Source organism: Hippoglossus hippoglossus, chromosome 21 (assembly GCF_009819705.1).
Source record: "Hippoglossus hippoglossus isolate fHipHip1 chromosome 21, fHipHip1.pri, whole genome shotgun sequence".
NCBI lineage: Eukaryota > Metazoa > Chordata > Actinopteri > Pleuronectiformes > Pleuronectidae > Hippoglossus > Hippoglossus hippoglossus.
The window spans coordinates 6607812-6679900 of record NC_047171.1 but is presented as its reverse complement, the minus strand read 5'-3'; the positions used below and the strand labels follow the sequence as shown (position 1 = coordinate 6679900).

Here is a 72089-nt window from a genome sequence, read left to right as displayed (position 1 = left end):
CAGGTGGAAATAATTCACACTAAATATTAAACACTCAACATCATCTTAATATCTATCCAAGCTACAACTGATAATACAACAGAGTTTTGGCTCATTTTGAAGAACTGGGCTGTAATATTGCAAGAAAAAAGTTGGAATTTATTGAGAAAAAGTTACACTACCTTGTCCACAAAGGTACAATTCCCCCCGATGTCCACATGGTTCATTCATCAGAATAGACACAGCTTCTTTGCTTATGTGCCACAAGATTGACTATTTCATTATTTGTGAAACATAAAATATAACCTAACAAGATGCTCCTCATTCCAAAGTTTTACTCAGACGACAGGCCGGTCTTCTGATATTCCCCCAGTAAGATGAAACATTGCCTTCATTCATCCATCCATCTATCCATCCATCATCCATCCATCCATCCATCCATCCATCCATCCATCCTTCTAACCACTCACTAAGGGCATCCAGTGCAGTGCAAGCCTCTAATCTGTGGGCCCGAGCAGCTGCTGCCTTGTGGCTGACAGGCAGCAGGGCTCTTATTATTGTACACACATGCATGCACTCACACACATGCAAGCGCACACATACATGCGCATACACACATGCAAACACCAAAGTCCTCTCATGTGGTCGGCCAGCTGCCAGTGGCGTGCCTTTCCCTCACCAGTGTGACCCAAACACTGCTGCTCCAGCTCCTGGTGCTACTGCACAACTCATGGGACTTTCCAGTATATGGGAAGTGAGAGATAGAGCAAGCGGTGGGATCAAGAGACAAGAGAGGGAAATGAAGGGATGGAAATATCTGCAAGGTGAAGTGGAAAAAAAGCAAAAGAGGGGAAAACGTAGTAGTGACAATGCAGGTATAGGATGGGAACACAGCAGATGAGGAGACGAGGGCGAGGTTGAAGGAAAAGTGCCAAAGCACAGAGAGATGAAACCTGAACAAATAATGAACTCCTCCCAGAAGGTTGTGTTTTCACCCCTGTCACTTTGTTGGTTGGTTTTTATAGGTTTGTTTGTTTGTAAGCAAGATTACAAGAAAAACTGGGCAGAGCATGAAACTTGGTGGAAGGATGCTGTTTGGCTCAAGGAAGAAACCATTTTCCCTGTTTTCTCAGGGAATAATTCATCGATCTTGATGAAAACAATCAAGCATCTTTAGAAGACTGAATTCTATTAGTGTGTGAAATTTGGTGCCGCTTGATTGAATGTAAGGAGACTTTTGGACCCATTCTAGTTTTGATATTTCGATATTTAATATTTGAATTGACAAGTTTTGTTGCCGTTTATTCAAAGTCTGGTTTGAAATTGAAAAAAAATATCTGTAAAAACTGATTCAATATTCACTAATATTAAGTTTATTTTTGCACACCAAGAATACATGACTCTAATTTCATGAATGAATGTTTTAATATGGTGAAATATCTCAAATTAAGTACCCATAGCGGAAATTATATACTGAATAAATATATTTATAGGTTACCACCACATGTGGTTGGTTCACTCTCGTCTAAAAATAAACACATCAAAGTGGTTGTGCCAATGCGTGCAAAGCGCCAATGAAACATGAGCTGTTACAGCCTGTGTTGGCATCTGGACTGATTAAGGTGGAAGCTTACCTGGTGACACAACGTCTGAAAAACAATGCAACGCCTCCTGTGTGGACACGCTGTTGGATGTTGACACTCAGGATCGGTACACAGCTGATCGTTTTGACATGGCGGAACCATGCCTGTCTACATCAATAGACAGGCATGGAACCAAGTATTTATGGACAATATGTCATTACAGGCCGATCAAACTTCTTCATTGTGGTACTTAAAGAAATGGCTGAAGCTGATATGCACTGTTTTAATAAGTTGCTCGTCTTTGTGTTGGCTTTAGTTATGGTTTACCCCATAATGTTAATCAGTCTTGTGTCCTCTGGCACAGAATATACACATCGGCGGAGCTCTGTCCTCCGAGAGACGCCGCTTCTCTTCTTCCATTTCTCTCTTTCTTTAGCTTATATGCATGTTGTCTTTAAGTCTCTCACCCCTCATGTGTATGGTTTTCTTCCTGAGTTTTCCCTTTTGCTTTTATGTAATATCTCTCTCGCTCCAGACAGGTATCCACATGGTGGAGAGGAGATCATGTGACTCCGGTTCTACCTGTTTGGCCACATGCACCTGGAAGATCCCCGACATCCTCCTGCATCACTATCGTCATACACGTTCACAGTAGATCTTTAATTTTGCAAATATAAAATGCAAACCAGCGTATATTACAACACAACATGTCCATTGGCTCCATCAGTGAACTAACCATCTATTTATTTATACACAAAAATGACCATTAAATCTCCAGTGTGCCAGTACAATGACCACTTATTTATAAGCATAAGAAATATACGGGCGAAATGACCAAAACAAGAACTCGGATGGGAATGTCCATGTAAATTCAACAGCCCGCCTCTTCCCTGCCCAATCGTGGCCGTGCAGCCCAGCCCAGCTTGCAGGCTGCACATCTGCTGGTGAGGTCAGCAATCTCTTCCCATCGCAGTAACATGAGGATGATGGATGCTTTGGCCGCAGAGGGTTTCTCTGTGGTTTCCTCCTCTATGGAGTGCAGATCCAGATTCAATCTGCCTGTCTTTCCCCTTTCTCTGATCTCCCCCTTATCTTCCATCTTTAGCAACTATGTCATTTTCAGAAACGTTTTTGTTCATTAATTACTCTCCTAATGTATTTCTCTCTCTTTCTCTCTGCTTCCCTCTCTTCTACTCCTCAGGTTTGGGGCGGCGAGGAAAGCTTTGGGCAGGGCCAGGCTGGGTTAGGTCTATATAAAGAAAGTGGAGTAATATCTGTCATATGGTCTGCATCCCCATTGGTTGGCGGTGGCAACAAACAGTCTCTGACGGAAGCCTAAAATTGTCATTATGATTGAAATGGGAGAACTACTTTCTGGTTGGTGGCACTGCACTGTAGTCTTCCACTCTGTGAAATATAACAATATTTCAATCAAGCCGCTCTTCTCCTCATTCTCTTCTCAAGAGCAGCTTGGGCCGCAATTTCTTGTCAAAGAGAAAAGTAATCCAGCCAGACCCGAACTTTTTTTGTGTTTGAACCCGACCTGAGCCTGATTCTTTCACCAATTACAGACCTGTGCAGTGTTGAAAATCTAGTAGATAATCCAGGCAATGTGGCCAAACTCACCCTAAAACTGAATATCATTTTAAAAATGTTGTTTGAACCCAGCCTGATGGTTGGATGGGTCCCAATGAGTGGCAACGGCTCCCGATGGATCCCGATGCACTTGGGATGGGTGTCCAGTCGCTAATAGCTCCAGTATACGAACAGGCTATTTACTCCAGTGGGCAGGGAGACTGAACATGTTAATGTAATAGCCACGCTCTTATGTCAGCATCAAGTAATGCACTCTGCCCCCCCCCCCCCATACATAATCATTAGAAAAAGCACAGCTGTAAAAGAATGAATGCATTTTTCTCAGCGTCTCAAATGCACTGAAATGATTTATGACGAGACATTAATCCATTCAGACCAATAACATTTGGAAAGTTATATATGATTCGATTATTTTGTCCCCTTCATGTGTGCAGGAAGCTAAGATGGACGCACATGTTCTCAATCGGCATAAAGACACTGGAGGCCCATTGAGTAACTTCCCCAGGAATCAATGGGACACCATCTTTGAACAGGGTTCTCCTTCATACATCTAAGGTTGTGACTAAACTGCTAAGTCACATTACTAATTCTTCTTGGATCATTTTCTGTGCTTGGCAAAAAATCTTTATGTGCATCACCACCACCCTCTGCTCATGGAGGAGGGGACTGATGTGTTAAATGCATTAAATGGCCTGTAGATTTTTTTCTGGATATGAGAAACTTGGACCGAGGACTCACTTCACGAGTGTAGCACCATGTTGAGATTCACGAATTGCATAAGGACAGAATACATGTATTTTTTTCAGTATATGTTCTCGACAACATAAAATCCAGGCCTCAGAACCATGTGTATGTCATTAAACCCATAAAGCAGCTGTGCTTTGGAGACGATTCCACATTCCAGCAGCATCGAGCGACATTGAGGGCGATGTTTACAATGCATCAGGGAGCTGAAGTGTGTTGCTGGACGTACTGAACCATGAGAAACACTTGATAGGACTCACAGAACTCACGTGAGTGCAGACCGACTGTAGTTACACCATTGTTTCGGCTGGCCAAGTTTTCGGAGTCTCTCAGCTGGATGCTTTCTATTTCTACTATTGGAAAACGCACCCAGTGCCAAATCTTCTGACAAATCCTAGCTGTTTTCCACAGAACAGAGTCACACCTCACTTTGTGTTTACTCTGCGAGTGGCAGAGGGCAACAGTTCACTACTCAGACTGGGCTGTGCACTCTGTGACCGATAAAAACTGCTTTCACACATGCACTGCAGCCCTGAACTTACCTAGACATGACCCGGAGGAGCTGTATGTTTAAACGCAAACTTTAAAATCAATCAAACTGGACTTTAATCACTTTAACATTAAAGAAACTCAACCCCCGGCTCTCTATCCATGTAATGTCAGAGTTAATCAATGTGCAAATACAATGCAATGATGTCATTCATCTGTAAATTGGTATTGTGGTTCCATGACATGTTTTGACTACATCCTCAATTTTACACAGTGCCTTTACTGGTCAAATCATACACAAGGTTATGATCTATGGTCTTGTTAAATTTCTACCACTGATTCTTTGATGCCAAGAGTTGCTTTGATTATACTTTACTTTGAGGGTTTTGTGATTTTTGATGTGAATACCAGGAAGGAGCTCTGCACCATGATGTTTTGAAAACGTCTTGTTGGATCACACGTGTTACCTGGCTTCAATCTTCCCCTTCCAGTGAACATAACATTGGGAAGGGGGAATGGGATGAGTCTGCCTCAGCTGTAATCACACATGTTCACGTCATGTATGGGACTTTCATTCACGTTCCATTCAAATGGATCATACTGTATACATAGTACCATACACTCACACAGACACACACACGCACACACGCACACACACACACACACACACACACACACACACACACACACACACACACACACACATATACTTACAGCCCCATGTGCGTCTGGTCATGGGAGGTGATGGTGAGATCAAAGCAGTCCGCTTGTCACCCCATACCAAAACCTTTTCCCGCACACACACACGCACACACGCACGCACACACACATGCACACACACACGCACACACACACACACACACACACACACACACACACACACACACACACACACACACACACGCACAACATTCAGGATGTTGTTAATCAGTAGCAGTTGGAGCCACTGGGGAGGAAAATGAAGAGCTCCAGGAGAAATCTTTTTAAAAAAAAATTATAAGAGGTTCCTGGCTGTTTTACAAAGCCCAACAAAAAGGATGGATTGAACGGTTGCATTTCACAATATTTGAGATAATAATAATAACACATTACTTTGTATTACAAGCCCATATCAAATGTTAGGGATGTTGATTTATGATGAATCCATAACAATCCTTAATGTTTCAATTAAAGCGAATTTGAAGACCATTTTTCTGTTGCACATAATTCCGATGGCAAAGGACATTGTGTAATACATGAGTAATCAACATGGAAATATAAAATAAACATAAGTACATTCACCTTCAGACCTGCTCATCTGTATAGTTACACATCAGCACAACTTTTTGGGGAGCGATGGATCCTTTTTTGTGGGTTTCAATTTATCTTTCTGCAAGTGTTCCCTACATATACACCTTTGTGCAGGAAACAGTGATCACAGCGAATGTTCACAGTTGTTGTTCTTAGGTTTGGCTTTGTTGAATTTGTGTGTTACCAGCATCTCCATGTGTTTACTTTATTAGAAACTTTTAATGCAATTCCATTAGATTTACAGTTTATGACCAAATTGATCATGAGCAATGTTCCGTTTTTACCACAAAGTTATTTCTGCTACTCAAACAGGAACTTTGAAAATGTGTAATATCAGTTAAGAAGACCATTATAAGTGTGACTCATGCAATGACTTAGTAAATATGAAATCACTAAATTTAGCTTCCAGTAAAACTCACTATTAAGTGTACTTTTTTTACTATTAAGGTAGATGCACTAAATACAAGAGCAATTATTGGAATTTGATTGTTTTAAAATTAAAATACATAAAGCATAACTACAAGACCTGAGTAACTCCTTGAGCTATGTCATCCATTATCCTGTATAAGTATGTAAATAAATAGGTCGAACGGGTCTGTTGCATAAGACATGTCAACCACACAAGGAAGACATTTGTTGAGGCAGGCATGTGGATTCCATTAAATTATATAGATTTAAAATTTTTAGATATTCCCTTTTTAAAAGCAAAGAAACAGAAGAACCAGATATCCCACTGGTTGCTAAGCCACTACACAGGATCCAGAATGAGTCACAGCCTGTGTCTGGTGGGTCACCACATGTTCTCTATGATTCAATGGGTTTGTGTCACACGATGAGACTGTATTTCCCAAATATAGGTGCCAGATTGAGACTCAAGGGAACCGTGTGAAAAAAAACAAATCCTCTTCAACATCTGTTTTATTTACTGATCGACCAATCACCGCTGTTTTTATATATATTTTTTTCCAATAAAATTTACACAGTGTCCCCAGTATAAATCTCCCTGGCCGTTAAGATGTCTGCAATGACCGTAAATTGCTCCGCATGTGGGATGAAGTCTTTGATTCCTGGGGCAGACTAAGTAATGACATGGGAGTCATTAGATGAAGAGGTTAGTACTCACCCGCACTGAGGGGGGCAGGCTATGTGCTGGAGCTAAATAATAGGGTGGGGTTGACTCCCATATCAGGTGAATGAGTACTTGTCATTTGTTAAATGAGCCACATTCACACACACACACACTTGTGCTCACAGATACACACGTGTGTCCACTTACATGGACACACACATTTGCATGAAGTCAACACTTCAAACGCACAGTCATAACATGCATAATATCCATCGTTATGTTAATTGAGCCATTTTCTCTGCTGGGATTACTAATCTGGTAAGAAAAGATAACACACTCACTCTTTTCACTGCAGGGGAAATTACAGGCATTTTTGTAGAGAGGCTGCGACTCTGTAAACTCTCCCCCAGAGCTGCTCTTTAGTGAGGATCATCTCGTGTTATCATAAAGTGCTCTTGATGTATGGATATTTGAAACCAGGTGATTTTCATTAGTCTTTCCAGTAAAAACTCCAGCAGCTGCTCCACGACCGCCAACAACTTCCAGCAGCTACACACACAGTTGCAAGCTGTCTCCTTTATTTAAAAATGTTATGGGAAAGAGAGCCTCGAGTTACGGTAAGTGTTTGTGTGCGTCTGCGTTGAGTCACCGCTCGAGAGCCACTCACCAAGTGAGGGTCAAAGGTCAGACGAGGTCCCACCTGCCCCGATGGGAGCGTTGTTGTTTCGTGTAGTCACAAGCTCCTTGTGTGGCTCCATGAAATCGGACGGACTGAGAAAATAAAAGGTCACTCTGATGCCGTATCACCAGGAACATCCCCCTCGTTCACACACACAGGCTGTAATGAGTCAACTGTATCCAGATGATCGTGATGGTGGGAGGATCTCTGGTTTTTACAAACACAGACCTGACAAATTTAGAGCTTCTGATTGAGATAACAGTCTCAATCTAGCCGTGCTTTCATCATCTGGAAAAAAAACGCAGAGAACCCACGCTCCTACGTCAGTGTGTCCTCCAACTTTCCCTTTGTATGTCTTACTCATTGTTGACTTTGGATCAATGGAAGGTTTATTCCTAAAAATTAAAAGTTCTCATAACAACGACACTTTCCCTAGAGGTGACTGCTGATGTGATGTGAGAACATCGTGTTGGAACGCAAACAATTCGTTCAATGTGCAAAAAAGTGATAAAATAGAAGGAATATGTAACAAAAGAAATATGTTGAAATCTTGGATGTGATGTTCCACTGGCGGATTGGTGTTTACATTTGCTTTCAGTTTCCACAGTTTTCTCGGGAGGGAGGTTGCTGATCCTCTTGCTAAGTGGTCTCAACGTTCCTACTTGTAATCATGTGCTTATCCAGTGTTGTTTTGAATCTCTAAATAGAGATTTGACTCACAATGAAAACTGAAAATTGCTTTTCCAGTTCCTAATGCAGACGTTTAATCCTGTGATGGAAGGCGAACATAATCACGTTATTTTGTGTTTCAGGTTCCAAGGCTCATTTCACATCTTATTTTGACACTCGTAGCGCTGAGAGAATCACAACATCTCGTTCAGGCCCCAAACTGAAAAAGAAGTTTTTTTGCACTAAAGCCGGAGTAAAACAAAACAGCAGTGAACCAGCCATCGAAAGCGTAATTCCCATCTTTTCTCATTTGCCCGTGTTATTTTGAACTGCGCTGGAAAGAAGAACAAAGTCCTCTGTCTCTGAAATATACCGTCACTGGTTATCATGATGTTTCTTGGTCTTGAATCTGTGTAATGGTTGGTTACAGTCGAAATCCCGGCCATGCGCCGCCATAGCAACCGTACAAGACAGAGACGAGAGTGTGATCATGTCTGTGAGTGTGTGTGTGTGTGTGTGTGAGTGTGTGTGTGCACATGGTGTATCATGGGAATGTTTTATCGAGCAGACAAGAGGTCCAGACTGAGGGGTGAGACTTCGACAACTCGGTCAATATTTCCATGAAGTCAATGATTACTTCACTCTCACAATTCAGCCTCCATCAGGCTTTGTTCCTGGAGAGCTGCCAGCCGATGGATACCACAATATATTCAGGAAGGTGCGATAATTACAATAACAACTATATACAACACACACATGCATGTCGTCACCTTCTATATAAACATGCAAGAATTATACTGATTTCAAGAGTAAAGAATGTGTTTATGGTAATGTTAACAAATATTTTGTAAATAATATTATCATTCATCAAGTTGTGGTCATTTTCTTTTATTATAAATAATCAGCAACCTGTCCTACAGGGGTTGTGTATTTGAATCCAGCTCTGTCTTTCTTTCTTTCCCGTACTCTGCACTACACACTGTGTAACTGTGGGACTCAGTAGAGCACGTATCTCCGCCAAGGCCCAACAGCCTCCTTATGAAAAACACATTTAAATTCACTAGATCCAGATTCTTGTTTGGATCTGCACAAAATTACACACACACATAAATATCAGTGTCCTAAAGATGTCAGATTTTTTTTTATCAAGATCCACAAATTATTCTCTGATAAATCAAGGAAAATGTTGAAATACTGACTTTCTCACAATGTTTATGAATAAATGTCCCCCCCCCTGATCCAGATCCTCACCAAAATTAAATTGGTATTTTCCTCACTCATCCTTACACCAAGTTACGTGGAAATCCGTCAAGTAGTTTGTGATTACAAACAAACTGAGAAGGGTGAAAAAGTAACTTCCTCGGCAGAGGTAATAAAGTAAAGATTTGAATGAATACTTACTATTTCAATATTTCCATTTAATAATTATTTATCAAGGATTTAGATTATTTAGAGGATGTTTTTATTTTATCATCATTCATTAAGGATTTGTTAAGCGATAAGGAATATAGCTCATCTAAGAAATATGCACTCTATGTAGCTTCATTCACTTCAGTGTGAGATGGACACGTGCATGTGCCTGTCACAGTTAAATTAACTAACCCCTGCATGTACGGTTTCCTCTGTGTATGAACACCACTGTCAATAAGACATCTCTGTACATCTGCCCAAAGGCCGCACCTGCATGTTATTAGCCCCACAAAGCCCCCATTAACACCCTGCCACCATCAGCAGGTAATTTATTGCTTTAATTACAGACAGAAAGAATACCAGAAAGAGTTTATAACCACTCTAATAGGCATGACCCCTGCAGGTCACCTGTGGGGGTCAAAGAGGGTCACCATCACTCTTCATGAAATGAGTTCAGGGCCTGGGAATCTGAAGAGGACGCGAGGCTTCAGGATTCTGAATTTCAGGTGCTTCCAACACGTGCAGAAGCTGAATGTGATACAGAATCATCGTGTTCCTTTAAAGGCCAAAGTACGAGGGGCAGGATGGAAGATGAAGATGCTCGGACTAGAAAGAAATACTGGGTTAGACAGGTAGCATAATTTTAAAACATTATGCTGAGCTCATTAACAAATCCTGCAGTTCCTGAAGCAAATTATTGTCTTATTATTGGGGCTCTGTATTACATAATATATCAAAGCTGTGAATTACACAGTGTTACTGATTATAAGATTATAAAGTTAAATATGTGGAGTCCCACATCACATTCTGTCACTGAGTCAAGACAACCACAGTACGACGTCTCCAGCAGCTGCAGCTTATACAAAACAATCTTCACCAAACATTGGAAAAATTGTATTTAACGTATTTAACATTCGCCTCTGATCATGATTCCAATTCTCAGTGCATTCCTTTCCCACGGCATTTTTTAGATATCCCCAAAATTTCGAAAAAACCAACCAAAACCACAGTAACATCAACCAGATTCAACGGGAAAAATGTCTTAGCTGGAAAAACACTATTGGTTTGAACCCCTGCATGGTTCCACATGCCTCTGGTCAGGCTGAGCACACATCTGTTTGTGTATGTGTGTGTGTTTATGTGGTCTGGGAGGGTATTTGCACATATACACTAGAAAACAGTGCACATGTGAGTCTGGTCAGTGTGTCGTACTTGCATGTTTGTGTTTATCGTGTGACATTTGTGGAAGAAAAGTCTCACTAAGGCATGTGGGTGTGTGTGTGTGTGTGTGTGCGTGTGTGTGTGTTTGTCTGTGTGTTTGTTGCTCTTGCTGGTGAGCAGGGTGGGGCCAAAGACCCTGATGTGGTCGCCCTCTGCGATTCCTCAACACATGGCGACGGGGACAAGAAGCTCCATGCATCACCAAGAAAATCTGGGAACTGTGTGTGTGTGTGTCTGTGTTTGTGGTGTGTGTGTGTGTGTGTGTGTCTGTGTGTGCAGTTGGATTTTTGATTGGCCGATCTGGCCATACCGATCATTATCTATTTGTGTGCCATGACGACGGCTTGGGAATATTTGCTCCAGATACTAGGAACAGCTGCCTGGCTAAACCCTGAATGGTTCACCACCATCACTGTCACTCATCCTGGGAATATGTCTCTCTTTGTGTATTTCTTATTGGTTGTGTTCGACAACATGTGCTCAGCAGCATCTCTGTGAGGAATCAGCACAGCAGTGGTGGATGGAGGGTTTTTCTAAATCAAGTGGGGCCAATCATGAGTCTCACATCCGTGCACAATTCCCAGTTCCCAGTAAAGTGCATATGAATCATGTTTTGTTTTACTGTTAGCTCTTATAGCTTTGTTTCTCAACCACACATCATTCAATATATTTTTTAAATTGCTTTTTGTCTAGCACATAGTGTACTTCAAAAAAAGCTTACAAAATTCTTTATAAAAAACTATTATATTTATTGTTAGTATTTTTAGCAAGTGACTTTTTAAAGACTCAGATTGACTCATTTTCCGGTTGTATCCTCTTGTTGTGACTCTGTACACACACACACACACACACACACACACACACACACACACACACACACACACAGCACTGTGCACAGTAACTGTATACAGTGTATTGTATATACGTACAGTCACAAATCACCGATATATAGAGAAAGGCTGTTTCATGACTAACTGTGATTTACTCTGAGCTCTTGAACGTATCACCACAGACCAGTGATACTGAGGAGCATTAGTCATCCACAGTGAATAAAAACCAAAGAACAGTCACATAAAGCATGACTACATCCAGCTTCTCAGTGAGCAATGGCGTCCCTGTGTGTGCACATGCAATACATATTACAGTGGAGGGCTAGGAGTACTGTGCACGTGTGGGTATAAGAGTTCCTGCATTGTTTGTAAAGACCTTACGGCAAAACATCACAAAGAAATTAAGATCACTGCCACTGCATATGAATTAAAGCAGAGACCTTGTTTTAATGAGAAACTCCACATTGCTTCAACCCCCGCTCGTAGTCGGTAGAAGTTTATACACCATTTCCAAAATAACTTTGTTAAGTGTCGTGGTATCATATATCTGTTTCACAACACACGGCTCTGTAAATTGTGGCTATGACACATGTCGAGGTTCTCCGTGCGGTGCTGTGGCGGTTCCTCGAGCGGTTCCCCGAGCGGTTCTCGTGGTGTTCACTCAGCGAGCAGCTGCACAGAATCGGGGCCAATCCGCTGCTGACTCGACTGTTCTGCTTCCAGGAGCCAACCAACCCAGGCGAATGGAGTTCAGCTTTTCCAGAGATCCCGGGCTCTCGGGATCAAACACCGTTGCTAACAGGCGGCCCCGGCAGGCAGGCAGCGGCCACCACAGCAGCGGCCCCTGGGCCAGAGGGAAACACCCTCCCTGTGGCTTCCCTCTCCTAAATATTAAAGACCTGGCCTTCCTCTTTGGCCATTCCTGCTTTCCTTTATATGTGTGCCATTTGTGGTGGTGTAAATAAGAGAAAAATATCCATACAAGCTTGAGCTCCATTATTTGTGTTTAATATCTACGAATCTGGTGACACATTCCAAAAATGCAACAGAAACTAAGGAGCATCAACATCTGTTGAAACACTTTTGAGTGACTTGCTTTTCTCAAACATATTCTTGTTATGTCGCTAAAATATGAGGGTGCATTTTTTCCTGAAAGGCCTTTAGAGAAATCATTGCGGCGCTTTCCAACATCAGCTGAGCCCTCTCTTGTTGCTCGGTCTTCGCCTTCCTGTCCTCCTCTCCTCTCCTCTCCTCTCCTCTCCTCTCCTCTCCTCTCCTCGCCCATCCCTCGCCCTCCTCGCTCTGACAGGGCTACAGGATTAGTAACTCTCTTCAAAACGCAGGGCCACATGTGTGCAGATGGAAACGCACCAGGGATAATTGCGGGCGAGGACAAAGGATTTGCACTCCGTCAGCCTGCAATCACAGGCACACTTCACCAACCGCCGCTAAAAGTCATTATTACGTTTCGCCTGCTCGACAAAAAATCCACATGTTGCACTTCATCCATTGTTCAAGCTACGACTAATTTTCTCTCTGAATCATTATGTGACTCATAAACAATTTCACATGTGGTAAGTCCCTCCCTTCTTCTCATCCCCCCAAAGAAAAATATACCAATTACACAATTTTTAGCCGCAGTTCACTAAGGTGTTGAAGTGTATAAAAGAGGCATTGACTATAAATACATCATCAATGTCGGTTTAAAGGGCTCAATCGAGCATGGAGCGGCCATGTGGGAGGGGATGGCGTAATGGGAGTGAAGTGAAGAGGTTCCCTTGTGTCTCTGGCTCCCAGTCACCAGGTGGTGTTTCAGTTCCTTCACCTCACCTTCACTTCCAGGAGCTCTGGCATAATAAAGGCTTGTTTAAACAGTCAGGGCTTGGAAAAGAAGGGCTGAGAGAGAGAGAGACACAAGGCAAGAGGTGAGAGAGGTGAGGAGAGTTCACAAAGAAGGCTGTGTGTGGGTGTGTGTGTGTGAGAGAGAGACAGAGAGAGAGAGAGAGAGAGAGAGAGAGAGAGAGATAGAGAGAGAGAGAGAGAGAGAGATGCTTACTAAAAAAGCCGCAGAGTTTGAAAGTCAAGCTCGTTTTCCTCTCTGGCGGAAGAACACATCTGGAGAGCAGGTGTTGCAGCCAGCTGTGGTACAAAGGGGAGTCGGTGCAAGAGCGTAGGGCGCGGCTCCCTCTACAGGCCATTGAGGAGCATTACACCTCAGCGGTCAGGACAGAGAGTGACATGTCCAGGCAAAGACCAGTGAGTTCCAGAAGGTTCCCACTTCACTGGTTATAGACATGTTCATCAGACATTAAAACAAGAACAAGATTATCAACTGGTGTTCCAGCTGTGAAACTGATCGGAAATCTCTCTTTTAAAAGTAATTGGATTTCATGTTGTATAAAACAATGGAGCGTTTTGAATGGAAACAGCTAAATGTTTTCGGCATGTGAACTTTTTTCCCCCATTCAGTACTTTGGTAAATGTTTTAAATGAGTTAATGCCATTGGAAATTTAAAGGAAACATTTGTGGTGCAGCCCACACACACACACACACACACACACACACACACACACACACACACACACACACACACACACACACACTCCCATCCCTCTCCCCGGTCCCTCTCTGTGTTCATGAACACGTCCAGTTGCCTCAGCAGCGATGCTGAGACTTAAGCAATTCACATTAAAGTCATGGTGAAAAACGATCTCAGCGTGACAGAGCACGTGCTAAAAGTAAAAGGGCTCCACAGGTTGGTGCTTTATTTCCTATCTGTGTGTGTGTGTGTGTGTGTGTGTGTGTGTGTGTGTGTGTGTGTGTGTGTGTGTGTGTGTGTGTGCTCTTACCTGCTGTCTCTCTCTTCTGAAATTAGTATATCCGGTGTGTATATGCGCTTTAGTATTTTGAATACAAGTGATAAGCTGTTCTCTCAGACATAATAATAAAAATTATAATAATAATAATATTTAATGAATTATTATTATTTTCAAAAAGTGCAGTATTAAATGTTTGAGCATTTTTTTTCACGGTGAAAGATTTACTAAGACTTTTTTGAGGCCATCAAAATAAAAATAAATCTGTAGTGAAAAGATGCAGTATATTGAAATCTGAAACAAAGGCAATACACACAATCCATGATATATAATTGAATAAGTATTTATTTACTCTTGCTGAAGAAGAGGCTACTGCTGGCCCTGAGGAGGAGAAGAAGTAAGATAGATGGAACCGATGTACCACAGCCTGCCACACACTGAAGAAAAGTCTTTACTTTGAGTGGCTTTCAGTCCTGGTTTATTCGGCGGCACGTGTAGTAATGATGGTAAAAGCAGATTAATACTACATGTCACAAACTATGTGTCAATGAGGTAGTTGGGGAATAACTGGCCTTTGTCTGTGAGCAGCTATGATCTGATTTGATCCTGCACACATTAATCTGCAAACATCAGGGCACAGTGAAGAGTCTGACTGAGGAGTGCAGCCTGTTGCCTGCAGCTCTTTCACTGACTCCTGCTCCTGCAACATCTCAAATGATCTGCTGCCCCAAACTATACCACTGTTTTGATGCATTTTCAATAAATGATAGAGGAACGTGCCACATTCACTGACAAACACACATCATCATATAAATTTAAAGAAGGTATAAAAAACTATAAAGAAAGTCAACTTGTTTTTATTAGGTAAATGTTTTTAATACAAAGCCGCAGCAGTGAAATGTTAACTTACAGTAACACACACACTCAATGTTTGTCTCTCTGGATGTTGCCTAGGACAACCAGCTCATAACACTGCAACTATATAAATATTGTATTATAAATATGGCTAATTAATGACCACGTTGAGGATGCCACTGCTAAAATAATGTCGCTCTAGATTATTAAGTAGAGAATAACTGTTGTCATGCCGCAACAAATTGACCACAGGAAATCATGGGGAAAAGTAACAGCTAAATGAAGGCACTGAATAAAATCAGATGTGCTTTGGCACTGATCTTTTGGACTTTAAATTTAAACCATTTGTTTAAATAAAAAGCATTTAAATATATATATAGCATGTCAATCCAAACCATGTGAGCATATACACATTCATATACATATGCATATGGTAAATGGATTACATAGCGCTTTTCACTGCAAGTCACATTCACCCATTTACACACACGTTTCCAGAGCGGCCGTCAGAGGCAATTTGGGGTTCAGTGTTTCGCCCGAACCACCGACCTTCTGGTTGGTGGACAACCCGCTCTACCTCCTGAGCCACAGCCACCACATGTAGTGCCTCAGACAAAACAGTCAAATTAAATCATTCAATTATTCCTTTTAATAAGTGCTTTGGGATGGTGGTTTCCGTCTAGAAACACCGGCCAAAACAAAAAGTGCTTTTCACTTCGTTGGGGAGTGAATGTGGATAGAACAGAGCACCAAACATAAAACAGTTCTGCAGAATATCTAGTTTTTCACGGTTACTGACCACAGAATTCATTCAGCTGTTAAACTAAATCATCGGCTTAAAAAGAAGGCAGAGATGGAAGCAGCCTAACTGAAGATTTGAACCTGGCATGATCATATGGGACCTCACATAAAGAGGAAAATGAGGACATGTGATTCTTCCTCCTGTGGTATGATCAGTAACCTATGAGCCAAGTGTCCTAACACAGGTCTGAGCCTGACGTTCTCACTCTATATCACAGAGATAAGCTCCACATGGTGATGTCTTAGCAGTAATTATATTAATCCACTCTCTGTGTGGATGATAAATCTGAAAGTTTCTACCGCTCATTAAATACTGACAGTCGAGACGTTATGACAAAGTACAGTGTGTGTGTACATGCGTACATGTCACAAGCACGAGTACATAGTTGTGCGTGGCTGCACATTTACGTGTGTGTGAGTGTGTGTGTGTGTGTGTGTGTGTGTGTGTGCATCTGCGTACGTGTGTTTGTGTACGCAAATTACCGTGTTTGCACATTCCTGGCCCTCCAACATCATGTGTAATAAGCTTTACTTTGACGTGCCCTGAAGATGAACTTGAGAATCAGCATCGTTTGACTTCTTAGCTTTTGACATGGCTGCCAGTCAGTGTCAGTGGTTGGATGAAACCAGAGCTGCTGCCCTCAGAGGATCTTCTCTCACCCTTTTCTTTTCTCCCGCTCTCTCCCCTCCTCACCCCCGTGTTACCGCTCTGTCTCGTACTCTCTGTTCCTCTCCCCGCTGCAGTCAGGTAAATCTGTTTCATATGACTCTGCAGAAGAGGCCCCTCTGCAAAGGTGGAACATCAAAAACAATATAGTTATGCAAGATAATGTAACGTGAGCACAATCTAAAAAAGATAATTTATGTAATACTGTTTGTAGCTTTGAATCACTAATTAAGATAAAACAAGATAAGTTAAGATAAAATATAAATCTTTATTGGTCCCACTTTGGAAATTTTATAGCAAAGAGTAAATATTGAAATACACAATAAATGCACAAAAAATACAATATAAACACAACTAACTATGTGAAAAACATGTGCAGTGGGATGTGAGATGCAGTGTTACAGTATAACTGTAATGCACATACATTGAATGACATCATACAAGCTTTTATGACCTCATGCCTTGATTAATGCAACAGTCTTTTCTCTGGTCTTACTCAGAAAAAACCCTCAAACTATACTGCAGCTTGCGTTTTAACTAGAAGAGATATGATCACATTACATCTGTTTCATAATTTTTTATATCGGCTCCCATATTGTTTTTGGATTGATTTTATAATTGAATTCATTACTTTTAAGGCTCTTCATGGCCTGGCCCCCGAGCTACATCTTTTAAATCCTTATTTACATCTATGCAGCTTGCGATCTTCGGGCGAGTCTCTGCTGTCACTGAGGGGGAGAGAGAGTTCGCCATCAGGGCCCCGAGGCTCTGGAAGGATTCCCAAAGAAATGAGACTGTCTGAGACAGCGTCTTCCTTTAGGTCTCGACTTTTCTCAGAAGGCATATTCCTGAATTTACATGGGGTGCCAGGCTTTTATTGGACTTTTATCTCTATTATTATTATTATTATTATTATTATTGTTGTAACTATTATTATTATTACTTATGTACATCCTTCTGTATTCTGTATTTGTTTTCTTGATGTGTAGCACTTTGTACTTTGTATTTAAAAGGGCTCTATAAATAAAGTTATGATGAGAAAATTATTATTGCACAGAGATAAATAAAATAAAAAGTAATGTGTGCGATTGATTGAAGCTAATTGAAGCTAAGTTAGTTGTTTGTTTTTTTTAACCAGCACGGAATGCGCTGTGGTATTGTGGGTATTTCTATTATTTTGTCCATCTTCATTCCATAAGTATGGGCTGAATGACTTGATAGCACCACACACACACACACACACACACACACACACACACACACACACACACACACACACACACACACACACACACACACACACTACACAATTATCTGGAAAACAATTCCGACATTATACGCCTCACATAGAGTTGATTTAATGCCGTATTAGACTGTGCTGGTCTCATCTTAGTGTACCCAGTGAACTGCCAGCTCAGTGTGCAATTGTAATTGTCAGTTGTATGCACAGGCTGCACAACGCCTGGGTGGAATTTATTGATTGCCTTCGGTGCGGTTCTCATCAGGGGAATGATTTATATGCATAAAAATAGCAATGCATTTACACCTGGTGGCTAAAAGGTGTTAATCAATTTAATAGTTTTGTCGTATATCATTATTTTATCATTATTATTATCAACACGTTAAAAAAAAAAATTGTCAACCCCTCCCCTGAATCTTTTCATCAAACTCTTGGCAAGACAGCGGAGTGTCAGTGTGCTTCCAAGGACGTCAAACAATTACTCTGAAACTCGGTGTATGTTTTCGGAGCTTTCGTGTTTGTTCGAGCATGCAGCGTTGGGATATTTCTGCATCGGTATGAGGATGTGGTTGTGTCACCGAATCTCACAGCATATCTTAATTATCCCCTAAAACGTCAGACCTGTATACATTGAGCAGTTCAAACAAACCTCATAATCCAAACCCGGAGCAGATTAGTTTGGATTTGCTTTTTTTTTTTTTTTTTTTTTTTCTGGCCACAAATTGATGTCACGTTTGTCCTGCTCTCCAGGAAGACGATGGGAGACGATGGTTGGTTGTTGCCAAGTTACAAAAGGTGAAGGGGTTGAGGAATGTCTCTGTCTGTGATGCTGTTTTCATGGAGACGCCAGTGAAAGTGCTGCTCGCTCCTGGACACGCCTGCACACTCATTATGCTTTGGTGAAGAATCCAACGATGATTTGGCTCTGACACCGTTGTCTGCGTTGTCTCTCCTTCTCTCTTAGTGCTCTCTAAATTGTCTGCTTCTTCAAATCGGGCTCTGGTTTATCTCTGCGTCCCTCTCTTCACGTCCTTCTCTGTCAGTCTTTTTATTTGTCCTCTTAACCTCCTCGCGTTTCATTGGCCCATAACCTCAGGTCATGTATTTGTACGATTGTTTGTTTGTTTGTAGGATAACTGCAAAAACTACTAGAATGACTTCCGTGAAATTTTGTGAAGTGGGGGGACAGTTGATCCAGATCAGGGTGTGATTCCAATGTGGTTTTATAAGGGGACTGTTGGGCCTTGGTGGTTTTCCTATCAGATTCTTCTATCTGAAGGTGTTTACTACCTTGTGAGAGCCAACAAAACATTGCTGGTCCAGGAACATGTATGACCAGACATGCACATACTCCCCATACACACAGCGCTACAGTTACTGTATATGTGCTAATTCACATTTAATCAGGTCTGATGCTTTCAAAGATATCTTTGGTTCGAGCAACATACAAAGTCTGAATCTGTCAAAGAATCCTATCACATCTCTGATCCAAAATCCCTGCACCCAAAATGATCTTTGGCCGCTTTTCTCTGACCACTCGGTGACATTTACTCTCTGCTCGGTGTCAGATATCATCCACATTTCACTGATCAAGAAGTTAAAGTTATCCTAAAGCTCATCTGTGTTTCTGTGCCTCACACATACAGCTTCTTCTTTCTGCCTCTGTCTCTCCGACCCGCACACACACACACTCGCAGGGAGCCCAGGTCATTATGGAAAGCCACTGCAGCCAAAAACTATCAGAGAGCGCAAGGCTACTTAACCTAAAAAAAACCAGAGAGCATGATAAGTAGCTCTTTACGTGGCCTGATATTATCATATTCATGCCTCATTCATAACAGACAAACTGATCAAAAACCTCGGGCTGTTCCAAAAGGTCATCTCTGGGGTTCGCCGTGGGTCGACCCAGCCCATGAAAGCTGAGGGTCATGGGAAGCTGCAGTTCTTGGCTCGACTGGATAGGAACTTCACTGACAGGTTCTCTCTGAGGATGTTTGTAAAATGGCCGACCACTGATACCACAGCAAAGAGCAGCACTCTGTGACTGTGCCGTACATCCTGGGCCAAGGACATGGCGAGCACATCATGACCAATGAGCTGAACCAGGGAGGAGGCACTGAGAGAGGGGGTGGAAGAGTGTGGCCTTTACTCAGGGTTTGGAGTAGGAGAAGATGTGTGGACGTGTGTGTGTGTGGAGAGCGGTGAGGGAGCATGTGCCCGTGTTTTAGTGGGTTGAATTGCTTTGATTACATTTGGAGATAAAAATCAGCTCCATTCCAGTCACTGCTTTATTGTGTTTGATGTCCGATGAGCATCCAGACGGAGCAACTCAACACGCATAGCCTGTTAATGTACACACACACACACACACACACACACACACACACACACACACACACACACACACACACACACACACACACACACACACACACACACACACACACACACGCACACAGAGGACAGACACTATCTAATCACATATCCTGAGTTAGTTCTCATGTTTTCTCTCTGTGGCGTTGCAGCACAGGTGTGTGAAGAGAACCTGACCTGACATCCCCTTTCTGAATCCCCCTCTCTTGGCTCTTTTTGTCATCCTCCCTATTTATTTGTCCATCTGTATTAGTCTGGATATTCCTCGTTTTTTTTTTGGGTGGCAAGTGGTTTTCTTTCTAAGTAAACACATTTGGAAATGCTCTGTCACTGTTTAGGGTGGGAAAGAAGTGTGTGTGTGTGTGTGTGTGTGTGTGTGTGTGTGTGTGTGTGTGTGTGTGTGTGTGTGTGTGTGTGTGTGTGTGTCTGTGAGTGATTGTGGTGGGGAGGTACATCTCTGTCTCTCTCACACACACACACACACACACATGCAAATGTTTGACTCGATGCCGTGGAAACGGGGCGATGTTTGGTCCTGATAGTTTCTCTCTCTCTTTAATTGTGGGGAAATGGGTTTCAGATGTTACTGTGCGACTGATCACTTCGGGCCCTGCTCAGCCCCGTCATGTCCTCCCAAACCACATCAAGGAGCGCTGGGCTGATGTGGGACGATAGCGGCCCAGCGAGGGGAGGCCCACTCTAGGGCTGAAATGCTCCTCTGGGTGCCCTTGCAATAACAAGATCCACATTAGCAGTAGCCGTGTGATCTGTCTGCGAGGCTCGGCCGTGCTGCTGCCGCCTACCGTGTGACATGTGACGCTACTGCACAAGAACAACAAATGAAACATGATTGGAGCAAAGGATTTTTCATGCAGATACAGTTTGTTGAATGTAGTTTTTTGAGATGATTCTCATCCTTGAGATGTGTTTTGATATCTGGAATAATAAAATCGCTGCTGTTGTTGGGGGGGGCTTCTCTGTTTTCTCGTCGGCTGCACACACAGACTATGAGCAGACCAAGTCCTTGACCACACAGGAGCTTTAAAAGCTCATATATTCTCCCATGTATATAAATATGTGGTGACAGCCAATTTGAAAAAGGAAAAAAAAACCTGCAAAGCAACATTGAAAAGTTTACGAGTATAATCAAACTAATGAAAACTGTCCTCCACATGTTTTCAGCACCTGTTGAGGAGATGGCAGATCGCTGTGGGTGTAGCAAACCCACATTCCAGTAATAGAGCCTTTTGGTTGCTCTGGTTTGTTTTCCTTGGATGACTCCTTACCCCTGGGTGAGGACTCTGGTAACTCACAGGGGGAGAACGCAGGGGTTGATGTCATGTGTTCCAGCTTTAAGAGCGGGAGAAAAGAGAAGGGAGCACAAAGATGCAATGCTGCCCTCTGTTGTTGGGTACGAGGACAATATCACCAACATATGGATCAATATGGACAGAAAAAGAGACTAAAACTGCCCTTTTACATTTCACCAAACTGCAAGAATCCTGTGTATTCTGGCAAGAGAGTCTTAAAACCTATAGGAAGTCTGTCATCCCAGTACAACCTGTTACAGCATCAACAGACAAAACCCTTGGTGTCTTCACTATACTGCAGCCAGGCTGACAGAGAGCTGTGGCTCTATTGAGTCTTGTATTTCTATATTCCTCAGTACTAATGATGATGAGCGTATGTAGGCTAATGACAATATCCATCACGGTCTGCCCTCAAACAGTATTTATCTTCATACAGGACTGGACACAGCTTTAAAACTGTTTTTCTCATCAGACTTCACCAACTAATTTCACCGATGTCTTCATCTAATGTTTCCTTGATCTCCTTGAAGTGTTTCCCATTGCTCAACAGTGCTATGATCAATCTGTAGCTATAGGGCACAGTTCTTTAAATCCGTTGTTATTCTACTTTTTTAAAATGTTTTTGATTCTGGTGTTTAGAGCGATGTCTAACCTTCACTTCAGTCGTCTTTAAGTGCCTTTTATCACAGAGACAGCACTAGTGAATGTTGCCTTACTGCTGAATTCAACACCATTGAACATAACATCCCGTTACAGAGACTAGGACGATATCTACGAAAGGAACCAGACTGTTCTGGTCCTATCTATCGGATCTGTCTTAGCTTGCTCATAGTGAATCCTCGATGTACGCAAAAATTAGATACAGAGTTCCACACGGTTCTGTGCTTGGACCAATTACATTCACCTTATACAATGTTTCTTTTAAACAATATTATTATGATATACTTCATGGACTTCAAATGCTATGCAGATGACACTCAATTATTCTGATCGATGAAATCTGAAGAAACTGATCAGAACTAAATTTCAAGCACCTCTGAAGAACATATGACCTGCAGATAGACATTATGTAACGATTTATTATGGTTATACAATATACTCAGTAATCACTGGGAAATTTTCGTCCATTGATGTTATCGCACTTCTCTCCTGTGGAACCATGTTTACAGTTTGTTTCTCTGAGGCAAACACCCTCCACAAGAGAATGCTTAATACTTTCCTTTTTGATAACAGGTAGGGCTGGCTCAGGCTTGCCTTGAACAATCCCTTACTCATGTTGTAGAGGCCTCGACTGCCAGGGGACTTCCCATGATTCACCCGGGATAAATAATTAATTGCAAGTAAAAGTCTTATTGTAGGAATACTTCAAAAATCATATTGGTGTTATCAACAAAATTTACTTAAATGATCAAAAAGAGAAGTACACTCTGTATTGAAAATTACCTTGGGGGCTCTTTTCTGTATTGGATTCTCAATACTAATGCATTAATTCGTCAAAAGCATTTGTTGAAGCCAATTTTAGTTTTAATACCTGCAATGAAGAACTTCTACAGCAATGCATCGTATCTTGTAAGTTCGTTAATATATGTAAAACATTTAATCTCGCAGAGTAACACATGGCTTCATCGTCAAATGAATACAGTGAAGTAAAATGTCCAGTATTTGCCACGGAACCATTGAAGTAGAGTAAAATGATAAAGCAAAGGGAAATATCAAGAGAAGTACTAACTCAGATATAGTAGGAGTATGGTACTGGAGTAAATGTACTCAGTTACATATGTGGTTCATGTTTTTTCAATTTTCAAGTCATTTTATTTTGCTTAAGATCACATATGCAACAGACAGATTTTTTTACAACCTCCCTTCAACTCTTCCAGGGAGATGGGGTCTTTGAAGTATGTTCTGGATCTGTACTCTCCAATATGAGTTAAGGACCCAGGCGGAGTCAGTTTTTACTTTACTTTATGTCATCTTGTCTTCGCATTTTCACAACTTCATCTGTACTTTACATCCCTCTGATTAAAACAAATGTAATCTCTAGAAATCCCACTGAAACCAAAGTTTGTGCATCCGTGCATCGCTCCTCAACTGATCCTTATCCTGACAGGTTACACACCAGTTTGGTTTTGGGGGGTTTTACATTATAATCCGCATTTACAGACACACAGTATTTAACCATGTGTGTGTGCGTGTATCGCTTTGTGCCCATACCGTGGTGGGAAGGAGAGAAATGTGGAGGAGGATGTGGGAGGGAGGGGAAGTTAGATAGCCACCAGCTGATTGAAACGTATCAGCCAAGTGGACAGCCGCTTTGGCTCAATGCTGGAGCTCTCCCTGATCTCTGGCTCGGAGTAAATACAACCGCCAGAGGCTGGAAGGGCCTGTTTGCATTGGAAGTTGTGTTTTGTTGCAGTTATAATAGACATTTAGAGTAATTTCTTTGTCTGGGAACGATAATGGTTTTGCAGGTTTGTGAGCAAGACTCGCACCTGCAACTTGACAAATAAGTTACTTTGTGTGGTGAGCCCTTATCTTTTCAATGACATTTACCTTAACACATTCAGTGCGTATTCTCTTTCAATCTGTTTGAAATAAAATTTCCGAAGAAATGCCACAGAAACCAGGACAGATCACAGTGGCTCTGCCCTGTGGGCACGATAAGCCCACAGACAAAAACATAAAACATCTGTTCCCCATATTTCATGATCCTTCCATGAGGAGCAATCGGAGGTTACTCCAAGTCATCATCACTTTAATCTCTGCCTCTCTGCAGCAGCACTCTCTCCGTCTTCCTCCTGCTCTCCTTCAGTAGCTCCTGTTGAGCATCAAAGCCTCCACACTCGGTTCCTACGGAGCAGGAATCTCCCTACTGTGTAAACAGTCCTTTCCAACTGAGAAACAGATTGGATTTGAACCTGCGTGTGAACCTCGACATCTTTACCGCACCATTCAGCCGAAGGGAAACTAGGGTGTGGGCGGAAAGAGCTTTATCTTGCTTTGGGTCTAATTTACCTTTATGAACAAAAGGAAAGCATTTAATGGGACTTTTCAAGACGAGACGTGTAGTTTCTCTCTGAAAATGATCATCGTTTGGCATGGCTCTGTGGGACTGATACAGCTCAACATAAATAAATCCTTTTTGGACAGGTTGTAGGAAAATTTATATTTATTCAAAGACCTGTAAATCATTTCCACTTGCTGGAGATGTTATTTTAACTTCATTTTTGTGACAGGGGTTTCCAGACAGGAAAGGAAAAGGCGAGAATGGGATTCAAGAGCGGTTTATTTTGGAAGAACAAAGAGGGGCTGGTAGGACCAGACAGCATGCCATCAAAGGCAGGGGTTGATGACAAGCAGAGAGCGGTGTGTGTGAGTGTGTGTGTGTGTGTGTGTGTGTGTGTGTGTGTCCCTGTCTTGATTTTATCAACAGCACTTGGGCCCTATTATGATGTGTGACCTCTGTCTGAGGATTGAGGATAAACCATGTCTAAATGCACATCTGCTCATGCGCACACTTAAGTGCAAAGGGACACACACACACATCTATTGACACACTCACACTGCTGATTGGCCTCATGACAAAACGTTGGTGAACTTCCGTGCAAGGGCGCAGCCTGGTGGGTGTGCAGGGTATGTCACCTCATCTCACAGAAACCTCACAAAATCTCAGGCTGTAAACATCATCGACACGATCATGATTTTATTTTGTGTATTCATTCTTTGTCTCCTTGTTCCAACCACTTTTTCTGATGTCTAGAATTTAAAATCAAGTTCCATGCTTGAGCTTGCTTGAGAGTGCATGAGGGACTGAGCCTTGCCTGTGTGCATGTCCCCAGATAAGAAACATCAAAGCATTCAAATGCTTATCATCCCCCTTGTTGTAATTATAGCAGTGAGCCACAACAGTGCAGAGGACTGCCGGCGGATTTTATATTTACATGCATCCACCAGTAACTGTGTTTGTGTGTGTGAGAGGGAGAGATCGCGGCCTTTGATCACCTGGCTGTGTTTGATTGAATCGGTGCAGCTCTGAAGCCTTCTTCTGATATCGCTCATCTTTTTGTCTTTTGTTGCATAATTCAATAGGAAGCAGCAGATGGGCTTGTTTAGCACCAGATGCTTCCTTTGTGTCGTGGCAGGTTGCATGTGCCTGAGCAGGGTGGCCACTCCAGCTTTGACAGCCACTGCATCGCAGATGGTATAAATTATGTGTAAATTATGTAATAATAGTATATTATGTCAAATGGTATATGACAAATCGTGTTGATAACATTTCATAAATCAGCAAAAACAAAAGTCAAGTCAAAAATCAGTCAAGAGCAGATCTCTTGTGGCTGCAGAATATGACATCTACAACATTTTTCACTGAAACATTTCTCTTTTCCAACTTTTAAAAAAATCTTCCACATTTGTGTTAAGCTGTAAAAATACTGATGTTTGAAATATGCCTTGAATTGATTTAATTTTAATGTTACTTTTAGTTTAAGCAAAGGTATAACAGAGAGTAACTGTAGGTCGACTTAAGTATCAAATTAATCCATGTTCATCATGCAGAATTTCATTATTATCATTGGGATTATTACTTTTGATTTAAGGTTATTAAGGATATAAGTTATTGACTATTGTGTTAATATTAAAGCAGTATAAATGAAGCTGGTGATGCCAATTTCAACTGCACTTAAAAGTAAATGCAGACCATTTACACACCGTCGAATAGTTTCATCAGTAACTATGTAGCTTTGTTTACTTGAAGAGGCAGATTTCATGAGACAACATCACAGGGCTTGAGGTAAATTTACACAAATGTAAATCCTAATGTGTAAATGTATATTTATGAAAGAGAGTCGTAATAAAAGGAGCTTCCTCCTCAGAGCCGTTGAGACTAGTTGCATATTTCTCAATGAGAGGATGACTTGGATATAAGTGCCCCATTCACTGGTGTTAACAATCCTGCTTTGTCGTGGATGGGAAAGTATGTGAATATCTGGCAAGTGTGTGTGTGTGCAGCATTATCAGCAACTTCATGGCCATGCAGCTGCAGACAAGAGGAGGAGAGGCAGCCCTGTCTGTGACATTCACAGTGACCCACCTGTTTGTGTGTGTGTGTGTGTGTGTGTGTGTGTGTGTGTGTGTGTGTGTGTGTGTGTGTGTGAGAGAGATCCCACCTGCCTCTCTCTAGCTCCCTTCTCTCTGTAGATTGTATTTTGTCTCCACCTGCCTGTGTCGGCTGCGCTAATCCCTCCCACCGGCTCTGACAGACACGTCTTCGATAAGACGACAAGACACCTGATACCTTTACTGCTGCTTCATCTCACACACACACACACACACACACACACACACACACACACACACACACACACACACACACACACACACACACACACACACACACACACACACACACACACACACACACACACACACAGCTGTGTCTCTATGACTTCAGAGGATATTACATTGGTTTCCTGGAGACTTACTCTAACCTTAACCATAGTTGCCAAACCCTAACCCTAACCTTAACCTCACCTTAAAACATGTCTTCACCTTAGAATTTTATTTACATTATGGGGAGTTGCTTTTTGTCCCCATAAGAAAGAGAAGTCCCCATAATGTGACTGTTTAAACTGATTTTTTTTCAGATCTTTAACTTACAGGCCACAAACAATTTGTATTTCTCCCAGAGTCAAAGAAGAATCACTACTTTCTCTTTTTATGCCAAAGATTAGATATTTGTCTCGACAATGTAAAGTGCTAAAATAGAGCAGATACAGAAAACTGCATTAACACTTAATGACAAAGAACTTTGAAGTAACTAAATAAGCACCGTCTCAAAAATATCAAGTTGTCAAGTTTCAAGTTTATTTGTGTCATTCCAGCCATATCTGTAAAACATACAATAAAACCTGTGTGCACAAATAGTTAAGAGACAACACAAGCTGTTGTATGAACAAGTGCAATACTCATAAAGAGCAACCGAGTACCTGAGTTAAAATGATTTAAACACAATTTAACAATATAAAACAAATACATAATAATAGGCATAAATAAATACTATGGTTTAAACATAAAAGTAGCTTATTTTGAATGTGCAGCTTCTGAGATAATTAAGCCTGTGGGAAGAAACTGTCACAAACTCTGGCTGTTTTTTATGCAGAATTAAGTTGACAATTTAACAATATTTGTCACATCTGCATGTCCGTTATATGTCCGTCCAATATAGACAAACACTGAAACACAGGACATTTTTAAATCAGTGCACTATCTTTCTCCTGTCTGAGCTGTGGGCTCTCTCCTCCACCCCGTCTCCCTGACTCCTCACTCCCACTGTCCTGTTGGCAGACCCTCAGTTAGTTGACGGGGGGATTCTGTCACTACAGCTAATATTAGTCAGAGGTCTTGGAAACCTCCGCTCCTCCTCCTCTCTTCAGTCATTCTGATATGTCATTCCACAGCTTCACTAAAAGTAATTAAATGTTTGGGACGAGGTGGCGAAGACGCCCGCTGACAGCAGGTGTCACCACAAGGCCCCACATGACAAATATTTCCTCACCATCTGGGTTGATTTGCAGTCGACAGGATGTGGCTGCCCTCCAGTGGTCCACTTGTGACTTGTCCACCTCAAGTTCACAGATTGACTGGTTGGGTTGAAAAGACATCACTCTCTGTCCAGGGCTGGTAAATCATGAAAGGCATAAACAGATTCTGAAACAGTTTAATTAATGTGGTACATTTTGACTGTGAGTACTACATGAGTGCAAAATAAATTGGTTTAGTCAACTTTGAAAATCTGTACATACTTTTCAACTTTTACAATGCATGTCTGCTGCTTGGAGGAAAAAAAAAGTAGATCAAGTTCAAATCATACAAACATGATCCTGTGTACATTGCTTTTTATGAAGATAAAATGAATAAAAAAAATAATGGGAAACTGTGTAATATTTGAGTCTTTACAAAATTTCACAACGAGACAAAAAAAATGAAAGAAAATAAGTGTTTAAGAAGGTGTTTTTGAAACAAGAAGAATGAAGAAGAAGTCAATTAGGAATGAATACATATCATAATGATGTTGTGCTGATACTGTTCTTTTAATTTAGGATTGTATGTGTCTCCACTTTGAGAAAGTTAAGTGATTTCAGAATGAATGTGTTATGATCAGATCAGGTTAAAATGGAACATGGGTGGGTGCAGAAGACAGAGGAAGATATGGCAGCTGCTGTAGTTACACTAAAAGACCACTAAGAGGCAAACTCACCCCAACGAATGGAGAGAGAACTTCCTGACTGTCATCCACAGAACAATCTTGCTGCATAATCCAGAAAATGCAAATGAAGCTGAAATGTTTTGATGATGTTTTGCACTTTTTCCTTTTTGGCTCAGTCAGCAGTTGATAAGCAAAGAAATATATTATATACACAGTGTTTAACTGTTATACAATATGGGTAGATATAGATTTTATACAGCAGTATTGTGTTGTTTAGTTTGGTACCAAAACTGCATTAATCTGTGTATTTATAGAAATCACCGATCAATTGGCTGTGAAAGAAAGTATGAACTCATAGTGATGAAACCACAGAGAATATCTCCCAGCTCTGCAGCCCCTCTCAGCTCTATCTATCTCTATCTTCAAAATGAGCTTTATTGAAAATAGGTGGCATTAAGACCCATACATTTTATCAGGAGTTGGTAGAGACCAAAACAGAAAATAGCTTCGATTCAGACAAACAAATCCATGATACATTTACAGCTGCTGCCCCTTAGTGGCCCACAAATAAGTTATCACAACTTAAATTGACCTGACATTTACAATTCCAAATGCTTTACCTCATTTGGTCAGTGATATGCAGTCCCTCTCATATTCAAAACATGTATGTGAGGCACTTAACTGTATAACTTGCCATTTGCAAAATTATTTAACCGTGATATATATTGAAATGTGTATAAAAGTGACAGACAAATGTTAGAAAAATGAAGGAAAAGCTGAAGGAACTGTTCACACTTGATTCTTCAGCAGTCCTGTGGTTTTTAACATACATATATAGTTGGTATCTAGGTAGTTATGTTACTGCCACAGAGGCTTTAAGCTTTATTTGAACACATCAAGGTTATTCAGCTGTCACATCCTGTTGCGTTTTGTTTGATTTGTGATGAAAGTGTTTCTTGTGATCGCCGTGTGTTTGATCACACGTTGGTGTGATCAAACGAGTCTGTGAGAAATGGGCAGCACTCTCAGCAGTTTTAGAACATTGTTGTCTACATTTAGCTGAATTCAGATCTTCTTACTTACTACTACTTACCTTTTATTTCGACACAGTTGCTTTGACCATTTCATCAGATGCATTAGACTATTCATTGATGAGTTTGATTGTCATTGTTATTCAGCTATGATGGTGGAGATGACAATTATAGTATTTAAATTGGGGTTGTTAAGTTAACATTGATGATGATGAAGATTTGTGAACGTGATGACAATGATGGGTGGAGCAACAGCTGTATAGAGGATTATGTAAATTAAGATTTGTTTTTTATCTCTTGTTACTTACAACTTTCAGGAGACATGGAAAACGTCTAATCTCCTCCACACTAAACCAGTAAAGCATAACACAGGATTTGACTGGATCCAGATGAGCATATTTGTCCTCTTTGTACCCAGATGTATGTGTTTGCATTGTAATATCATGTTTTATCAACAAAAGCTTATACAGTCTACTTTAAACAGTACTTTGTAATTGCTGCAGGATCTTATTTCACATTTACCCATGTCATCTGTTGTTTGTGCTGAACTTACAGCACCACCGCAAATGTCTTAACTAGTATTTTAAATTTCCAAAAGTACAGAACTGTATCATGCACTTTACCCGCAATGCCATTCAAATTGCTCTAACTGTAATATTGTTTTATGGCATTTGTACTGTGTGTTTTGTGGTTATTAAGTGTAAACAACAGAGCAAAGGTTGACATTGTACCCACTGGCTTCAAAACTATCCAAGCTGACATGAGGTCAAACACAAGTAGAGACAAATACTGTCACACCTATAAATATTAAGGGTTGTAAAAGGCTATAAAGGCTTCTCCCTTATACTCATCTGTATATAGGCTAAAGCCTCACAAATAAGTCCATGGGCCACTAACTTCAGGTGACGGTCTGTGCTATTTGTATCTGCCATTTCCAGCTGGATGAAAAGATCAGACAGTAGTCACGTAGCTTGGATGAGGGCTTGATCTGCTTCAGGTAATTGGATGAACCGTGTTTCCTGGGACATGCGGGTGTGGAAATAAACATGGACTCCCTTGATATAGGTGATGTGTTGTCTTTAAAACATGACCCAACCTGTCTGGCATCAAACACATGACAGTGTAGGAAATATTTGAAATCAAGTTTGCACAGAGTTGGATTTTGATGCTGAAATAGGAAGTAACTGTTACATTTCTCCTCAAAGAGGAAATTGACCAGGATAAGTCTTTCCGTGGCCTATAACGAATTAAACAAGTAGGAAATAATGAAAACAAACTCACAGAATATAACCTCAACACATTAGTCATAAATGTTGGTCAGTATATGAGCCCATGTTTCTGATAGTAAAGACGGTATAGTTTATAGATAGCACTGTCCCAAAGTAACTGGACTAGTAAGAAAAGGACCTGAGCCTCTCAAGTGCAGGTTACCTGCTAATAGGCTATTTATGGCAGCTTAGCCCTAAAAACAACACCCCTAGTGATTGGATCATTGATCGGCTTCTCCATTGGCCGACTCGGCTGTCAGTCACTGGGCTGCACTCGCTGGTTCGTTCAAACCAGTGAATTTACTCAGTGCGACTAATCTTGGTTTTGTCTGCAGCCACAGGATCGTGTCGCAGCGTCCCCCGTGGCGCCGACTGAGCATCTGCTGGAATACAACTTCCTCCGCGACAGAAGAGCCAGCTCCAGCCTCCTCCAGCGATCACACGGGCTGAGGTAAACGCGTAAATGGAGTCCCCATCGTCGTCGTGACTCTTCTCCACCGCCTCTCACCCTGCAGAAGATCCTGCGCTGTTGCTGCTGCGGCATCCGTCACAACACCGCGGCTCCCTCCTCTGCAGACATGGGCACCGTCCTCTCCATATCCCCCGCGTCCAAGAAGGCGTCGATCATGGACTCGGAGGTCGCGGGAGAAAAGGCCGACAAGAGCATCAAGCGGCACTCCATGTTCGTGTCCCTCTCCTGGAAGAAGCTGGTGTCCAACTCGGCCAAGAAGAGCGCCAAGAAGGTGACGCCGAACCCGGTGGCCACGCGCGAAATCCCGCGCAACCAGGTGGCCCAGCTCAACAGCGAGAACATCAGGAAAACGCACCAAAACGAGGAGAGGAAACCCAAAGCGCCCATCCCCGTCCCGGTGCCCACGGTACCCACGCTCAACAATGACGCCGCCACCCAGAACGGGAGGCTCTCCTCGGTGCAGAAGCAGACCAGCAGCCTGTCCCTGGTGTCCCCGAGGCGCATCGTCATCCAGGCGTCCACCGGGGAGCTGCTGCGCTGCCTGGGGGACTTCATGTGCCGCAGGTGTTACAAACTGAAGGAGCTCAACAGCGGGGAGGTGATCCTCTGGTTCCGCAACATCGACCGGACTCTTTTGCTCCAGGGCTGGCAGGACCAGGGCTTCATCACGCCGGCCAATGTGGTGTTCGTGTACCTGCTGTGCGAGGACGCGATCGCGGACAGCGTCGCCTGCCCCGCCGAGCTGCAGGGCACCTTCCAGACTTGCCTCTACCTCGCCTACTCCTACATGGGCAACGAGATCTCCTACCCGCTGAAGCCGTTCATGATCGACTCGAACAAGGACGTGTTCTGGCAGACGTCGCTGCGGATCATCAACAGGATGAGTGCCAAAATGCTGCAGCTCAATGCGGACCCGCACTTTTTCACCGAGGTCTTCCAGGACCTCAAAAACCAGCGAGACACCAGCGGCGAGGCGAACCTGGATCGCTGACGTGGGAACAAACAAGACTCTGGTGGTTTTTTTATTTCATTAAAAAAAAAGAAAAAAGATGATGAATGTTTTTTTGCAAAAACCACGCGACGGTGGCTTTGAATCAAAGGACTGAGGGGCTTCTCGCCTGGGGGGGGGGGGCTGAATATCTCATGATCAACCACGTCAGTGTGGTGTTTAGGCTACAGTGTAGGAGATCTCATTAATGCATGCCAGTGGTATATTGTCCTATCTTTTTTTTTTGTCTTGTCCCTTGCGACACGCACAGGGATTGACTTCGCAGGTACAAACACTCAAACCCCCCCCCCCTCCGATTCCTTCACGATTAGCCCACTTGCTGGTTGTCGGTGAGCGGATGTCGCAGTGAGGTGAGGCTCCAGGCAGGATAGATCCGTGAAGGGGAGCTGGAGAGGCGGAGCTGTCCGAGGTGCTGACCTGTGCAGCCGCCCCCCCCCACCACCACCACCACCACCTCCTGCTCACTTTTCCACAACAGAGCTGAGCGTGGCTTAAGAACAGCTCCCATTCATCCCAGTGCATCTTTAGCACATAAGCCTAAGCCTTGCAGAGGTATACAGTATACATGCGCCGTGCACAGCCTGCAGTGGTAGTTAAAGCTGTTAAACATGCAACAGATAACAGAAGCATGATTCCTCGAGAGGAAGAAACACTTTGTACATCTGTAGATATTCTCTCTACTTTAAAAAAAAAAGAAAAGCTTGTTTCCATTTGTTAACCTTGAGTGGATGTTAAACGCTTCCATCCTGCAGAAGACCGCCATGCTATTTTAACACCGGGCTGATTTCATCTCCTTCTCGTGTGACACCAAATTTTGTCATAACGGCAATGTAATTGTGAATGAATATAACTTGTTTTTCCGCCTACCTATGTGATACTGTAGTAATGTACATGCAATGGGCTGCTGGTGTAAGTTGAGCAGAAATGTAAAACGAGTAAAGGGAGTATCTTCCCCCTGTAGAATGTGATAAACTGCACTAAACGGGCCGGTAGATGCCCACATACAGCAACATAATCAACACGAGGCCTCTGTTGAGTATTGCTTTTCAATACCTGTTGGCTGCTGTGATGTATTGCTTTGCAGTAAATCGCAGAGGTCAACTAGAGTGAATGGAATATATCGTGTTTTTTCCAGGAGGATTTTTAAAATCCCCTACGTGCCAACTGTCAAATGTCATGGCCTGAAACTATATGGTTTACATGTACATATCCCAGGTGTTAAATTTGCTGTTTTATTTTGTATTTATTTTCTCTGTTCTGAAGGTGGCTGCATATGATGTACTGTAGTCCCAGCATTACAACAACAACAAAAAAATAGCGCTTTATGGTCAAACAGTATTTTTGCCCTGTTCTGTAAATCTGTACTGTGAGCCTCGGTTTGCTGGATTCATGTTCTTGGAAGGATGGTTCCCTCATAATGTAAATACTGACTGTGAACGTCTCATTCAGAAGCATTCGCACACGGGTGTCATTGCAGTTTCTATAAGCTAAAAAAAAAAGTCATTTCAATCAGACTCTGAAACCAAAATCGTGGGGCAAACGTGACAGTTAGTATTCAGTATTACGGTCATTCTAATAGTGCTCATTGTGATGTTGTGTTGTGAATTCATTGTTTTGGAAAAGTGGAATATAAATGCTGCTATTTTGCACAGCTGTGATCAAACCCTCAATGTTTTTTTTTTGCACAGCGGTATAACATAATGTCCATGTACCGATGTTTTCTTTTCGGGTGCTGCAGTGTTTGCCATTTTAAGTTTTGCAGTAATACTGTCACAGAGTCTTGCTGTAGGACGCTCATCTGTGACATAGATCTTTTGTACAGTTCATTTTTCCTATACGTCGTATGGAGAACAATATCTAGATGTGTGTGTGTTGTCTGTGGTGTTGTGCCACAGTCGCATTCACTCCCTCTATATGTTAAATAAAAGGCCTATACAGTGAATGTTTATGGTGACCCTGATGAAATAAATCCAAACTTATGTAGAATCTCTGGTCTCTCTTTTGAACACTTTGTCCGGCTGTTTGTGTGCGTGTCCGCTGACACACATGCACACACGCTTGGGCGCCATGTTTGTACAGATCTTGCCGTTTGCTGAAGCTGTAATTACCATGACAGCCTCTTATCGACTGATACCGCCCACTAATCCTTGATTTTGAAGGGAGCCCTTGGGACCCGCTTATGCAATAGAAATAAGTCGATGACAAATATGCTCGCCATGAGGTTGCCATGAGACCGAAAAACGCCAGGGACTTCATTGGTTGCCACGAAACTAAAACTCACAAGATAGGGTTATAAATACATGGAAAAGTTTACCGAGGCGAATCGTTATATACCACCGGGAGGACGGGCATATGACTAATCTGTGAAAACAGCTACATTACATCCCATAGTGTGTTGCAGATGAATTAGCTGTGCTGCACGCTGAGGACGGCGACGCCTGCTGACACATTTAAAGGGTATTTTTGGCTTCTCGTCCGTGTGAGCCCTGGGTATTCTGATTGAGGCCATGTACTGAAATGGGAACACTAAACAGTAACAAAGTAATTTGTACAAGGGAATCTGCCTGCACTCCTTTGCTGCACTTTGGATAATGACTTACAGAGATGTGGAAGAAATATATAAATATGCATTCATTTTGTATATAATAAAAACCGTACTTGAAATGCATTTACAACATCATTGAAGGTGCAGAAGCTTCCCCTCGGATCTGTGGATGATTTACTGAATGACAGAATGGAGCCAGATTGACAAGGCTTTCCTCCTGGTTTTATGAATAAGCCACATGGGCTGGAGGGTTCCTTCATGTGATTGGTTAGAATCTGCTGCAGTCTCAGAACTGTCTGTGACTCTCTCTCTCTGTCTCCCTCTCTCTTTCTACCTATCTCTCTACCTCTCTCTCTCTCTCCCTCCCTCTGCTTGTGTGTGTGTGTGTGTGTGTGTGTGTGTGTGTGTGTGTGTGTGTGTGTGTGTTGGTCTAACGGGGACATACACTATCTATTTAGAGAGCTAAAATGGAGGGATGCGGACAGAATTGGCCGGGAAAAAAAAAGAAAATCAGGACACAAAGGGATCAGGAGGGAAACAGTTTGAAAAGTAGGTGGGGTGGAGAGACTGGTGAGAAAGTGGAGCAGGGACGGAGACATAAACAAAATGAGACGGATGAGAGGACAGAGGGATGGAGAGGGGACACACAGACAGGTCTCCTTTTATTCCTTTTGCTGCAATCAAACACCAGTCTGATGAAAAGTATCCATCCATCCATCCATAATTAATTTGATCATTCTGACCTATCTAAAACAAAAGGTGAATCCTCGGCACCATCAAGTCGTAACGCTGTCCTTAACTAAAACCTTAAAGTCACACATATTTGTTATGGATGTTTTCTGGAAGCTGGTGAAAGGAGAACAGCAGCTGATGTCTTATGCAGAAGGTTCTAATGTAGACTTGATGCATCAAGGAGACCAGAAGGTGGAACAATGTACCAACGCTAACAGAGCCACATGAGCAAATGTCAACCACCCAAGTCTAAAGATGTCTCCCACAGCATCCCAGTATATCTCCTTCACCCTGCGTCACCCATTCCAACAGCACATCCATGAATGGCTAGAATTGCCGTCACTCTCTATGTTACATGTAGGTGGTTGCATCTTATTGGATAGTTAAGCCTAAAGCCTGCATTCCTAAATCACGCTGTGTCGTTATGTCTTGCAACTGGTGAAATACACAAAAGAGTTAGAGTTGGTGGGAGTTGAAGTGTCTGTCTGGAGCATCTGAGTTAGATATAAAAGTCCCTCAGCGTAGACACTACAATGCACTGTTGGTTGGTCCTTTATCTATCACCTGACCTTTGGCACTGCTTGGAGAGATAAAAGGGAGTATCTGTGGAATCTGTGGTGTACAGAAGTAATATATGTGTGAGGATGGTCAGAAGTTCCTCAACAATATTCATACATTTGTATAACCTCACATTTTTGTATATTACTATTACTTCTGAAAGAAAAACACATATTGTAAAAACAGTGTGTCACATTTCTACGTGTATGTCCGGCTTGTTGCCTGCAGCTGAAGTCCTCGTGTTACTTTATCCATTTGTTAAAGTCTAATCTTGCATTGCATCACAGCATTGTCTCTTCTGACCTGTGAAGTCGCACGTGAAGGGAATTACAACACAAAGGACAACAAACCCTTCTTGTCATATCTTTTGCTGAGTGTTTTATCCTTTACAGGTTGATTCTTTGTGACAGAATCCAGCAGCGGCAGCAGCGTTATGTAACAGCCTCCCAGTGCAGTGTTTGCCAGCCTTCGCTTCATTATTAAGATTCAACCCAGGTCTCTTGAATATCTGTCTGCCAGCCTGCCTTCTGCATTCTTCTCGGCCGTGTCTCTATAGTAACGGGTAGGTAAGTGAATGAGAGCTGGACAAAGTGAGCTGTACGGGGCGGAGAGCGTGGGCTGCGGCGCTGCACAACACATTAACTAAGCTGAAGACATGCACAGCAGTGTTTGTGAAATGTTATCTCACGCTGCAGGTTCCTTGAATACAGGATACGATTTAACAACTTTAGGAAAACGGTAAGTGATGTTTGGCTGCAGAAACAGAAAATGACACTTTGATTTTCTATTACATAATACAGTGATTTATTTAGGTCACTTAGTAATGCCACAGTTATGTTGTCTGGTGTTTGTTTTATATGGGTTGTAAATGGACTGGGCTGCATTTACATAGCACCTTTCTAGTCTTAACAGCCAATCAAAGTGCTGTACACTACGACTCATTGACAGCCACTGTGATTGACAGTTACGAGATTGCAACCTTCACTCCACTTCACTCCGTCACATTTATTTGACAGCTTTAGTTTTTTTGCCACCTTTCCAAATCAGATATTAAATGAAAAATACGATAAGTTTATGAAATATAAAGCATAGATTTCAACAATTTTGGTCTTGTGGTCCCTCACAGAGCAATCGTTGATTTCATACAAAGTCCTACAAATAGAAACAGATTTGGTTTAGCTAAATATAGCTGAATATTGGCTATACAATTTTACCATGATTGATATATTGAATGAAAATGTTAAAAAAAATCTTGCAATGTTGAAGAAAGTGAGAAGAAATTCCTGGATCTGCCGCTCCTAAATTAAATGGGTTCTTCCCTGACCAATACTACATCCTTCCATTAACTTTCGTGGAAATCCGCCCGGTTGTTTTTGTGCAATCTTCTACAATCCAACACATAAACCAACAGGGATGAGCACACAACCTCCTTGGTAAAGATACTAATGTAGTTAAAACTAGCTCCACCTTGACCAGCAAACACATTGATTTATCTGTATTAATAATCTAACAACATCATATATAGTAAAATATCAATCACATTGGACGTTTATTGCAGAACCAGTCCTTGGTATTTGTCCAATTAGCTCATAATATATGTACTTTTCCTGGAGTGGGATTTTATTAACAGAACTTTTAATTGTAATGGACTTTTTGTATACATTAATCTATTGGTACTTCTACTCATGTATGTAAAGAATCTGAAGCTCTGTTGAAAAGGAATTCTCTCCGACCTAACATTTGTCAACCTCATCCGGGTCGTAAAAAGGACCAAATCTGGAACAACTGAGGGAACGCTGTGTGGGGATTATGTCTATTTTGCTGTCCTCCTGCTATATGACCACGCTGCTAATCTCTTTAACTAGATTACCTCTGTGTTGAGTTGTAAGTGAGAGGTCGTTGGTCACCACTTAGCAGGATGAAATCTGGTTCTGCTGAGAAACTCAAACACAGACGCTTCATTCACTCCATATTTGTCATTGACCACACACACCTACTAAATGTTCATTCTCATTTTCTCTGCTTTATTTGTCAGTGAATCATTTCACGCTGCATGAATCTGCATGATTATTTATCCATTCAGTTTTATGTAACAGATAAAGTCCGACCTTGGATTTTGAAGTAAAGCGGTGCTCCGAGCCCAGACCATTATCTAAATTGACAAATTAATATTTCAAGCACAGCATTACTGTATTTCAGTTTTTTTTCTCAAGCTTTGATATTTGTCACAACTGCTAAGTTCTACTTTAAATTGCAAACATGTGTTGGTGTCATAGAAGAGAGGCTATAGGTGACTCTTGCTTTTCACTTGCTATAACTTGACTATATTTATACTATTTTTTCAAACCATTTTCACACGTATATATTCAGATGTATCCAGAGAGCTTGTAAATGAGTGAAAATGAATCAGTTTTATAGTGAGAAATCTCAGATGCCACTGATTGGAGATTATGCCTGTACATATCTCTACTAAAAGCTCACTAACTTTGCTCTGCTTTACTTTATTGTAGTGCAGCATGTCATTTCCGAGGGTAAAATTGGTAAAAACCCAGATATTTTGAGGTAAATAATGCTGAAAACCCATCACTGTATCAATAATGATGAGGTCATAATATTCTGATGGGGAGTTTTTGCCTCAAAATTTGTGGTATAATGATTTTTTTTAATATCAGACACATGAAGGATGATGAATTAATACAGATAAATATCATGGTCAAACTCTAGAGAGGATTTTTTGAGCATCATTACAGATTTATTTTGTGTGATTTTATCTGACAGAATGTAGATCTATACCCAGACATGTGGGTGTGTACGATAAAAGGTTCAAAACTGCTCTTCCCTCTCTGAGTCTCTCTCTCCTTCATCCACACCTCTTTCTCTCCACCTGTCATTCTCAAGTCTATTTCAGCACCGTGTAGGTGTTTGCACTCTAATTTAGCCGAGACCTCGTTACCACTCTCCCCTGGTGGAGGAATGACTCACTGACTTTAACACTTCGCATAAAACCCACTGACTGCCTCACACCCTGCGTCCTAATAATAATGACGATGTGCACTGTTGGGCCGGTGGGAACGTTTCTTTCACAGATATGTGTGATTCATAGACACCTGTCGGAATATAATGAAACTTGAGGAAACACGATAAAAGACTGATTTTTAGAAAAAGGTGTTTGGAATATAACACGAAACAAAATTATTAAGTTTTCCTCTTTAGTGGTGAATTTGGGTAATCTGGGAGATTCTTTACCATTTTTTACTTCTGTGACTTCTTCCAAAATCTGTTTTACACATTAGATCAACATATTATAACTTTCTCAATTCCTTCAATTCAATTCAAGAACTTCATTGTCATTTCTAACCAAACAGCAAAGCTGTGCAGTGTACATACATGAAATAGCGTTTCTCCAGAGCAGTGCAATTTCAATAGTAGCTGAAAAAACAGTCAATTTAATCAATAAATAGTAAGGTTATAAAACAAGAAACAAGCAATATACAATAAGGAGACCTATGAGCAAAACATATGGCCGAGTTAAGTCAAAAACAACTGTACAAGTGTCTGGTGCATTTAAAGGTAGATTTCTTTACAGTGACAATTCAGATTAAAAAGAAAATATTGTCTTTAAAGGGACTGATTATATTTTTAAAAGGTGAAAGTTGGTGATATTAAACAAGGAAATTGTAATAATTAGGATAATCTGTTTTGGTAATCTGGGACAGGTCACTTTGTAATCTGGGACACTTGTATTACACTTGAAAAAAAGCTTAAATCACTTTGCTTTATGCACTCTGAGCTCAATAATCCAATTTTTCAAAAAGCATTGTGAAAAAAGAAAATATATAGTATTCATAGAAATGTCATAAATTCTTATTAACATGTAAAAGTCATATTTTTTTCATAAAGAACCCTAGCGCAAATGAAGAAGCTACAAAATTAATTTAAAAGGTATATCACAGTTTTATACATCTATTAAAATTCATCCAACAGCACACAACACTATCAATCATGTTTGATAAACTGGGACAGCTGAGCATTTTTTGAAAAATTAAAACTGTCATGATTCTGCCGCTGTGACTCTGAACTTTTTAAGCATGAAAGAATATTGTGGTTCTGTTTTATGGACTCTTTGGTTTATTGACTTTTACCTGTGTTTCCTTGTGTTAAGGTTTGTGTTCAGTTGTTTCCCCCTGAGTTCTCTGCTTCCTGTTTTATTTTGAAATAATGTTCCTTGTGTATCTCTGGCTTATCAAAGGAGGATTCCTATCAAAGGAATCCTCCTTTGATAGGAATCCTCCTTTGATCAACTTCAAAGTCATACTAGTGTTGTAGAATGAAACAGATCATAGCAAATTAGCTCACCTATTTAAGAGAAACATTTGTCAGTGGAACCAGACACGACGACTGTGAGCCAACATCAGACACACGAGAAACTTCTCTCCAGTGACTTTCAACCATCACAAGACAAGAGAATACTCTACAAAAACTTTTGTACACAGCTACAGAAGAAAGTACTCTACAGAAATCTTCTTGCTACACTGCAGCACCTGTTAATCGACATGGAGAGGATCGAAAGCTCAGGAGATGAGCAACACAAGTGCAGCATGAAGAAAAGGCTCCGCCGAGCCCTCCAGGACTCGCAGAGGGAGAACCAGGAGCTGGTGGCTGAAAACGCCCGTCTGAAGGAGCTGGAGGCTGAAAACGCCTGGCTGAAGGAGCTGGAGGTACTGAACGGCCGACTGGAGGCTGAAAATGCCTTGCTGAAGGCTGAAAATGCCCGGGTGAAAGACCTGGAGGCTGAAAACCAACGGCTGGAGAAGCTGAGGGCTGAAAACGCTGCTCTCAAAAAGCAGATCACCATGAAAAATATTTCCTGGGGAGAAGAGAGGAAGAAGATGGTTGAGAAGTTGCAGTATTCTGCCTCACATCTGTTGAAGTCCAGAGACGACCTGACCAGCTTGATTCAGCTCGTGGAGTCTGAAAAAGCCAAAAAGAAGGAGCTGGAGAAGGAGCTCAGGAACATGAACATGAGGTTTAAAGTAAAAGAGGAAGAGGTTGTCTCCCTCTTTAAAGTAAAAGAGGAAGAGGTCGTCTCCCTGAATGCAGACCTGAAGCTCCAGCAGGACAAGCTGCAGCACTACATCCTCAAAAGTGAGGGCAGGTCCGAGGAAATAGAGGAGCTGCAAAAAAAAATGAGAGACTTAGATGAAAGGTGGTCCACCGAGCAAGAGGAGTCCCTAGAAAAGGAAATCAAGCTGGAGGACGCCATCAAACTCCTGATCCAGCAGAACATTGTGCTTCAGGTACGTTACACCAACTCATTCTGATTGAATAATATTGGATTGTTGATTTGTTTCCGATTCAGACTTTGAAAAAGAAAAGAGTGAAACTTATGTTGTCTCTGTGTTTTCAGGAACAGGTCTTGAAGACCGACAGCTACAAGGAGAGGGTCAAGAAGGAGAAAGAGGAGAAGAAAGAAAGGAAGAAGAGCGAGAAGGAGGAGAAGATGGAGAAGAAAGAAAGGAAGAAGGAGGAGGAGATGAAAAAGAAAGAAAGGAAGAAGGAGGAGAAGGAGAAAAAGAAAGAAAGGAAGAAGAGAGAGAAGGAGGAGAATGAGGGGACGACGAGGAGGAGGTTCCCCTGTTTTCTCTTCAACTTCAAACCCTCCTAATCTCCTCTCCCATCCTTTCTCTCCCTCTGCCCTGTCAATCATCCCCTCATCCCAGCTCCCCCCACTCCCTTACACCTTAACCCCCTCCCCTCCTTACCCTCTTCCCTCCCCTCCCCTCCCCTCCTCACCCTCCATCTACCTGTATGTGTTAGAAAATAAAAAAGAACAATCTATCAATAACAGTGACCTTTCCTCTGTCTAGTGATTCCAGAAAGCTCTGTCAGTATGTGACTTGTATATCTCAAGAACTGTTCTTCTTATCAGCTACACACATGATTATTCAAAGGCCGATTGAAGAGCAGTTTTTGTGACTGTTGTGATTTCTTTTTTAATAAACTTTGAATAAACAGACAACCAGCACTGTGGCTGATGTTTGGTCCACAATCAAAATGACGAAAACCAAACATTTATATGTAAAAAAAAAAAAAAAACTATTTATATTTTATTCCTTTGTATTTTAGCTGGAAAACACACATTCTCCGCAGCACTATCCTTTTATTAGATTTAATTATATTATTTTGAAAGACACTGACAGGCTATGTATCTACTTAACTAAGGTATGTTTACTTAGTTGTTCTGCTTATTATTCTGCATCAAAATATACAGAGGCTGTACATCACGTAATAACTCCGCTGCAGAGATCACATGGTTTTGTTGACACCCCATCGACACCGGTGTCGGCTATCCTCACAACAAACTCTCTTTAGTCTTCATCCTATTAGCCCCGCCTCCCTTGTGTACATGTCACTTCCTCTTTCACTCGTTATCGTCTTATGCTGTCATGTTCCCAGTGTCTTCTTGTTCCCAGTGCTCCAAATGGTTTTTCTGTTTAGTATTTTCTGTTTTCCAGTGTGTTTCTGTTAATCTAGTGTTTTGGACTTTGTTTGCTTTTGTATCTTGTTCTTTTATAGTTTTATTTTTGCCTTATTTTTGGGTCCCGCTTTTCCCCTATTCCTGACAAATACACATTTTAAACAACTCAATGCAGATTGTGTTGCTTGAATGCATCACGAACATAATCTCATTAAAAATTAGGAACATTGTCTTATTTACGACAGATTTATATCCTTAACAATAATCTTGTCAGGATCTGAAGTCATTGACCTTGTCATGCAACTCCAAGGGGGGGCCTCTTATTGACTTTTGCCCCGCCCCTTTCTGTGGCATCATCCCCATGAAGTCATGTTGACTAGATTATGAACAGGAGATAAACAGTCTGAAGCTGAACTGTCCCACGTGACCTGAATTCACCCTTCATTGATTCTTTCTCCACGTTGTCTGACAGAATCTCTTGTTTTCTCTCCTCAGGCTCATATTCATGTTCTCTGAGGTTTGAGGAAATTCATGATTTCTTTTCTCATCATGTTAATTTTGTCTTAATTTCATTAGAGTTTGATTTCCCAACAGCATCGCTCATAGCTTGTAAATGCAACAATAGTCTCAGATATCGGAGCCTCCCACCATCACCTGAATGCATCCTTTTAACAACAAGTCGTATAATGATAATATTAGTTTGTCAAATATTGAATATTTCTACTTGTTCTTGTGATTAGCTACTTTAAACAGTTTTAATTTATTTAATGTGATTTTTGCATCATGTTGACACCAAGGGAAATCACCGGCAGCCAGACTGGTACAAAAACACATTGAAAAATGTTCAAATTCAGGGCTTGCTTTGGAAAAGTCTATATGTGAATATATTCAAACAAGGAGTTCAGATTAGAACGCTCAGAACTGCCATGTTGAAGACTTTATAATGTATACAAAATGCCTTTATACTACTAAGAAACAAGAGTACAGAGATGTTCTCTGCTTTTCCTCCTGCTTCTTTCTCCTGCTCATGTTTTGTCCCCGCTCCTCCTCTATGTTCTGCATTCACACTGTTAATCCTGTGGCTCGCAGGGAAAACACCCACCTAGTCTGTTACGCAAGGAGAAGAAGAAGAAGAGCGGATGAGTGATGCTGAACAGCGACAATAGTCCCAGCAGATTAGTGGCAGAGAGAAGCAGTGGCAATTACAATGTTTTCGGAAGTGACTCAATCAATCCCTGCAGGGTTTCCAGGAAGGTGCAGCGTGTGCAAGGTGTGATCAACACATCAGGATACTCAGAACAGGATATCTGGGTGTGAGAGTGTGTGTGTGTGTGCATGTCTATCTATAGTTATAAGGGCCAATTTTGGTTCAATACCATCATTGTGAGGACATTTTGCCTGGTCCTCACAAACTCGAAGGCCTTTTTGAGGGTTAAGACTTGGTTTTAGGTTTAGGGTTAGAATTAGGTTTAGGTTAGGGTGAGGAGTGTCCTCACAACTATAGAGAGACAAGTGTGTGTGTGTGTGTGTGTGTGTGTGTGTGTGTGTGTGAGAGAGAGAGAGAGATTCAGTTGTCAATAGCAACCCCATTTCTTTCATTTTAATATGCAGGACACACACACACAAACACTGCTGTGGTGAATAAGTGTTACTCTCTCTCTCGCACACACGCACACGCACACACACACACACACAGTTTAAATCTCTCTTGTACTGTCACAGAAAGAGGTTTTGGGTTAATCTGCTCTCTGCAGACGCCTCTGTGTTCTATTATAGACCAACATTGTTGTCACCGAGTTATGTAAACGGGGCACTGTTGTTGGGAGAGGTGTGGCGCCCCCGTGTGGATAACAACAGTCAGTGTCACAGTGTGGCACAGCTTTGTGCTACAAGAGCTTCAGCAAACTACTACACAGAAAGGTACAAAAACACAAGTATGATAAAGAGTAGTGACTAAAAGAATACAGCAAACCTGAATTTGATTCTGCTTCAAGTCAACCTAGGGCTTTCTAATGCTACTGGGTTTTTAGATTTACCTTTTCAGATTAAATTCTCCAGTCCTGAACAAACAGATACTGCTCTGTGTAAAATACTTTGACTAGTAACCTTGTAAAATCATTCAGTTTTAACTGGAGCAAATTCAAATCTGAAATGTTTTTGCTATGTGCCCCAGGACGGAGTTTGAGACTGAGCATCGTCAGTCGTATCTTTTGTTCTTCCAGTTATTTCAGGTTATTACATGTAAATATAATGAGTTAATGATGCTGCTGTAACGTTCTCACAGTTGAGTCAACCGTCCCTATAACAGAGACTGTCATGACTCACTGGACGATAAGAATCTGGATATAAGGGAAAATCCCATATTAAAATGAATGAATAAACAATCTCTGTATATACACTATTTCTAGACACTATATATACAATGTTTGCACTGCTTTATCATACAATCCAATTAAAGTTATACATCTGGAGGGGGTTGCTGTACCACGTTGAACCCGTCTGCAGTGGTTTCTGGCACGGTGGTGTTTTGGTGATGAAGCAAAGTGTTCACTGAGGCACAATTCAGACACACAAAGAGGCTTGATCATAACAATCTATCTTTATTCACTTCATTTGTTTTTCATTGGTACAGTTGCTCTATAGCTACAGAAGGAGCTCATGACAATGGATGCACTGGAATTCACTTCAAAATCACTAGAAAGCAGCGACCGCCTGAGCCTGTCCGCACCCGACAGTATGTACAGAGGATTCACAGTTTCTCTTACTAGTCACTTTTGTCACACAAATTACGACTCTACACCTGTGAAGGCCTTTTATTTTTATTGCAAGTGAGTGAAGTTGGATTTGTGATCTAATGTCTGTATTAAAGAAACAATATATTGTGGAGTCGACTAGTTAAGATGATGTAGTGGTGGTGGTGGTGGTGGTGGTGGTAGGATTTAGTAAAAGTGTAAATTATTAAATCCAGCAAACGTTTGGTTATTTCATGAAACCACACGATGGCGCCAGTGGTCCAGAAATAGCTGATAATTTGCTCCCACAATCATCTGTAGAGAAAAACAGACCCGGACCTCGAAGAAAGAAAGAGATGGAGCAGAGGAACCGAAAAGGAGAAGAAGAACTAATATAAATTTAACTACCCTCTTAAATAATGTTCTGTCATTTGTTCATTTGGAAAAACTGCTCTTCCACACGAAAACATTTATTTATCCACGATTACATTTCACAGATTTTGGATGAAATTGGAAAAAATCCAACACGTGGGCTGTTTATGGATTAAAAATCCAATTAATTCATGTAGTTATTAAATTAAGACGCGTAATTTAGGCGCCTCCTTGATGGATTTTACTGGTTAGTCGGGGAGAATTTGTGTTGGCCCAGTTTGGCCTATATATATTAAAATTGGGTGAGAATATTTCCTGTCTAACTTCCATGATTACACACAACTGCATCGTCTATTGGCCAAAATCACACCTTTAAAAACAGCCCACGCGTGTCCTTTTTAAAAACCAAATGTATTTCGCCCACATCATATTTTCACCTGCAGTCTTCCTGCACCCCCCCCTCTCTCGTTCACTGCTGCGCGTCACTCGTGCCGTCGGTATCCTTCCAGTGAGTCTAGAAGGCGCAGTAAACGTCAGTTGTAGTGGTTGTTGATGTTACTCAGGCTGTTGATGTTGTTGACGCAGCTGATGTGGGACGGGGACACGGTGCCGAAGGGCCCCGGGGGCTGCAGGTTGTGGCTGTGGTACAGGGCCGTGGTCGGGGAGCCGGGCCAGTAGGAGAAACCCGACGGCCCCACGCCGGGAGCCATGAGGTTCAGTTTGGAAATCCCGGAGAAGGGGATCGGGGAGAAGTTGCCTTGGAACTTGTAGATGGCCTGCTCCGTGGTGGAGGGCTGGCACACCTGCGCCAGGCCGTGGAAGTCGAACTTGTACGCGTACCGCTTGCCGTGCACTTTGGTCATGATGTTCTTGTCGTAGTAGTAGCGCAGCGCACGGCTCAGCTTGTCGTAGTTCATGTTGGGTTTGCTCTTGCGCTCCCCCCAGCGCCGCGCCACCTCGTCCGGGTCGATGAGCTTGAACTCGCCGTTGGTTCCCTCCCAGGCGATGCACGACATGTTGGTGCTGTCGGAGAGCAGCTCCAGCAGGAACTGCCACAGCTGGATCTGCCCGCTGCCTGGACGAGAAATACCATAAACGCATCATATAACAATATATTAAATAAAGATATATCCTGAAACCATGAGATAATCATTGATTTAGCACCAGTAGTATCCGTGCAAAGCAGTGTGAGGGATTTATATCACTTTAGACTTTATTATCATCTGGTCAATTATTAACATGGTTATATACAGACTAAGCAAATTGCAGATTTATCGGATATGTGCTACAGACATTTGGAGACATAATTAAAAACTGTACATTTGTATTTTTCAAGATTTTAGATAAATCAAATTTGTGACATTTAATATTTTAATGCGTCTAAAACTAATGAATTTGCTTTATGTTCTCGGATAAATATCAACATCTTGGTATTATTCAAAATTATTTATTCACAATACCAATTTGAAATATAAGGTAAGGACTTTTCAACAGCCGTTTACATTTTGTCAAATATTTGTCTCACTCATTTATTATTTTTGATTTAAAAACGTTATGAACTGTTTTATTTTGGCTTTTCCGAGGTTAATGCCCGTTTAATATCTGCATCTCTGTTCGCACCCCATCACATCGTCTGCTTAATAAATCAGTGTAAATGTATTTAATCTTAACGCACAAAATCTGTTTTATTAATATTTACATTTCCTTTTATTTGATCTGTGTCTATTTGACCAATGTGCAAGAAGCAAATACTACGGCGGCTACAAACTCGGACCATGAATTCAGAATGTGTGTGATTTATTATGGAGCTTTTACAGAAACACAAATAAAATAAAATGAACCTTTAATAGCTAAATACGATTATGATATGTTCTGTATTATTAACAGGGTGAACGATATTTATTCCTCCGATCTTTAGGGCCTTAGTCAGTTGATATGACCAAATGGTTAAAATTAAAAAATATGACTGCTGTTAGATTATTAATTTATTAGCTATTATTATTATTTAACATTTTCAAATACAATGCCGGAGATCTGTAAGGTTCTAAATTCAATTCAATAATGAAACATAACGGTAAACCCCTCTGTGATATGACATGATCCAGTCTCTTACCTTTTTGTACTCCTGTGTTTATTGGACCCCATGATGTCCCTTTGCTTTCTTTCAACAGAGTTTCTGTTGGATCTGAAATCAAACCACACAAATCGTCATCATCACCATCAGCACCCTCCTCATCATCAGGTGCCTAATCCTTCCTGTTTATAATGTATCACATAGAAGAGAAGACGCGTTCAGGAACAGGCCTGCTTTGCTGGGGAAAGAAAATAAATCCACTTGTGTCCAGATTTATTTCTAAGACTGTCATTTATTCTAATGAGCAAAAAAACTCAAATAAACTTCAAATAAAAAGACTCTTTAAATCTGTTTTCAAAGATATAATATTGATGTTAATAATAACAAAAGGTTTCAGTCGCTGTTATAGCATATTATGGGTTGGCTGTATAATTAACCAGCCCCAGTGAAAAAACATGATCCCCCCCAAAAAATAAAAAATAAAAAATTCAAAGTTAAACATCACAAAATTTCCGCTTAAAGTTGAGATAAGAAAAGTCCTAATAGTGTCCCGGCAGCGGTGTCGGACTGACGCGTGAAGCGTGTCGTCTCCGCGGGGTCCTCTGCGGAGGAGCCAGGAAACGCGTCCAGGAAAAAGGATTTCCGATTTCCGACAAAAGAGCAGACGGGCGTTCAGATTGAACCCGAACAATGCGACGCCGCCGCAGGGAGACGGAGCCGCACCGCCTCGCAGGACCCGCAGGACCCGCAGAAAGAGTTTAAAAACACCCCCCCGCAACATGTTTCTATGAGTCTTTAAGGGACTAAATGACCAACCTGAGAGATACATGCTGAACATGAGGTTTCCTCCGCAGTCCTGTCTCATTGTGTTCACTTGTTCAGAAAGGGTTGGATTTCATTTCGTCGGCGGCGGAGGAAACGATTTTTATTAAACTTTATCTCATAACTGTGATCTGGAATAAACGCGGGTGGACAGATTGAAGTTTCCAGGCAACTGTCACTGGCCCCCATCTCTGAGACAATATTCAGACAGCAATTTCCCCTGGTGCATTGCTTTAATTAAAAGAGCAATTTACCTCTGTCAGCCCGCCTGGTGCCCACAATAAAAAGAGGGCCGATAGAAATTCGGCCCTTATCAATCCGCCATCACAGTTTAATAAAGTTTCCACGTTAAGATCTGAGTCTCTATGGTGAATTGAAGTGTTTGACATGGAAACCAGTTCAGATCCTCCTCACTTTTCCGCCTCTTTACCTCCTGGCAAACAACAAAGACCTATTTCATGTTGGGAAAAAGAACATTTACCTGGAGATACACGCTCCAGTGCACATGAGAAAACAAGAACATTTCAGCCACCCCCCCCCCCCCCCCCCACCCCCACCCCTGGACCTTCTGTTTGTGGGTTTAAGGTTATATAGCCTGTATCTGAAGGCTAATGAGGTTGTAACTTTAAAACCATGGTCCCTGATGCTCACTGATCTTATCATGTCCACTCAGATTTTTCTTCTTCTGCTGTTTTTTTTTCTTCTAGAAGCAATGGGCTGTGCAAACACTATGGGCTCTGGTCCTGTAAATCTGGTTTGGACTGTAGATTACACGGTGTTTATAGAATCTAGTATATTCTGATATTTTAGAGGTGACAGATGAAGTCTTGCTTCACAATTCACACAGATATGCAAAACATTTCAAAAGTTTTATTGACACAGGTGTTAATACTGTGGACAGTACACATACATTACATTGATTACATTTCATTAACATGTCTTTTATTAATAAATATCACACATATGAGTTCAACCCATGCAGATCTCAAGCAGCATATGATCAAGCAGACTGTGGCATTCTAAGGACTTTTATTTTGAAAACTGCTATTCTAGGTCAAAGCATCGCTGTGAAACCATTGATCAGAGTATCAAACAAAAGATATGTTTAATATAGAAGCATGTAAAAAAATTACTGGATGATAGAGGCTTGTCCATCCATGTCACCTCTGTCTTTCCCCGTGTGTCATTGTCACAACACTAAAAATGATCTAATCAATACACGAAGGCCAATTAAATCATTTTTAAATGGTCTAAAAATGATCTAAACACACTGACACTGTAATATGTGCATTCCTGCAGTGGTTTGGTGTCTTGTCCTCGTCCTGTACAGAGACATGAGTGAGTCAACTGCAGGGATAAAAACAAAAACCTGGTTTGTGCCGCTCTGTGCAATGTAAACACATGAATCCACTTTCAGATACTTCCCTTGAAAAAGAAAACAAAACAATTTTCAAAATATGACATTGCCCAACAGAAATGCATCAATTCTTAACTTTACCCTTAAATGAAAAACATATATTGTAGCTTTCTGTGTTGACTCAACGGGAAGTGAATGGTCCTCTAATCATTTATCATCTGAATGTCACCTGACTGAGCTCAAATATGAACAAATACACACGTACACACACACCCACACACACACACAGTAGAAAAAAACTCACTAGACCATAGGTGAGTCAGTATAAGATTGTATCAGGCTACGTATGAGTATTGGATTGGGGTTTTCCTCTCAGTCCTCAAAAGCTTGCTTTGGTGGTAAAAACAGATTAAACAATATATTTCCCATGTTCCTTCTTCCTAAACTAAAACAAACAACTGGATTTTCCATTCGTCACGAATGGCGATGTGGTTTGTAGGTGTGTCTGTGGCGTCCCAGACTTGCTTTAGCTGCCTGAGTCCGTGTACAAGTCGCAGGCAACTTAAAACAAGCCTCGAAAACAAGACTGTATATCCCAGCACGGAGTGGTAGATAAATATGGATAAATATTTATCTGCAGGGATCATCAGGAGGCCAGATATCCACAGGAAGAAAAACGAAAAAGCACAACAACACATGTCTGGGCGATAGTTTTACCTTATTGGCATTAAGACAGCATTAAAGGTAACCTGCACTCAAAAGCATATTAGTATCCACTTAAAACATGATTTAGAAGTGTTTGATCCAGTTGCTTTACCTGGTATCAAAGTAGTTAGTAAATTAAAGCAGTAGTAGATCAATAATCAATAGAGTAATAACCTACTAAAAAGAGCTGTCATCAAGATTTGGTTCCAAAATTCCTCTGTAGTCTCAAACCTACCTTGCACCTGTGCAGCCAAAGAGCCCCAGCCTGCAACTGCACCAGTCAAGTGTCATTCCTCAACAAGACCCGAGTGCAGCCTCTTTAATCAGGCTCCACAGGAATGTATATTTGAGAAAGGTGTGTGTGCATGGTTACACATTTATTAAAAGATCCTGGTCTTTTGGGTGTGGGACTGTGAGACGGTGCAGGCTCGTGGGTGTGTAACACGGAATCCCATGTCCTGGACGGACAGGAGGAGTGTGTGCACAGGTAAACACACTCCAGGATCCCGGCGTGCGACAGCAAGATAAACATCATGGCCCCACATAAGAATAAACAAACAAATGCTAAGCAACTCGAACTCATATGAGGAGCTTTTGTTAAGTGCCAGGTTGCGGTGCTGAATCAAATCCTCAAAATAAATGGACCACGTGTTCATTTGTAAATCACAAGTGCCATAAATATTTGTTGTAGTTGCATCTGAGAACTTCTCACCTGACTAACCTGCTTCTCCTCATCTCACCTGCATCTCCACCTTTGTGACCCGGGGTCAGGATCCATGGCTTTCCCCTGACTAAGCAATGTGCTGCATAACAATATTAAAGTCATTAACTCTGCCAATGAGTCACTGTTCAATCAAGACCAGATGTAAAGAGTTTGGCTTTTTTAGATTTCAGACTCTCAACATTGAATTATCTGAGAAATGCACCGTCACTAAGTAAATCCTGGGAAGTTGGCATCTTGAAGATGTTTTTCACAGGCCGCATTAAGAAGTATCATCGTAGAGCAGTCAATAGTATAAGCTTTGTGATTGTGTTGCACATCTTTTGAGGAAACTTTATTGTGAACATGTAAACTACTTTATGAGTGTATTTAAGGTAATGTCTTTCCTCATAGTGAGTTGTCAGACAGGCCCCTTGTTCAAACAGGAACTAGTACAGTGCATACATCCCTAACTTTCATTATGGGTGATGCTTTGTTTCCCTTCTGGCCCATTGGGATAAAACTCAGTGGCTTTGCTCTGTTCTGAATGATGCTATGTTTTGTTACCACTCAGAGTGACACGACAATAAAGGCATTCTAAATTCTAAGATGCTCATAGAATGATGAAACAGTTTAAATAAAGTCGGCTGCACGTGTGCATGTGACACCATGAAGCAGCTGGAGGAACTTATTCAGGCCTCTGGGGTGTTTACACAGTAAAACTAGAAGCTCTTGAAAAGTCTTTCCTTTCCACATCAGGTCTCGTCCTACTATTGATCATTTTAAATCTAATTTAAAGTGCTACTTTTTTTTATCTTGCTTTTGAGTCTGTCCTATATGATTCTGGTAATGTAAATCTTTAGTTTACTTAATGCCTTGTGTGTATTTTCTTTTCTACAGATTTTATTTCTGGCATTGAACTTATCTTTGTATCCATGCTTGTGTTACCTTCCTTTCCCATGATTTGGCTGTTGTATTTAATATACATAAATATATAATATATTGAACTCTGTGCCTTTGTTTTAATGGTCAATGCTGCGCAGAGCATTTGCTACATCAACATAGCAAGAGCCGGAGAATTTGAATTAATTATGTCTTTAAATAGATGATTTTACTCTAAATTTGTATGTATCTATTCATTTCTTCAGTGAAAAAAATCTAAATGTCTTGGTTACATATAACTACCAGCCACCAAAGGTCATACGGTGCTTTGCATAAAGTCATACATCCTATATTCGTCAACTTATTAGCAAATTGTGCCCGAAACAGTCGAAGAACAAACAGTAGAAACAAATGTGATGTTGTGCTCTTGTTTATTGGAAATAAGAATACAGTCTGACAAGAACAATATTGCACATCCTAAAGCCTAACAGAGTCCACTCATTTCCATGAAGGTTCACTATAGGCCTAAATATTTCTTTCAAATAAATACAAAGCATAAACCTATGTCTGATAACCGCCTGGTTCTTTGGGCTGAAAGAGATATGGGCACAGATTTCACTGTGGTTGTGCGCCTGCAGTACGACGTACCGTCATTAACCAAGGAACAAACTGACAAGTTTAAAGCCAATTATTGCAGTTTGTCTGAGCCTTATTTAGGTGGGTTGATAAAGATCATTGTGGGGAAAAAAATGAAATACTGACAGTCTCTAGTTTTTCAGAAAAGCCTTTATTTCCTATTTCAAGAACATGCTTTAGCTTGGTGGTAGAAGTACTTAGATATCCATACATGCAGAGCCACAGAATGAGGGAGAGTTAGTCCATCTACAGGTCTGTGACAGTGGTCTGTCTGTCCGGGGCTCAGGTAGAGGAAAGGGTTCGGGGAGAGTTTTTCAATTTCTTTTTATTCAGGCGGGGGGGTCAGGCAGGCAGAGGGAAGGCTTAGTGCTGGATCCTGCGAATGGACTGCACCTGGTTGGTGTGAGCCTGGGTGCTGAACTCATTGTAGTTTCTGTACTCGCCTTGGTGTCTGTCTCTCTCCAGGATGTACTGGTAGCCACGGTAACCAGGGAACTGGTAGGCCACCCAGCTGCAGGGAGAGAGACGCACAAAGAGATGGGGTGAGCGATAAGGTCAGTGTGGGATTTAAACAGTCATTTATCCATCCATCCATTCATCCATCTTTTGGCTACAAACAGCCATTTAATGAATGATTTCAATAGATTCAGTCAAATTACAAGACTGTTTACAAGAGAAGATCAGTTAGCTGGAGAAGCTTTAGCTTGTCCAATCAGACTAAAAACATTCATCATTTTATTTATCTGAATTTTTAATGTTCTCTCCATATTACACCCAGTCAAGATAGATTGACCTGTTTCAACATGCTCTATTTTACCAGCTCCAACCATATTTTTACAGTAGAATATTTGAAAAGTCGAGTGGAGATGAAATATATACGGTTACAAAATGGACCAACAAACAGAGAGGACATGAGGACGCATGACTTACGCTCCCGAGTTGACTTTGATGGAGGGCACCTCCTTGCTGCACCAGCCCATGGCCTGTAGGGAGGGGTAGTCGTCGCACATCTCAAACTTGCGGCCCTGGAAGTCCTCACACTCGTACAGGGTCACCTTGCTGTCGCTGTGGTTCTGCAGAGGAAGAGAACAGAGCACAGTTGTGATGGTGCAGCCACTGTCAGGGGAGCTGTTGGTGAAGTAACTGATGTGAATATTTAGATGGAATTGGAAGGCGAGTTGGGTGAGATGTTGAATGTGTGGTAGATCGTGCTGGTTCATTCATTGTCAATAAAGTATATCTGGCCAGGAAGGGTTTGGTTCATGTAGTGCAGCTGGTTTTAAGAGGGTTTGGCTGCTGGGTCATGTGGTGGAGGGAGGGGCAGGGAAGTGTAGAGTAGTTTGGAAGAAAAGGAACTTACAGCGCACTTGATGGGTCTGAAGGAAAGCATGTGCTCGGTTCTGTAGCTGCTGTTTCCACTCCAGGCCTCGTAGCGAGGGTAGTCTCCCTTCTCCAGGATAAACTGCTGTCCCTGGAACTCTGGGTACTCATAACCCACCCAACTGGAGGATAGGGATGAGGATAGAGGTGTTACACTTACATCTACTCAGAGGACGTAATGCCAGAGGCACAAACATTGAAACTGAAACAAGTAAATCTCCCCCAAAACACACAGGATCTTACTTTGAACCATTAAAAACCAGGTAATTTAAGTGCAGCTACATTGAAACTGTCAGTTTGGTTAAACAATAGAGTCCAACGCCCATGAGTGAAAACAGCACGCAGCTTCTGTTGTCCCTGGGAGCACAAAGCAAACATTAGATAGTGCTGCTCCTGCCTCCTCCTCTACTGCTGCCGCTGCTGCCGCTGCTGCTGCTGCTGCTGCACCCAGGCCTTTTTATCTGATTGTCAGTCAGTCAGACTGTGTGGCTCACAGCCAGCAGCTGCACGCAGCCAACTCATATCACAACAGGGGTCACACTCGGGTGCATGCACACACACATGCAAAACCATAAATGCCCCAACTAGCGATGTAATAACACTGTTGGCTGTAATTTATGGCTTTTTTTTCAAATTCGGCTTTGTCTACTTGATTATTGGAGTTGGGTCGTGAATATTTTAATTAGACTTTTTCAACCACATAAAATGAGAATTATGAGATAAATAAACAATGTGGTTTTATTACATGATGTTGTATGGTTCTTGGTTAACTACAGATTTTAAGGAATAAAGTATATGAGCAGGACTTCAGACCAATTTGTCACCTTTGTTATGAAGGTATGAAATTGTTGTTTTGGATAAAGATGAAAAAATCTTTACGGAGCAAATCCAGGAATAAATCGTACTATTTTCAAATTTCAAATCTGGCCTCATCCTAAACTTAGATACTGTAAATACAACACAGACACTGGATAATTTACGCATAATGACCAACAAACCAGAAGAGAGATGAGAGTAAAGAGATTTTCAGAACACAAGCACTTTAAATAAAGAGGGGAGAATAAAAGGAGAGGCAGGAGAACCAGAGGAAAAAGAACAATGTCGACTTACGGTCCGTTCTCAACCTTGATGGAGCGGATCTTAACGAAGCCCCTCTCCATGATGTTCTGGCACTCCAGCATGAACTCGCAGCGCTTGCCCTGGAAGTTCTCCTCCTCCCAGACTGTGATCTTGAACTGGCCCATCTGCTCCATCTGTTGAGTGTTCATGGCTGCTGCTTCTCCCTTTGGGGGTTACTATCTGAAGAAGAAGATGGAGGGTTTAAAAAACATTAAATAGATGAAATCAAATTAGATAAAACCACAAGACCTGTCCTGAGTAGTTGTAGCATCAAAAATGTTGAGGAAAGTGTATTAAAAAAACATATTCTGATAGAAAATCCTTCTGATCGTCCTCATCCTGATCCAACTTCAATCGTTGTATTTTAGCATCAAGAAAAAAGATAAATATGATTAATAACATAAAATTCCCCCCCCCCCCTACAGTATTTCCGTTAACAGAAGGCCTATGTTATTGTTCCTTTACTCTAGACAGACATTTCTGTTAAGGTCTCTTGCTCCAAGGTGTCACTATAGAAGTGAAAAATTCCACTCATTCATCATTTTTTCCATTTCTCCACCGCACGGGTTTCTCTCGGTTTCAGTCGAGGAGATTCTGTCAAGTGAAACCTTGCCTGTAAATTACACCTCGTAACTGAATTGTAGCAGCTGCACAGAAAACAAATGCCACAACAGCAAACCGCCACAGCTAGAAAAGCACGAAAAGCACGATCGGAAGTCTCTAATTTTCACAATGTTCCATTTCTAAAAAGAGTTTCAAACCCTCTTCAGTCAAGCCTTTTTTAGATTTTTAAAGTAAAAACTGTTTGCATTCTGTTTATAGGCCAGACACAAGCATACCAATGAGGCATCGTCTTAAAAATAGCAGCTATAAGCCATGTTTTTTTACTCTCAGCAAATCAAGCCTCATTTAAAGGTCATCCACAGAAGTCTACATATTAAATACACAATGTGCAGCAGCATCTCTGTGGCTGTGGGGCTCCACCCACAGAGCTGTGCCCTGACTGCGGTTTCTCTGAGGCAGTGTGTTGATATACTTACAGACAGTACTGAGGTGGGACAGAGCCGGTATAATCAATGTCGGGGGAGAGACCCTCACCCTCGTTTTTATAGGGCCGGGCCCCCTGGACCCACGCCACTCCATTTGCCCGGCAGCCTTGCACACTCAGCAGCTGACCGGCCCAGCTGAATGGGCAGCATTAGCCTGGCGCTTTGTGGAGGCTCCAGAGCACCATTGTCCTCAGAGCCCCAAACTGACTTAGTCATCAATATGGCAGCCATGCTCAGTGGCAACCTGACCCAGGACTATACAATGGCAACGCACTGACACAACAGTTTGATTGGTGTGGCAGGATAATAGACACATTCTGGGAGCTGATCCCCTCTCTCACTCTCTCCCTGGGCTGTTGGTAAACTGGATCCTGAACTGGAGGTGGGAAAAGGGCCCAAATCCTTTACCATGGACCCACAGTTAAAAGACATGTGGTGATGTAGAGGGCATCCTTTTCATTTCTTTTTTCTCAGTGGTTGATCTTGAAAGAGTCAGTCGGATGAAATAAAATCTTCAGTGGTTGTAGTAGCTCTTGACTAACTGGGAAACTTTTACAATAATTTATGTCCCCACACCTCTGGCTACTATACCGAAATATGGAGCATCAGCATCCAAATGGGAGCAAAGACATCCGTGTGCTCTGTAGCTTTGGTTACTCATTCTTCCTACGGCAGCAGTATTCTAGTATATTGGAAAGATTAAGATGTATTTATATGTGGAAGGATCTAGCAGAATAACCATCAGATTTGAATATAAATAGATTTTTAAGATGGGAAATCAACAAAAACTGGATGAAAGGACAACCCATATATTTTTCTACTTGAGTCCTATGTCATTTTTTGATCATATAACTTAAAGAGTTGGAGCCTATGCAGCTTCGAAGAGGACAAATAACAATTCATTCATCCATTATCTTATTATCATCATGCCGGAGCCAATCCCAGCTGACACTGGGTGAGAGGTGGGAAACACCCAGGACAGGTCATCAGTCCATCAAAGGGCCGCAAATAATATAAAGAAGTTCAATAATGCCCAGTGTTAGTCACTTGATTAACAGACCTGTGATTATAGAAGCCACTCCGGGCTCCAGCGTTTGGGTTTTACATTTTATTGTCAGGGCTTCCAGTTCTGTTTGATTATAGATTTTCCTTTGTTACATGTTTGGAAACAATGGCTGAGAACGGTACACTATCACGTTTTAAATCCTACTCACAATCATGTGTTATATAAGTCTTTTGTGTGCTTATTCTCTTTCTGTTATTTGTTTCTGAGTCTTTGTGTGAAGCCAAAATGAAAACACTAATTCTGATACATGTTTTCATTTCTATAATAAATGAAATATATAATAAAATAGTAAATATAAAACACATAATCAAATTGTCTAAACAAAAATCCTACTCGTACATATGAAGGTTAGTGAGCACTGTCAAAATAATATATCTCTACTGCTCTAGAAAACAATTAAACTCTTAGTTCTGGAGTAAAATAAATAAAAATGAGCCTTTCCATGTCCCAGTCGTCCTGTTTAGTTCTGTGTTTAAACAATATCTGTGATGTCGAGTCGAGCAATAAACGCTGTACACCAGTGACTCACTTTCCTTCATCATTGGTGACATCTAGTGGCGAAGATATTTATTACACTCACGATGGCAGAGGCCTGTAAATAAGGCCTGTTCAGTTTAGTGTGTTAACATATAAGTGACTTCACATTCACTCACCAACCTGTGGCTCTGACTTGCCGAGGATTGAAACTTACATTTAGATGAAAATTAACACAACATGTTAGAGGGGCATTGTGTATAATATTTGTGTGTGTCTGTGTGTGTGTGTAGGTGGGGGGTGGGGATTGAAGGCTCCCACCTGTGGGCATGTGTGACCTGTTTGCTCTTCTGTTAACCCATTCATTGTCCTTCCCTTTGTGTGTGTGTGTGTGTGTGTGTGTGTGTGTGTGTGTGTGTGTGTGTGTGTGTGTGTGTGTGTGTGTGTGTGTGTGTGTTGTCAACCTGCCTGGCCTCAGAGCAGGTGATGGGCAGGTGAGACAACATGCGCATAAAGACACAGATGTCGTATTAGTGTGTATTCATGCTCCAATACCTGAGCGACCAAGTTTGTATATGTGCAGTACATACAAATAGGTAAGTGTGTGTACATGTATTCATGTGTGTGTGAGTGTACATGTATGTTTCTTTGTGTGTGTGTGTGTTTCAAATTATTTCATCTTTCTTCAGCAAGTCTGATAAGAAGCTGTTGATCATTACTCCTAGACACACACACACACACACACACACACACACACACACACACACACACACACACACACACACACACACACACACACACACACACACACGCACACGCACACACACACGCACACAAACACTCAATGGACACCTTATTTCCCTGTTAAATACAGCCTGGGGAGATTTGCATGTGTCAGGTACAGTGAACTTGTACAAAGATAGTTCAGTACTACTTTGAATCCTTATCTGGCTGTTTGAAAAAAGAAATTCCATTCATCTCTTCTTACTGCTCATGTTACGATTCAAATACTTTTCATTTGAACCATCGAGTCCAGTTGTAAGCTTTAAACTCTGGAGACAACTGCCACGAAATCTTCTTCAGCTCAGGTTTTAGAAGTCAGTCACAGCCAGGATGACAAATAAAGTATAAAACTCAGGTGTGGATGAAAGTTAAACAGGTAAATACTGTCGCTATGTGTGAAGAGTATCAGCTAACATGAAGATGGAGTTTATCAGACACCTTGGGAAATAGCTGCAGCGTGATCAGGAGTTAGTCTGCATCTTTTTATTGTAGGTCGTGTAACAGCCTCAGGACATTAGATAGTGTCATCGGACCGGGTGCAGCCTACTGTTCCACATACACATGTTTATATGCATGTAAATACAGTATGCCATTGGCGGATTACAGTTTTAAGTGAGTTTCAGCAAAGAAAATATTAATCCTGGGGATGTTCTGGTGTGCAGAGAATGATGATATGTGTCTGTTCCTTAGATAAAACAGTTAAAATGCAAAGAAAAATCATAAAATAAGCAATTATCTTTACTTCTCAATGCATATAAAGTATGGAACTGATGGAGGATTCAGTCAAATTACATATTTGATATTATATATTTAGTTATTGTATAAATAGGTAGCAGTGCACGACGGATGCAAACAACACTGCACAGAGAGCCTTGTTTTCTGGGTCAGCAAGAGTCATTTGAATAGTCAGTGACTGCACCTGGACACGCACACAAACACACACCATAAATACACATCCACTGACACACACTGAATAAATGCCCTCCTTCAGGTGGAAGATTACCATGGCGACTAATCCAGGTAAGGATGATGCAAGCAGGTCTCTTGCTCGGACCACCTCCATTCGCCCTCACTGATCCCTGCGCTGACTCACAGGCAGCTGGATTCACCTCCATGAAACTAAGAGAGAGAAAATGTGGATTATTACTGATTGTCATTGCTTGTACCTTCGACTGGTGAAGACACAAACACACACAAACACACACACACTACAGTTGGGGGATGTAGGGGATGTTCTGAATAACAGGGTAGTCACCAAAAAGGGAAATTTGAGTGCTTAAGTACGGAATTTTACAACTTTTACCAGTAACACTCAGTGAAACATCATGAAGTGGGGGAGCAAAGGAAAAGAGTTTGGCCAACCAGGAGTGAGAGCAGGCCTCGGCCATTTGCATGAGTCTTCATTATCAGTAACTGTCAGAGGAAACAGCACATAGCCTACAGGCAGCACAGACACACACACACACACACACACACAGACACACACCCTCTGGGAAACACTTGCTGCACCATTTACAGCGAACAAGTTTGGCAGGCACCACAAATGTAATCATCTTCCCTGCTGTACGGATACAAAGTGCGCTCTTAATGATGCTGATACAGTACGGCCCTGCACAGCAGACCTCAGATAGGGTCACAGCTGGGGCATATGGGGGAGGCCAGGTTTGTACATGAGGATTTTATTCCCACATCCCCCCCTCTGTCGGTGCTTCTCTCGTTTCTTAAACGTTTTACTCAACGGATGAAAAAACAGGAGAACAGTCAAGAACAGCACCAGAGGGATGGAACACTCTTCTGGGATAAACAGACAGCCAATAGATAGAGCGGTACAATTATAATGTGATGAAACTGAATGACAATATTAAGTAAATAGAATATTGCATAAGAGTTTCTGGGGCATAATATGTGCTTTAAAACAATCCCCATTATATTTGATATTGTTGTGCTGTGTCTCATGTTTGCATTGAAAAGCCTTTACTAGATAGAATTCAGTTTGGGTTTTCCCACCTGTTCCATGTGTGTCAAACATGACTCGGTGATTCAAACGGTCTTCTGAAACAAATGTCCTCATTCAGACCCTTTCTTTCACTGACACGGGTAAAAAAGCAGGTGCTTAAGCCTCCACGTCGAATCCTAAACAAATAATGCCGCTCCTGGAGCTGCATGGAAGGGAGGGTGCAGCAGCAGGACCAGTTGGGACAGTCGGTTCAATTTGGAGCGGGGTAACCAGGATACTAAGGAGCGTGAGCTTTCCTCTCCTCTGGCTTTTAACAAATATTGACTAGAGCTTCTAGCAGAGGCAAATAGGCTCTCAGGTAAAGAGAGACATGCAGGACTGGCTTTGTCATAATGTCTTTTGTGAGGTGATGATGCCTACATGAGATGTTTTAGTGAAAGAAAAGAACGAGTGGAGGGAACGTGAAGGGCTTTGTCTGCACAGGGGAGCAAGAGGTGAAGAAAAAATGTGAATCAAATTTCAGCCTGACCAAGACTTATCTCCCTGGCAGGTGGACATGCTTCACTACGGGGCAACATAATTACTTTTCATGTTTTTTACTATCACAGTTTCAAAAACATCGAAATACCACGAAGGCGCGATTCATAAATACTTTTAATTGCATAATATAACGTGTTAGATGAAGTGTAGAGACACATTTCAACTTCAAAGGATTCAAAGGAAGATATTTAATGGGATATCTCGTTAGATTAATTAAAAACAAAAAAAAGAAAGTAAGGATATTCAAACAAAGGATGTATTTAGTGTGTTTTGGCACTTTGTGTGTTACACTGCATGTCATTGTCATGTTTCTGCAGGATTGTGTAGGTGAAACTGTGTGAAAGTGAATTAGTTTGACCATTTGAAAACAAATAAAAGTAGGTAGGTTTATTTTCGTAAGGTATGAAAACATAAACCCTCATCGGCTGTTGGATAAAAAGAAAAGACATGAGTGTAAATTCAAATCAGAAACTTCAAGGCATATGTGATCTTTAACATAAGAAACAATCAAAGTAATGGATGCTAAAAGCACGATGGCTGAATACTACATCTTATAGCGTCCGAAATGACAGATGGCACATATCAGATGTCTGCTGTGTGCTTAATGTTTAGTTAATGATTAACATAAAGTCCCATTAAGCCCATCGCTCTGCTCCCCGGTGATCGCCTGCAGCCTCAGCTCATGACGTAGGAGATGAACAGTAATGAATAGGCCCCCAGTGGAAAATACACAGTGTCATCATGAATGTGCCAATGGGAAAAAATGATTAGCAAAAAGGGAGATGCGGATTATCACCCATATACCATTGTAAACGTCAATCTCCTCAGCAGCCTGCGTACGATATGACATCGTCCAGCTGCAGTTCAAATAGACACGGAATAAAAACTAAACAAAGACAGACCTTCACTTGGACGCTTTCCCAACGGCAGTTACAGGTTTATCAGTGGTGATGGTGTCATGGGTGAGATGAGCAGACAGGTTTTACACAGACATATGGATTCATGTGTGACTGGTAGTCAGGCTCACTTTATATATATATGTTTTCAGAAAAAACAAGAAAATACAAGCTGAAACTTCCTGCCTTGATAATATCTCTGAATTCACCTGCTTTGCTCTTTTCTTACTTTAATCCACACGCACTATTCAAAAAGAATCTGCTGTTTTTTAATAATTCAAACGTTTTAATCGTGTTTCTTTTCCTGCAGGTGAATGATTGTGACTGACTGTTGGTCCACGGCTGCCATGTCTCTCTGTGGCGCATTGCATGAAGCCACCTGTATGCAAATAAGGTCACCTCAGGGAAATGTTCCACACACACCTGGAGCTTCAGTTACTGACACTGTGCTGTTGTTGAGTTGTCTTACATGGAGCAGACTTCACCGCTGGTGTACTTTCTTCGAAATGTGTTCGAAGATTTTAGTTCACCATCTGTTCTTCATTTAAAGACTTTGGATCCCTGGTGTTGGCTGCAGCATCTGGCCTCACCTATCAGACGCCCTTCATTTAAATACACTCAAAACCAGTGAGAACAAAGACCATCAAACTTTCTTTCCTCCATCCTTTGTGTATAAATTGAGGCTTGACAGTGCTTTAAGAGCAGTGATCGTCTCCCAGGACCAAAACCATCCTTGCGCTTTTTTTCCAGTTGCCAACCCGTACCTGCGTAACGCGAGCCGAACGAACAAAACTTCATCTTCAGGTATTGTACGTGAGGCTCAACGTGAAGCAAATACAGACATGGAAAAAAGTCACAGAGGGTGAGACGAGGGTCCTGGAGAAAGAGAGGGGGGGAGAGAGCCCCCCCAGCTCGTTCCTCCTGGCGTCAGGGAACCTTTGGGAGGAAGATTCAGAAAAGTTAGGACAACAAGTCAAAGTAAAGACAGCGACTCTGAAGTGAAAAAGTATTTAACTTACCTTGAGAGGATGCAAAGATATAGAAAAGGTCAACGTGCGCAACCTTGGTCAGGTTTGGCTCAGCTTTTACGCGCACTGAATGTGTGCTGTGTGTGACAGGTATACACCTTTTATACCTCTACATGCTCTCTCTCTCTCTCTCTCTCTCTCTCTCCACCCCTCCTGCATGAAAACAGGGGGGGGGGAGAGAGAGAGAGAGAGAGAGAGAGAGAGAGAGTGGATCCTCAGGGCGCGCACAGACACCTGTCGCACGGTGCGTTGCTCTGATCCAATATTGACATAGAGGGGGGAGGGTGTGTGTGTGTGTGTGTGTCGGAGATGCAGTCTCTCCCTCTCTCGCCACACACACACACACACACACACACACGACTTTAAATTTCTTCTCACCAACCCCTTACCTCCATCCAAAGCGCCATCCTTCCTCCTCTCCTGTGCCAGGCAACGTGTCTGACCTTTGTGCCTGTAAAAAAAAGAAAAAAGCCTCATTGTAACGTAGCTACCTGTCGACTCCATTTGTCCCATTCACCTCCTGCTGGGGCATCATTTCCATATCATATACCTTGCAAATGACTGCGCTGCTGGGTGGCTCTGGCTCACCCTGCCTGCCCAACAACTCTTTTTGGGGGTAAAGCTGTGGAATGATGTGGAGGGGAGATATTTGAGGTTAAAACCTAATCTTTTACTGGAGGAAAAATCGGCCTTGAGAAAAAACTGACCTATCCTGTACTTTAAAAAAATATATAACGTTTTTTGGTTGGAGCTAGACTAATGACAATATACATGAATTTAATTTAATTGGATCATTCATCCAAATAGACACGTCGGTTCATAAGCCGTGTTAGTATCACTCAGCTTAATGGTGCATTGTCTTTTGTGACTGTGCAGGAACTTCATTCAAGTATGGGAAATATTATCAGGGTTTATATTAAATGATTTAAATGACAGAAACCCTATACTTAAAAAAAAAAGTCAGAGCATGAAATAAAAAAATGTGAGCATTTCCCAGGCAGAGGAGGGCTTAAGATCAGAGATGCATCATGGGAAATGTAGGATCCTGGTTTTAATTATTGTTTTAGAAAGGTTTAGAAATGTAAATGATATTTGATTTCGTACAAATTTGCATTATTTCACATTTCATAACAGATAAATCAAAACCAACAAAACGTCTGAGAATACTGGAATATTAATTTCAAGTCATGTCACCCAATCTTTCAGAAATACACAACCGAGCCTCAAGATTCAAATGAACGGTATTTGTGCACTTAAGCAAGTTAATAAGTTTATGATTCCTTCGAACCGGAATATAATTTTAGCCAAGTCACTTTAAAGTCAGGTGAAATCATGAAGAGATTCCTTCACTTATAATCCACAGCTCAGCTCGGACATTTATCCAATATCCAGACTTACTGTACATCGAGTTAAGTACGATACACGATTGACAGGTGAGCATCATTTACAATTGAATATGAAACAATGTTGAAACAAGTTTTTATTGAGTTCATTTTACAAAAAAAGTCACTGCATCTTCTTTTCGGAAACTTAGTGGCACGAAAACCCAAACTATAAGTCTGAAACTTTATGGCATGAAAACCCAAACTATAAGCCTCTGTAAGAGAGGAAACTTCATATTTATCCATTGAATGAAGCAGAAAACCACAAACCGTTTTCACTGCATTCTCATTAGGTCTAAATTCACAACAGTTGCAGCCTCAGGTCTCAGTTTGCAAAGTCTTTCCAAGGGGGAGGGGTCAAAGTGTAGGCAGTTCTTTCCTGTTTATCAACTTGTCTTTTTGGAGAGAGTAAATAACCAGTGGGCAAACTTCTTCCACACTTGTTCTGTCAGCTCTCTGATCTGCGAGTCACCTGAGAAAAATTACTGCCTTAACTAAACTTATTTTACTGAGCAGCATGGACGGCAGTGGAGTTAATTGTGTCAGTTATGAATCTGGCTCCAGTCAGATTTCTCTTGTTTAGCGATTCACAGTAATCAGAGGGAATAACCTGATCATACAGACAATAATCAAAACTGATGGAAAAGGCTGAACTCTTGTGAAGCAGGTCGTTCCGTCATGTTCTCGACAGAGTAAACCACACGCCATCATTTCTGTTGTTGACCTATAAAATTCACAACTTTGCATTTTCAAAAAAATATTAAGTCAAGATTAGGGTTTGTTGTTGAAAACCCCGGCATCCATTACAGAAACACGCTCAACTCATTAAATCAACTTAATACTGACGAGCTGGAACTGAAAATGAAAGACTTTAACTAGCACAGATTTGTGTCTGTGATGTGGAAAATACAGCTTCAGCAACTCCAAAGTACAAAAGATGCTCGATTGTGTGCTATAAAAAAAAACAAAGCTCCAAACTTTCAACGGAATTATTATACAACCGTTAACAAGCAGTTCCCATACACACCCTCATTTGTACTACCAAAATTTTGTGTAATATTTCAGCAATTCTACACAGAGCACACACAGGAATTGTGTGCTATTGAAAAAGAAAAGCGTCACTGGAAGTGGTGATCTTTGTGGAGGGAAAGACACCTGGACTGATACATTGGTATATTTTCTAATTAACAAGATAAAAAGTAATTAAAACACATTTTATCCTCAAATTGAAGCATTTTGCTGAATCTGGATTGAACCTGGTCAGACGCTCCCTCAGCTGATCAGATGTCAGGTCGGGTTTTGCAGCGGATGAATTGGAGGGAATCAGAAAAACACACGTAAAGCAGCTTATTTAAAAGGACAGGATGGAACGACAGCATATTTAACAGTAAAGCGTCTGATCCCAAACATCTCTGCTGTTTGTGTAGGAACAGTTTATTTTGCATGTAAATGTGAAAGTGTACATGCATGTTTCTATGGAAACAATCATGTGCACCGTGCTCTATGTGAACTATGTAAAAAAAATAAAAAATAATCCCAGGTCATCTGCATAGCTAATTATTAGAGTTGTTATTTAAGTTTTACAGGAGGCGTAATGATGACACTACTCCCGTTCTCCTATTGGCCGCTCGGACCCAGTCGCTTTGTGTAAGCATCCCAACCAGACTTTCTGTACGACTCGGCAGCTTTCAGCCTATCGGGAGCCTCCAGGACACCCCGTCCCACGATGATGATGTCAGAGGCCTTGCTGTGGATAACTTCCTCTGGGGTGGTGTACTGCTGGCCCAACCCGTCACCTGTATGAGGAGAGAGACCCGGAGAGATGGGATGCATGACTGAAGAGGAGTAGAGCGAGGGACAGGTTGTTGTGCACTGGCAAGAAAATTCAGATGCTATTTCTTGTGCTATAGCACCACCTGCTGTTAAAGATGAGTTACAACACAGAAACCAGAATTGTATGTCTGCCAACCAATGTAGTTTCCGAACTCAAATGAAACCAAAAGGTTGAAAAAATTATTGGTCTGATGAAAAAGTGTCAGTTCACCTCCAGCCTGCATCTGCACCCCGGGGGTCATGTGGATGAACTCCGGCCTGGTGCCGACCTTGGAGCCGCAGATGAAGCCGATCACAAAGTCGGACTGCTCCTCTGCCATATTCAGCTGTGAGCACAGAGAACAGAGTTAACCACCGATAACCTGTAGCTACAGGAGATGGACAACATACGGAGAAACACGCGTACCACGGCCTGTGTGTATTCTCCAGTGGCCAGTGAACCCTGGGAGCTCATCTGCGCTATGAGCAAACAGCCTCGGCCCAGACTCTTTCCTACAGCACTCAGACCCTTCACCACACCGGGCCCCGGCACCGCGTGAGCATTCACAATGTGGGACCAAGATGAGATCTGGTACAAACCACCTGGAAGACAGGGAAACACAAGCACACTGTAAAGCAACTTAAACATTAACAAGATAAAAGTTTTGTGACATTTTATGAATAAGCCGCATACAAATTCATACCAAACTTCACTAAATCTTCTAACCTTGGTATTGATGCTTGACCGTGTTCCCAATGTCGGCAAATTTGCGGTCTTCAAAGATGAGGAAGTTGTGTTTCTCCGCCAACTCCTGCAGCTTCTGGCTGCAGTCCGCTGTGTAGTCCTGCCAGCAGACATGACACGATCAGTGCATTTGTCTTGACAAAGTTCTCCTTTGCAACAGAGCGGTTCCACTCCTTTACCTCGAGGATGTCGACATGCGTCTTCAGCACGCAGATCTTGGGACCCAAGCAGTCGGCCAGCTGGAGAAGCTCCTGGCTGCTGGTCACGTCTGCCGACACGCAGAGGTTCGACCGTTTGTCCTCCATGAGCTTCAGCAGCTTTGATGCCAGAGGGTGAATGTCTGCGGGGGGGGGGGGGAAGAGGGGAGAGTAGAGGAAGAGATTTATTTCACAATGCAATATTGAGTAGCATAACATTTCCAAATTGAATACTGACATATCGTCAATTATATTTAGCTTGTCATACAGATCTAAAAATCTGCTGCTGAATGTGTTTTAGTTTACAGCACATCAATGCTTGCATCGGCCCTTATTGACAAAAGCTCTCGAATATCCTGGTCTTTCCAAGTTGACATCTTTATCTGTCCTCTTTTTCATTCTGAGATGTTTGTATACATATTGTGTCAAACACCATCAACACTCGATCGCTTTGAAGTTTCCGGAAACTTTCCTGCTGTATACTGAGGCACTAGCACCAACAGTTCAGGAAAATGTCTAGAACAGTCATTCCCAAAGTGTGGGCCGCGGCCCCCTGGTGGGCCGTGAGAGGTCATCAGAAAATAAATAGATAAAAAAGTTTCAGATTTGTAAGTAAGCGTTGATTACCACCAAACATTTATGATTGATTTAAAAAAAAGTAATCATCACAGGTAATGAAACAAAGACATGAGATGTAACTTCCATGTTGTTCTTATTTTGTTGTTCCTCGTTGTTCCACGTTGTTCGTATGACCTATATAGCAGGTGTCGTATTTGCTGACCGTCACATTAACACTTGAACGCATCCTTATCGGGGGAATCATAGGTGAGGGAGAACTTTGTTGTGAGCTGGGTCGAGCAAGATGGAGCAGAGGAAAGCTGCTGATGACGAAGGGGAATCAGAAAGTCAAACTGAATGATTCAAAACTAAAAAGAGGACTCGCAGAAAGGACTCAAGTGAGGACCTGTCGCTGGCCCAGAGGACAACCCCCAAGCCTGTGTGTGTGCTGTGCGCTGAGATGCTAGCTAACAAGACCCTGGGACCATGTAAAGTGCGCCGCCGCCATTTAGAAACTAAACATGGACAATTTTTATCCAAGCCTCGAGCATCTTTTAAAAATATGCTGAGAGAGCCTCAAGTATATTTGGTTACGCCTCAAATGTGTTTTTCTTCTCCCGGATATTCTTGTTGTGCTCTGTTCTACAAACAGTAAGAATATATTTTTGACAATACACTATTTGCACTTCATGTTTTTTTATATTGGTTGCTTTGCAAATTGTTATGCTTAAATGTGGATGTTATTGGATTTGCACTGCATATGCCTGCGTTCATATACAATTATTTTTGCTATAAAATTAATAATATGTATGATTCTAGTCCTGTGTGTGGATCATATAGTCGTGATTAAAAGGTGTGGGTGGGCCGCACACATTTTTCAGTTTTTAAATTGGGCCGCGGCATTCTTAAGTTTGAGAATGGCTGGTCTAGAACAACTGGCTGGGACATTTGTGTTCTCGCATACGGCCCCTCCAGATAATCTAAGGAGAATGTCTGGAGGTCAGCGCAGGCCTGAAAGCAGCTTTAGTTACTTGGCAGCTTGGCTCTGTCTGCGTAGCTCATCTCCAGGTTCTGCTCCACACACGGCTTCTTGGTGGCAGGAGCGCCATTGCCGTTCTCTTCCTTGGGCCTGGAAGGGGCATGCATCAAAAGTATGCATCAAAAAACACAAACCCGCAAATGTGTGTCACTAAAAAGGGAAAAGCTGCTGTAATAACTGTACCTGAAAGTGTTGTTGTCCAGGATAAACTCGCGGACGCTCTGGGCAGTTTGGGCGTCGATGCGTTCGGCTGCCAGCAGCACGTTGAGCAGCTTGAACATGGAGATGATGGGATGGAGGTGGATTCCCCGAGACGCCAACATCTCCACGGCGCCTTGCTCTCTGTCCATGAGGACGATGGCATCTGTCACCTTGACAAATCAAGCAAATATTAGAAAAATCACACTCTCCGAGCCACAAGTCAAATCATCTCTGTACTTCTACAGCCATTGCAGTGATCAATCACTTTTAATCGGGACCATCACTGGAACATCATCACCACTGTATTTGGATACTGAACCTTGAGTCCCTCTTTGTAGAGGACTTCAGAAGTCTCCATGATGCTGGAGCCGCTGGTCACGGTGTCCTCGATGATCAGACACGTGTCCCCCTCACGATACGACCCCTCCACCATACGCCTGGTCCCTAGAAGAAGAACATGTGCAAGCTTAGCAGTCACTATTATGAACTTTGAGTTGGTCCCCTATCTAGCAGAGAACTTGCATTTTACACTCATTAGAATACCCCTTACTTGGCTTGATCCCCCTAAATCCTACACACTGGACCTTTTAAAACCCAGGTCCATTGATTCTGTCCTTCCCTCTCAGCACCCACCATAGTCCTTGGCCTCCTTTCGTCTGATGAGCATGGGCAGTTCATGTCTGGAGCAGATAATCGTGGCAATAGGCAGGGCCGTGTACGGAACCCCGCACACCGAGTCAAACTGCAGACCCTCTTCTTCCACTCGCTGGTAGATGAGACTTGACACCTGAAAGTAAAACAAGGTTTACAGCAACAAAAAGGTCAGAATGTAACCATCAAGGGACATAGACACATCTAATGTACCTTCTTTAGAGGTCCAATGCATTTCATGATCATGTTTAAACTCCATAAACTGGATATATTATGCTCAGACCTCACAGGGTGTCAAACGCAACAACTTTGAGACAAATTCGTGGAACCTTTTATTGGCTGTTAGGTTCATCCAATACATTCTCATTATGGCAGGTTGAGCTCGATCATAAATACAGAGTTACCAGTTTATTGAGTCAGCTTGGAGAATGTCAGTGCAATAGCCCTTTTCACTAGTATGTTTTATCTAAATTGTGGTTCTTTACCCTAAAATGGGCCCTTTATACTTAAATACTTTATATTTACAATTAAAGTGGGTCCTCTCTACGGAGGTCGCCATGTTTTTTTTTTACAGTAGCCCAGACTTGACAAACTAAACACGTTTTGAGTTTTTATGACAACTGAAGCTACCACAGGTTCTCTCTCATGTTTGGAAAGGGAGGGTGAGGTGAGGGGTATTCAGCTGCAACATGCAACTCCACCACTAGATGTCACTGAATTCTACACACTGAACCTTTAAAAAAGGCATATTAAGTCTTGCATTAACCAATAGCTGCAGAATCCTTCAAGTACATCTATTTATAAGGGGATCGGGTAATGAAGGTGTCATCATTCCTGACCAGAGTTTCAACAGAAGTGCACCAGCGTGTTGAGCTGGTAAACAGCCACGTGTGCTCTAATTATAACTTCCAGGGCGGATATCAACACGGATAGAAGAACAGGTTTTCTTCAGGCAGCCGTGGAGCAGCGGGAGGAACCACAGTGTGTGTCGCGTTATGGAAACACGATGTAAAGTCATGGAGGAGCAGCAGCAGCACGTGTGTACCTGGTTCATGAGAGCAGGATGGGACACCAGCACCCGCAGGTCGATGTAGATGGGGGTCATCATGCCGCTCTTCAGCTTGTACTCCCCGAACTTCACCGCATTCACGTCGTGCAGCTTCAGGATCAGACTGTCGATGCACATGTTCGCCATCTTCTCGTCTATTGACAACAGCAGATCTCTCTCTCTCTCTCTCTCTCTCTCTCTATCTCTCTCACGCTCTCTCTCTTTCCCTCTCTCTCTCTAACTTGTGTGTGTCCCGAGCTTCGCTTCCTCAGCAGCAGCAACAGTTTCAACACTTCCGCTCGGGTTATTTTCAGAATAAGAGCACCGTGATTTTTGGAGGATGTCGACATACTGAAGTGAATATTTTATTCAGACCCCTAAATCCGAGGTTTCCTGTAAATAACCTAGATGTACTAAATGTTATTGTTACACCGTTTGTTAGAAATGTACTAATCACTACACTACCATATTTAAGATGTGGTCCAGAGCGACTCTGTGTAAAACTGTATGATAATAAACCTAATTTTAACTTGTACAACTACTACTACTACTACTACTACAGATACTAATTAGTGTTATTATAATAATTATAAAACTGTATTTCTATTGCACTTATTTAAACAATGTTACAAAGTGTTTTACCAAATACATGGGAATAAAAAGACAGAGAACAAAACAAGCCAGAACTAAATAAAGAAAGATAGCCTGAAAGAAGATATTAACAACAAACGTTTTATATTGTGGTCATTTGTTGTAAACTATTTCATTGAACAGCTTTAATTTATTATGTGACAAGCATCACACAGAAAACTGCTAATGCTACTGAACTGTAAGGGGGGGCACAAACAACAACAATAACAACAACAACAAGAAAAAAAACTAAAGATGGCACGACTGATCCTTTGACAGTTTTGCTTAAAAATGTACTCAAATTGTTCATTAATTAACCATCTAAACCAGTTGTG

General features: G+C 41.7%; 4 protein-coding genes across 6 annotated transcripts; 1 reads left to right on the top strand and 3 right to left on the bottom strand.

Moving 5' to 3' along the window:
* The first annotated feature begins 31417 nt into the window (after positions 1-31417).
* On the top strand, positions 31418-33355 carry cdk5r2b (cyclin-dependent kinase 5, regulatory subunit 2b (p39)). The gene has a single exon (XM_034574629.1). The coding sequence runs from the start codon at positions 31704-31706 to the stop codon at positions 32586-32588; it is 885 nt and encodes a 294-aa protein (XP_034430520.1). The 5' UTR covers positions 31418-31703; the 3' UTR covers positions 32589-33355.
* Positions 33356-45498: 12143 nt separating this feature from the next.
* Positions 45499-49439, bottom strand: fev (FEV transcription factor, ETS family member). 3 transcript variants are annotated; one of them, XM_034574890.1, is made up of 3 exons: positions 49401-49439; positions 48137-48208; positions 45499-47098 (listed from the first exon to the last, which is right to left on the bottom strand). In XM_034574890.1, exon 3 carries the CDS (start codon positions 47037-47039, stop codon positions 46557-46559), a length of 483 nt encoding a protein of 160 aa, XP_034430781.1. In that variant the 5' UTR covers positions 47040-47098; positions 48137-48208; positions 49401-49439; the 3' UTR covers positions 45499-46556. The 3 variants fall into 3 exon arrangements, with proteins under 3 accessions (XP_034430781.1, XP_034430779.1, XP_034430780.1); XM_034574888.1 differs by lacking the exon at positions 49401-49439 and adding an exon at positions 48914-49156; XM_034574889.1 differs by lacking the exon at positions 49401-49439 and adding an exon at positions 48670-48743.
* A 3890-nt stretch (positions 49440-53329) lies between these two features.
* On the bottom strand, positions 53330-56862 carry cryba2b (crystallin, beta A2b). The gene is made up of 5 exons (XM_034574483.1): positions 56739-56862; positions 55690-55878; positions 54560-54701; positions 54130-54272; positions 53330-53710 (listed from the first exon to the last, which is right to left on the bottom strand). Exons 2-5 carry the CDS (start codon positions 55845-55847, stop codon positions 53563-53565), a joined length of 591 nt encoding a protein of 196 aa, XP_034430374.1. The 5' UTR covers positions 55848-55878; positions 56739-56862; the 3' UTR covers positions 53330-53562.
* A 9426-nt stretch (positions 56863-66288) lies between these two features.
* On the bottom strand, positions 66289-71462 carry umps (uridine monophosphate synthetase). The gene is made up of 10 exons (XM_034574480.1): positions 71122-71462; positions 70059-70212; positions 69745-69869; positions 69408-69595; positions 69217-69314; positions 67610-67770; positions 67413-67530; positions 67113-67288; positions 66918-67032; positions 66289-66669 (listed from the first exon to the last, which is right to left on the bottom strand). Exons 1-10 carry the CDS (start codon positions 71269-71271, stop codon positions 66491-66493), a joined length of 1464 nt encoding a protein of 487 aa, XP_034430371.1. The 5' UTR covers positions 71272-71462; the 3' UTR covers positions 66289-66490.
* Positions 71463-72089: the final 627 nt, after the last annotated feature.

Excerpts from the sequence above, each read along its gene's own strand:
- cdk5r2b (XM_034574629.1), top strand. The coding sequence starts at position 31,704 with ATGGGCACCGTCCTCTCCATATCCCCCGCGTCCAAGAAGGCGTCGATC.
- fev (XM_034574888.1), bottom strand. The coding sequence starts at position 48,962 with ATGAGACAGGACTGCGGAGGAAACCTCATGTTCAGCATGTATCTCTCA. Across the intron at positions 48,209-48,913 it reads GTTCAGCATGTATCTCTCAG|ATCCAACAGAAACTCTGTTG; the intron begins GTTGGTCATTTA and ends GTTTGATTTCAG. Across the intron at positions 47,099-48,136 it reads AAACACAGGAGTACAAAAAG|GCAGCGGGCAGATCCAGCTG; the intron begins GTAAGAGACTGG and ends TTTCTCGTCCAG.
- cryba2b (XM_034574483.1), bottom strand. The coding sequence starts at position 55,847 with ATGAACACTCAACAGATGGAGCAGATGGGCCAGTTCAAGATCACAGTC. Across the intron at positions 54,702-55,689 it reads ATCAAGGTTGAGAACGGACC|TTGGGTGGGTTATGAGTACC; the intron begins GTAAGTCGACAT and ends CCTATCCTCCAG. Across the intron at positions 54,273-54,559 it reads TCAGACCCATCAAGTGCGCT|AACCACAGCGACAGCAAGGT; the intron begins GTAAGTTCCTTT and ends CTTCCTCTGCAG.
- umps (XM_034574480.1), bottom strand. The coding sequence starts at position 71,271 with ATGGCGAACATGTGCATCGACAGTCTGATCCTGAAGCTGCACGACGTG. Across the intron at positions 69,315-69,407 it reads CTGGACAACAACACTTTCAG|GCCCAAGGAAGAGAACGGCA; the intron begins GTACAGTTATTA and ends TGCCCCTTCCAG. Across the intron at positions 67,289-67,412 it reads GGTCAAGCATCAATACCAAG|GTGGTTTGTACCAGATCTCA; the intron begins GTTAGAAGATTT and ends CCTGTCTTCCAG.